Source organism: Eretmochelys imbricata, chromosome 12, assembly GCF_965152235.1.
Source record: "Eretmochelys imbricata isolate rEreImb1 chromosome 12, rEreImb1.hap1, whole genome shotgun sequence".
In the NCBI taxonomy this organism is placed as follows: Eukaryota; Metazoa; Chordata; order Testudines; family Cheloniidae; genus Eretmochelys; species Eretmochelys imbricata.
Window position 1 is genome coordinate 5,882,827 of NC_135583.1, and position 69,673 is coordinate 5,952,499.

Below are 69,673 nucleotides of genomic sequence, written 5' to 3' on the forward strand. Positions count from 1 at the left end.
GGGGTTGAGGGGCTGGGGCGGGGGGGAGGGGTGCAGCTGGGGGTTCGGGAGCCGCGGGGGCGGGGGGGGTTGAGGGGCTGGGGCGGGGGGGAGGGGTGCAGCTGGGGGTTCGGGAGCCGGGGGGGGAAGGGGGGGTTGAGGGGCTGGGGCGGGGGGTTCGGGAGCCGGGGGGGGCGGGGGGGGTTGAGGGGCTGGGGCGGGGGGGAGGGGTGCAGCTGGGGGTTCGGGAGCCGGGGGGGCGGGGGGGGTTGAGGGGCTGGGGCGGGGGGGAGGGGTGCAGCTGGGGGTTCGGCAGCCGGGGGGGGGCGCTGGGGGCGGTCCCGCCCGACGTGCCCGTGACGTCCCCTCCCGCTCTCTCCCGGGGCCGGGGACGGCGGAGCCCGGCGAGCGGAGCGGGCGCGATGCAGCCCCCCACGGGCCCCGCGCTGGCCCCTGCCCCCGGGAGCTCGCCGGGGCCGGCCCCGGGCTCGCCGCTGCTCCGCTGGCAGTGGCGGGAGGTGCAGGCGCCCTGCCTGGTGGCGGGCTGGATCCTGGTGGCCAGCCTGGCCAAGATCGGTGAGTCCCCGCGGGATCCAGCCCGGGACCGGCCCGGGGTGCGGGGCCCTGCCCCCGATCCCGGCCGCTTCTCTCCTGCGGCCTCGCCCCGGCCACCCCCCTGCCCCGTCCCGGGGCCGCCCCCCGGAGAGCCCGGGCTCCGCGCCTGGCCGCGCAAGGACCCAGGAGTCCCGGGGAAGGGGGCACCGGGCGGCTGCGGGGGGAGCCCGGTGCGGAGCCCGGAGCGGGTCGGCCCCCACCCGGCACTGCCGGTGCCTCTCCCCGCCCAGAGCCGGCGCAGCTCGGCAGGCCCCCCGGGGACACCGTGCGCTGAGCTCCTCTGGGGCTGGCCGCTGGGCAGGGTGCCGACAGGGGGACGCATGAAGAGGGGATGGAGCTGGGCTTCCAACCCGGGGGTGACCAGCAGCTGGCAGGGGGTTGCAAGCCCATTATGGGGGGAGGGCGGGCAGGACCAGTGGGGGGTTTTCTCCTGTAACAGTGGGGTGTGGGATTGGAAAAGGAGGAGCTGGAGAATAAGCCGGCTTAGATCATAATGCCACGATACGGGCAGTGCCCTGTCCTCTCTCCCCTTGCTCGGTGTGTGCTCAGACTGCAAGCTGGTCAGGCCAGGGCTGGGTCCTCCTGTCAGGGCCAAGCGCATTGTGGGTGCTCCCGAGTACAAGTGGTAACCTCCAACAGTTCTGGTCCCCTTGCCTCAGAAAGGGTACAGCCGACTAGAGGGGCCCAGAGAAGGGCAGCAAACGTGATTGGTAGAGTCCAGGGCGGTTACAAAATCTGTATCTGCATCCGATCCTCATACATGGGCCGCAGATATCTGCAGATTTGCAGGGCTCTAGTGATTAGTGGCATATGAAGATTTCTGCTGGAAGGGAGATTAAATAGATTAGGGCAATAGAGTTTAGGTGACAGATGAATAAAAGGGTCTATGACTGGTCTATATGCAGAGGCATGGATAACCTAGAGGAGGTCTCTCAGGTGCTCCTGTTCATCCTTTCTCATCATCCTATAACAAATCACCCAATGAAATTCAAAGGCACCAAATTAAAGCTGTTAACATTTTTACACAGTTCCCAGCTGTGGAACTCACTGCCACAAGATGTCATTGACGCCAAGAACATCGTGTTATTCAAAGAGGGTTAATGAACATCCACAATGACATGAGATAGGATAGAAATATTTGAGCGATATAAACCTTGATGCCTCACACCAGAAAACGGGCTCTGCTTGGCGAGGGTTAGGAAGACATTTCCCCTGTGTACTCTGGCAGGCATGGAAGGGAGAGCACCGCATGCCTAGTCCTGGGTGAGGACTAGAGCCCTTGGCACAGCAGAGAAATTCTAGAGAGTCATAAGGATGAAGACGGTGAGAGTGAGACAAGGTCATGGAGGGACACGAGAAGGTGGTGACTAGAGCTGGTTGAAGCTCAGAATTTCTGTTCTGATATTCTGAAATTTCCTTTTGTCCCGAATCAGAAATATTGAAATGACCAAATTAAAACCCTCTCATAAGTTCTTGTCAAAAAATTAGACATTGATCCATATGTATCATTGCCTGGGTGTTTTCCGGGGGAGAGATATTCTGGTGGAAACTTTCCAGCTGCTGTAGTGCTGACCTGGCTGGAGGGCGGGAGAGGACAGGGATTCTTATAGCCACATTCTGCATAAAGTGCGCGAGGTGGAGGCGAGAAGCAGTGTCCCGAGAGAGGAAGATCATGATAATCCAGGCAAGAGGTGAGCCCGGCACATACAGAGGAATTGGTTGAGGGGAAGCGCTTGCTGCACTGGGCGAGGAGGAGCTGGGGGTCCCAACCCCTTGGGCATGGTAAGGGAGGGGCAGGGGTTGGTGATACAGGCCCTTGGGCAGGGTGACAATGTGCTGGGGCACATCTGGAGGGTGAGCGTGGGGCTCCTAGGTCAGTTGCTCCCAGATCTGAGTAAGGACATGGTTTTGTTTTTGCGGTACCAGGGAAATGACAGTAGGTTCTGTTCTCTTCAGCAGCGGTGGAGCCCAGACCTGCCCTCAGCCAGCAGAGCTCAGACGCACTTAGCCAGGGAAAAGCTCGTCAGGCTATTGCTTTATCGACGGCGAAGTCGCCTTACAGGGGTGACAGATGGGGCGACCCCTTGCCGTGTTTTTGGGGTCCATTGTGTAACATGAGTGGTTTCTGGGTGACTGTGTTCTGCTTCATGGGGCAGGGCTAGCTCAGCTCCTCCAGGGACTAAACCCGGTGGCTGGTGATTAAGGCAAGACAGCCAGGTTGTAACCCACCCGAAAAGTACCACCTTCCTGGACGGGCTCACATACCGCTTCAGACTGGATTCTCCAGAGGCAAACAGACAAAGAACGGACTTTTGGATCAACAGCCCGAGTTTAAACTGACTCAGGGCCTGCTTCTGATCCAGCAACCGGACAGGACCTTCTGTCCAAGGGGGTCCCAATCCTTCTTGGGAAGGGTTGGAAGGCCCTGATTTACTAGGACCCCACAAGATTGCAGGGTCTGCTAAGCTTTTAGCATGCTTGTAGGGTCATTTATTATTTGTATGTGGTTTCTCTGTAATGCTTTCACCTTAAGAGTAGATGTGTTTGCTGAGAAGGGGCTGCACGGTGACTTGTGATTGCTCGCAATACGCTGCTTGTAGTGCTCCGAGAGACAGCAAAACGTCTGTTTGAGCAGTCTGGCTTGCTGGGGATATCGCAGTGTAATGCAGGGAGCTGTGCAGCCTTAAAACCCCTGCGGGTCTCTGCCCAAGAAAGGGAGCAGCTGGGGGCTGGAAACCTTAAGTGGCTGCCCTCAAGGGACCCCAGATGGGGAATACAGATGTAGCTGCCCTGAAATTGTGACACCAGGCTCCACTGAGTCTTCCCTGTCCCTGGTCTGAGTCCTATTTCCACGTGATTGAGGTAGAATGAGAGGAGAGAAGCTAGAAGGGGCCTGAGTGTCTTTGGATCGGAGCAGCTAGTGCTCCCTGTTGGGGGAAACTGCCTCTGGAGGGGGGTTGGTGCTGCCTGCATGTGCTAGCAGAGTGGTCCCCAACCTTTCTTGTGGGAATAGCATATTGCTATTCCCAGAAAACTGGCGGACGCCAGACACCCCGCCACTGAAATACTGCTGAGAAACGGCAATGCTTCTCGGCGGCATTTCGGCGGTGGGGTGTCCTGCGGGCGCACAAAAATGCCCTGGCGGGCACTGTGTTGGGGACCCCTGTGCTAGCAGCTCTTGTCGGCAGGGTGGATACGATTGTTATCCATGTGGTGGCTCTTAGCTCTGCTAGCAGGGAGGCCTTCCTGATGCTCAAGAGGAGTGGCTGCAGGGCCCTGAAGGGCAGTACTGGAGTCATGACAAACACTCTTACCCAGCTGCTGGCTCTCGCGTGCCCCGCGGAATTGGAGCTCTGCTAACCAGGGAGAGAACTGGATCCCTTGGCTGCGTGTTTGTCAGGCACGTGTCTGGGTCTTAAATCTGCTAAGGGGGGGCCCTGCGTGAGAAGTGTGAGCAAACAGCCAGCTAGTTCTTCTGCTCTTCCCTTGGGGTGGGGGGATTCTGAGCTGACAGAAGTTGTTGCTGAGTTCCCCCCAGTTGATGGTGTCAAGTTAGCTACGCAAGGGTTCAACGTCCACCATGGCTGGTGGAGAGGGAGAGTCCTGTTTTCAAAAGTACTCAACTCGAGACGCTGTAAAGGGGCCCCCTTGCCTGGTGTGTGTTAGCTGGAGTGCTACTGACAGCAAGAGTCTTCTCCCCAAACAGTTAGTTATTGCAGTGGGTAGAGCCCACACAGATCCCTGCTCCTCTAGCCGCAGGTCCGTTTCACAAGCACCAGAATACGCTGAAAGGCAGTCTCTTGTATACCGGCGTCTAGCCACGGAACCTGCCTGTCTGGGGAAGTCTTATTACTTCTTGGTCTATAAGCTAGCTCCTCGCTGGTGACCACTTGGGAAATTTCAGGGACCAGCAAGACTGCTTCTCAGTGCCATGCTCCTGGGATGCTTAAAATTGTAGAGGCAAAAGAACAGACCAAAATCTGTGAGGAGAAGGGTCATCCTTGTCAGAACAACCACCTTTGTGTCCAGTGGAGAATTTTCATCCTGTTCCAACACTTCGTTGGAGTGCCAGAGCTCAGGCTGAAGCCAGTGCTCCATTCAGAGACTTTTAAGTTGCGGGAGCTCCTTGTCCGAAGTTTTCTGGGAGTGATGCATAATTGTCATGTCTGTCCACAGTGGAGGATTGCAATTATTTCTATGGCAAGGTCGCACAAAATCAAAGGGTTTTTCACAATGAATAAACGTTCTCCTGGTTGTCCTGTCCTTCATCTCTGAAGGCCAGCTTTCTGTGCAAGGCCAAGCAATCACACACGGGCATTTGAGCACGTCGCTGATTAAGATGGCACTTATTATTCCCTTGGTGTAGGAGTTTTTCAGAGGTTTTTCTGTGGTTTCATATCAGCAATGCTCTCATAGCAACTGCAAATCAGCCTCGCTGCATGGTATTTTGGATGCTGTCTGTGATGGTTAGGCGCTGAAGTTAATTCATGGGTGGCCAAGTTACAGTTGCTGTGGGAACCTTAATTCTCAGATTCCTGCTTTATGTGTGTAAAATTAGAGCTCTCCGCCCTCCCCTGATCGCTGCACCATGACTACAAAGGAGTTTGCATTTCTGCATTGGTTTGTACAGGTTGTGGGTGTTTTTGTGGCACTCGTGGAGGGAGTATCCAACCACATGGTGCACAGCGTGTGTTAAGGCAACAACCATTCACGTGCTTGAGGAGCTGGTACCCAGTTCCTCCCGCACTGAGGAGAGCGAAAAGAGGGTATGGTCTGCCCCCACAGCTAGACTCGATTCCTGCAGGCTACTCCATGGGATGGTGAGCATACATGTTTGGGCTTTGTAGTACCCGGCACCCAGGAGCTCCCTGGCAGTGCAGAGTGCGGGCCTACTGTGCCCTTGCTAGCTAGCCCCACTCAGGAAGTGGGCACCACAGTCTGCATTAGCGGAAGCTGCTGTGAGGCCCCCAGTTAGTGCCAGGGAGAGCCCACGACCGCTGTGTGGCCGTCACGGGCAGCCACAGAAGGAAGGGCTGTCTCCTGGCCAGAGCTGTCCTCTGGGGAGCCGGATGCCGAAATGTATTCCCCATGAGCCCAGGGCAGAGAGGGGCGGGTGCCCTTGGCTGCAGGAAACAGTCACGTTCTTCCACTTTATGCTGGTAGCTTTTTGCTTGGCCTTTTCCAACTCTCTTGCCTTGCTGTGGTCTTCTCCGGGCTTGTCTAGATGAGCTTGTGTCTGCACTGCAACTAAACTCCCCCTGTCCAGAGACAACCCGCTCTAGCCCTGGCCCGTGGCTCCCTTTGGTCCTGACTTGTGTGACTGCAAAGCCCCTGGGCTCTAGAAGTTGGGGAGAGCCTCACCTGGCGTCTGGTTTCATCCATGTCCCCTCACTGAGTGCTCTGTGCCAGCTGCTGGGCCGTGGCTAGTGCTTTGTCCCTGCCGGAGGTGAGTAATGGCATATTATCCTCTCATGAACTTGGCTAGTACATTTGCTCCGTGCCCTATGTCAGTGGGCAGCCTGGGGCGCAGAGCCAAGCCAGTGCTGGGTTTGTGCCAGGGAGTGCCTGGACCTTCTGGGGACACTGACCCTGGCCTGGGGAAATGGAGGAGGGGCTCAGGGATGGAAGGGAAGGAGACCGGAAGGAGAGAGGGCTGGGAAGGAAATGGAGCAAAGGCGGGGTACCCTGTGTGCAGGAGAGAGAGAACGGCAGTCATGGAGACAAGGGTCATAGCAGGGGCAGGAGAAATGAGTTTGGGGGAGAAAGGGGCAAAAACGCAAGACAAGGCTGGCGGTGGGTTTGGTCATGTTCCAACCAGCATGATCCCCAAATAGCTGGTGCCCTCACCACCTGTCACATTGCTGCTGCAGCCCCCCCGGGAACTGCACCTCCTGGTTGAGTGGGCGGCCTTTGCTCTCGGTCTCTGGCTGCTCTGAGCTATTCTCAGCTAGAGAGACTGAGCCAGCGCCTCTCGGATGTGTCCAGGATGCACCGCTCCTCTGCCGCCTCCTCCCCTGCAGCCTTCCTGATGCCTCCCTGAGGCGCTTGCCCCTTGATCTGACCGGGTCACTGCCCCCAGTCCTCATCAGGGCAGTGGCGGATTACCGCATGGGCCCATGGGGCCTGTGCCCAGGGGCCCTGGCCAATTTGGGGCCCCCGGAAAAATATCCGCCTACCACGGCCCCTGGGCTGGAGGAGCTCTCGCCTCCTGCCACAGCCCCTGGGCTGCACGAGCTCTCCCTTCCTGCCACAGCCCGGGGCCGTGGTGGGGGCACAGAGTTTCTTTGGTCTCGGGGCTGCAGCAGTGGCAGGGGGCGGTGGTTGAAAGGAGCAAGTGGAGGGCAGGACTGCAGAGAAAGGAGCGGAACTGGGCGGGGGCGGGGCCACGGGGGGAAGGGGTGGACCGGGGGCGGGGCCACAGGGGAAGGGGTGGAACGGGGGTGGGGCCACGGGGGAAGGGGTGGGGCAGGGCCATGGTTCCGGCACGGGGAGCCCCAGGTGACCTTAATCCGCCTCTGATTCAGGGTCAAGCTTTTCATCCTCCTCTTGTGGGCCCTGCCCATCTCTGCTCCTCTCTACTTATCCCCTTTGTCTCTTATCACGTGGTCCGGGATCTCTCCAGTAATACTAGCCCCGGATGCCCATTTGTTCACCTCTCCCACAAGTGTCTTTGCTCGTTCTTTCACGCCCCCCCGGTCAGGCCATGCCCTCTCTGAGCTAGTCCATGGCACCCAGGTCTCGCCTCCATCCCAGCCCTCCTCAGCCCCACCCCCTCCCTGGCGCCTCCAAGAAATCAGCAGACGGCTGCTGGCGAGAGCGGCTCAGACTGTCCCCTTGTTCCCCTGCCCTTTCCTTAGCCATTCCGACTGTGCCAGGCGGCTTTAGCCGCTGTGCCGCCTTACCCCCAGTGCCCCCACCGTGAGCAAGTGCTGCCCCATTCTAGGCTCCTGGCTCCGCAGCTGCCACCTCGGGGTCTAGCTGACCACCCTACTGGGGTCGGGAAGGAATTTCCGCCGGGTCAGATTGGCAGTGTCCTGGGGTTTCACCTTCCTCTGCGGCGTGGGGTGCGGGTCGCTTGCCAGGATCATCTGGGACATCTCACTTCATCATTTCCATGCATCTCGGTCCCCCCTATTCGCCGCCTGAGGCACATAACGTGACGCCAGGATAAAGGGGACGGGGGAGCATGGGGTGGCGTGGAATGAACCCTGAACAGAGCAGAGCTCTCTGCTAAGATTAGTGTCTGCCCCGGGAGGGGAAGCCATGTCCTGTTAGCAGCAGCGCCTCCCGCTCCCTCATGCACAGGCAGGATGGGACTCCTGGCATTGCTGAGAGGACTGGGGGTGGGGACGGGTGTAGGTCTTCAGGGGGAGCCGGGAGGAGCTGGATTTCCCACAGCTCTGATCCCCCGCCTGAGGATGGAACCCCTAAGCTCCTCGGGGATGCGCCACAGAGTTCTCTTCCTGTGGGAAGCGGATTCTGTCTCCTGCAGTGAGCTGAGTACGGTGCCTTACCGGGGCTGCACACGCACACGGGGCCCTTTGGCCCGTCTGGGTGAAGGAGCTAGTGGAAGCGACCTGCAGACATGGGGCTGCCGGGGCTCAGAATGGCCCTTTCACCTGGTGAGACTCGTAGGGCTGTGGCTTAGCCTGAGGGCTGCTCTCAGGGCACGACCACTGCTGCCGGGAGGAGCATTCGGACTCAGCAGTGAAATCCCTCTCCGCTCTCAAACTGCGCTGCGGACTGTCAGACCGGCCCAACTCCTCACCATGCAAACAGCTAGCCGTTGTCAGCCGTGGGAGCTGGGGGCGCGAGTGCGGTTGAAGGAGGAGGGTGTACATGAAAAAAATGGAAAAGGCAGGAATTGTTCCCCTTTGGAATATGGCTCTTTGCCTGGGGTTTGTGCCCTGGGTGCAAAGGGCGCTAGATACTGATCCTGCGGGTGTTCAGTGGAAGGGCTGGCTGTGGCCTTCATCTTTCTCCTTCCTCCTCTTCTCAGAGCTTGTGCTGGTAACTTCAGGACTGGGCCACATGCACCTCGTGCCTCTCCCTGAGGCATTTGCGGTCATTGGCTGCTCCCAGGGCCCAGCTGCAGGGTGTTCACTGAGCCAGAGGCCCGGGCGTGACCAGCCTGGCACACCCTTTCCTCCACAACTGCTTTGGTTTGCGTTCCTCTTTCTGAGATGTCTATGGCCAGCCTTCCTGTCGTGCTTGCTGTGGGGGAACAAGCTGCAGCCCTCCATGGAACTGCTGTGGAGTCGCCTACCTGGCGTTCGGAGTCAGCAGGAAAGGGCCTTCAAGCCCTCACGCTGGGGTCAGTTTTTCCTCCTGGCTCTGTCGGCGGCTCCATGGTGCCCCGCAGAAGGGTCAGTCGTATGTTCTAAGTCCTGGCACCGCACCCAGCGAGGCGAGTGGGGCTTCGGGCATGTTTACCTGAGCGGGGAGAGGAGAGCCGTGTGCAGAATATCCGCTGGCGAGGTCAGTGCCCCGTTAACTCTCGCTCACCATTCACAGCACTTCGTATTTCCCAGTGCCAGGACCTGACAATACAGTCAGAGGGCAGGTCACCCCCACACCCCCAAAAGCACCCAAGGGCATTTCAGACGTGCTGCCCTGAGGGGGCACTGGCCCAGTGCAGAGAGGTAGTGAGAGCAGGGCCGGAGACACCGCAGGGAGATCATGCGGCCCCTCAGCCAGGCCAGCACACAGCATCATTCTCTGGGTATAAATACATGTCTGACTCACTCCTTGTGGGTGTTGCCGCAGCGGAGGGTTTCTGGGAGCAATGCAGGTGCAGGGAGGGTGATGGCCTGATATGCCAGCTGTGTGAGAGACAGTGTCAGGGGCACGCCCAGCATTGGGATGGGGAGGCGATGGGCCAGCGTTAGTCAGGGCCTTGAAGGTGAGGACGAGAAGTTGATGGTTGATTTGGTGATGTAGGGGAAACCATTCAGAGGAGGATGGGGTGAGGTTGACAAACCAGGAGGATCTGAGCACCTGCATTTGGGGCAGATTGTCATGGGTGGGGGTGAGAGTTGGTTCTCAGACACATTGTGGAGGAAGAAATGTAAAGATCTTGACCTGCCCTAGATGTGTGGGGTGAGGGAGAGGGAGGAGTCAGCTGCTGGTGAGACCTCTGTGGGGAGATAGGTCACGAATGGAAAAGTAGATGTGTGTGCCACCAGCATGGACATGGTAGCTGAAGCTGGATGAAGGGGTGAGACCCCCCCAAGAGAAAAGGTATGAGGGGAGAAAAGGACGGAGCCCTGCAGGGACTCCAGAGAAAGCCCTCATGGGGACAAGAGGCACCCAATGAAACCGAGAGGAAATGTATTTAAAACTGATGAAAGAAAGTAACCTTTTCACATAACACACATTCAACCTGTGGAACTCACTGCCACAAGATGTCAGCGAGGTCACAAGCTTAGTCGGATTCTCAAGCAGCTTGGATGTTTGTATGGATAATCAGAATCAGGTCTGGTGACTAGCAGCTGCCTGCATGCCCTTGGGACCCAGCTTGGATGCTGAGCCCCTTGGCAGCACTTCCAGTTCAGAGGTGTCTTTCCCAGGCACCACCGCACTGAAAGGCCCCGGGTGCTGTCTGGGGCGTAAGCTGAGTCTTTGTTGAAGCGTTTCTTGCTGTGATTAATTCAGTGAAGAAGACTATGGCCTCTAATGAAAGCTGCAGGGAGAAGTTGGGGAGGGAAATTCTTGGGGTTCCAGCAGGAGCTGCAGGGGTCCCTGGGGAGGGGAAAGAGGCCATGTGCCCTGTGCCCATCTGAGAGAGAAAGTCATGCAGCCTGGGGGCCGGGGATTGAATCAGTGCTGGGAACATTTGGTTTCCCATGCCGCAGCATGTTTCTCCATGAGTTCCCGTGATCTCATGGGGGTAGGCACAGGCTTGTGTGCCTGCATTTTGGGGTGGCACCAGTGATCAACCTGCAGCCAGGAGACGGTTGCCCAGCAGTGATTGGTAATGGGGAGACCACTGTGTTAGCATGTGTGTGTGTGTGCAGGGAGGTGCCATGTTACCAGAGAGACGCCCCTGCCAGAGACAGCAAATCCCATCTCACCCGCAGGGCCCAAGGCAGCTGAGACTGGCTGAGTCCCGATGGCCTGTGCTGGCTCCCTGTGCTCACTGAGGATGGCTCTGCTCACTCACTGATCCTGTTTACTGACTGCTACAAGCCCTTCTCCAGAGCCCAGCCAGGATCAGAGCTGGGAGCTAGGGATCCTCATGCCATTGTGAGCGGCCAGCAGGGCCTGATGCAGACAGACCAAAGGCATGGAGTTCAAAGGCTTTGGGAGCTACCCTAGAGCTGTGGACAAAGCTCAGTGATCTCTGCTCAGCATCATGCCAAGCCTGGGAAGTGCTGGGCATCTCGCTGAGCCGAACAGTGAAAGTCTGCTGAAAGGTTTTCAAGTGTTGATCAGTAACGTGCTCTCAGACCAGGGAGGGGATCGTACGTGGCCACGGCTCCAGGCCTTCTTGTTTTTAAGCTCAAAGAAAATGCCTAAAAGCTCCCAACGCCCAAACAACATGGGCTCCGTAGCGCCCCAAAAGGAGGCCTCTAGTGCACTTACTATCAGGCCAGGTACCGATCCTCTGGGCAGAAGTCACTGTCTGTGCCTGTTGGCTTGGGGGCTTCTTGGGGAAGATCATGACTGGTCTTCGCTACTTTGGCCAGGAGGGCCCTGCGCTGCATTGTTGTTTCCTGGAGAGGCCGTCTTGGGTGGCAGAGGGTGAGTGAGACAAGGTCAGCAGCATGCAACAGCGTCATGTGCTGCAGGAGTCCGGGTTTGGGGTCTGACAGCAGCAGAGGGGTAGGCAGGTCCCAGATGGGCCTGCTAGAAAGGAGACGCCAAGGAGACCCTTCTGTCCTGCCCGGTGTTGCTGTGTGCACGCTCTTTGCCTTTGTCACACAGCTGACGGATTGGTGTGGCAGTATGAGCCGTTTGCCCAACAATCCCATTTGGTAGCCATTTAAGATTCATTCCAAGACCCTAAATGGAATAAAACACTTTAAAAAACCCTCTCAATCCAGTGCCACGCTGGCACCTTTCTGCATGTTGCACTTTTTGCAGATAAGTCACTATGCGGGAAAGCTGCGCGCCTCTGTCTGGGGATTCGATGGTGTGTGTTCTGCAGCAAGTGGTCCGACACTGTCCTCTCTGCTGGCTGAGGCCGCTGCAGGGAAGGCTCTTGATGCTGCTTGGAGAGCGAAGGGGGCGTTAGTCCCTCTGACCGTTCCTCAGGGAGGTGTCTGGGCTGCAGGACTGGGGTGAACGGGGGCTGACTGCAGGAAAACGAGAAAGACTGATCGATTGATTCTTCGGTTTCTATACAATACCAAAGGTGACAATTTAGAAGAAAATAACAGCAAATGAATTTCTCTGTGTTAACCGGGAATTGATCGAACCCAGAAGTCGGATAATAAACACCCCACTGACTTTCAGCATGACAGACAAGGGCCTGAAAGAACCGAGGGACTTGAACGTCTCTGCTTCTTTAGAGCGTGAACTAGGAGTGCCTTGTAGCCAGCTGTATAGAGAGCCAGGACATCCGTGTGCAGCTGGGCCCTGGGGCAGGCGGCATGTCCTGGGACACCGGTGCCCGGCTGGGCCGTGTGTACGTGGCCCTGGGGCAGCTGGGATGTCCTGGGACACCGGTGCCCGGCTGGGCCATGTGTATGTGGCCCTGGGGCAGCTGGGATGTCCTGGGACGCCAGTGCGTGGCTGGGCCATGTGTACGTGGCCCTGGGGCAGCTGGGATGTCCTGGGACGCCGGTGCGTGGCTGGGCCATGTGTACGTGGCCACGGGGCAGGCGGGATGTCCTGGGACGCCGGTGCCCGGCTGGGCCGTGTGTACATGGCCCTGGGGCAGGCTGGGATGTCCTGGGACGCCAGTGCCCGGCTGGGCCGTGTGTACATGGCCCTGGGGCAGGCTGGGATGTCCTGGGACGCCGGTGCCCGGCTGGGCCGTGTGTACGTGGCCACGGGGCAGGCTGGGATGTCCTGGGACGCCGGTGCCCGGCTGGGCTGTGCGTACGTGGCCCTGGGGCAGGCTGGGATGTGCTGGGACGCCGGTGTCCGGCTGGGCCGTGTGTACGTGGCCCTGGGGCAGGCTGGGATGTCCTGGGACGCCGGTGCCCGGCTGGGCTGTGCGTACGTGGCCCTGGGGCAGGCTGGGATGTGCTGGGACGCCGGTGTCCGGCTGGGCCGTGCGTACGTGGCCCTGGGGCAGGCTGGGATGTCCTGGGACGCCGGTGCCCGGCTGGGCCGTGTGTACGTGGCCCTGGGGCAGCTGGGATGTCCTGGGACGCCGGTGCCCGGCTGGGCCATGTGTACGTGGCCCTGGGGCAGGCTGGGATGTCCTGGGACGCCGGTGCCCGGCTGGGCCGTGCGTACGTGGCCCTGGGGCAGGCTGGGATGTCCTGGGATGCCGGTGCCCGGCTGGGCCGTGTATACGTGGCCCTGGGGCAGGCTGGGATGTCCTGGGACGCCGGTGCCCGGCTGGGCCGTGCGTACGTGGCCCTGGGGCAGGCTGGGATGTCCTGGGACGCCGGTGCCCGGCTGGGCCGTGCGTACGTGGCCCTGGGGCAGGCTGGGATCTTTCCTCATTCCCCGGGACCCCAAGTAGTCCTTTGAGGAAGCCCTATTGCAGCATCAGTGCATTGGGGATGGTGGCACACTCCCAGAGCGTTGTAAGCTGGGGCTTGGGGCCTTCTGCCCGGCTGCAGGCCCCGCAGTGATGCCCTGTTCCCTGTCTACACTGCAGTGTTCCAGCTGTCCAGGAAGGTGACGTCCGTGGTCCCGGAGAGCTGCCTCCTCATCCTGCTGGGGCTGGGCCTCGGGGGCATTGTTCTGGCCATCGCTAAGAGAGCTGAGTACCAGCTGGAGCCCAGCCTGTTCTTCCTCTTCCTCCTTCCCCCCATCGTCCTGGACTCGGGCTATTTCATGCCTAGCCGGCTGTTCTTTGACAATCTCGGGGCAATCCTGACCTACGCCGTGATTGGCACGCTGTGGAATTCCTTCACCACCGGAGCGGCCCTCTGGGGCGTGAAGCAAGCGGGGCTGATGGGTAAGTGAGCTGGGTCCCCCGGGGACGTCTGCCCCTCTTGCAACGTGTGGGGCTGGTGGCAGGGCAGCCGGAGTTGGATGGTAACTGAACTGGACATCTCTCCCACTCATCCCAGGGAGGCCTGGAATGATCTGGGTGTTCATTAAACCACATGCCGGGGAATGACAAAGGAATTTAAAAAACCCATGAGTGAGTCTGTGGTGAACTGCACATGCACCTACACTGCATTCTTGACCCCCGTGCTTCGCAAGCATGCCTCACAATTCCTATATTCGTAATACTGGCCCTTATGAGGGACCCTCTCACTAAGGATCCCTTTCTAAGGATCAGCCTTCCATTAGAGGCTGAGTTCTCTTGCACCTTGCCAGTTTCTCGTCTGTCCGTTGATGAGAAACGGCCAGGCGGTTGGGAAATGCCAGAGTCTGCAGCTCCTGTCAATGCTTTGGAGCTTTTGGGGATTACTCTTAGATCCCTTCCATTATGGCAAAATGCATCCCCTTGGTCTGTCTGGTCTACGGAAGACCTTGGATGCAGCTGTCCCTTTGGCCCCACGTAATAGAGGTGTGATTCCTCAGGCATGCCCTGTTTCCTGGGTTAAGAGGTGGGAGATTGTGGGCCCTTTGGTCAAAATAATGTTTCCGCTCTCTCTTCTGATTTCCTTTCATCTTCTGTGTGGTTTATTCTCATGAGATTTCAGCACGTTATCAGTGATTGATAAATTAGATCTGAGCCTCCTTCCCATTACCAGCTGAGCTGGAGAAGAGCCGTGCTGCAGGGGTGCATTCCGTAAACCAGTCATGCTTTATGCAAATCACCCACTGCCAAAAGTCTGTCATAAAGTTCTCTACTGTCCGTCGAGACCTTTCCACAAATCCATTCGATTGGGGTAATTTGGACTGGATGTTTTGTGATGAAAATCCCAATCTAGGGCAAATTGCCTAAAATCTGCCCTGGAAAATTGCAGGCCATTATCACTAAAGACTCCACCTGGAATTCCACGTCTGGAGAAGATTCTCTTCATGCCACCTATCGCTGACTTACTACTGCTATTACAGTGCAGTGCAAATTTCTGGATACAGCGAATAATAATTTTTGACTATTAAATAATCCTTTGTTTGCCAGGTAAATCGGTCAGTGCCTAACTTCTCCTAAGGCCTCTGGGGAACTGGATGAGGACTCAGTGGCTCTGCCTGATGGCATGGCTTGTATTTGAAGCATGAAAAGCAGTTTCCTACTACAGTAGTGATGTGATTGATCTGAGGTCAACATAGTACCTCTCATGCTCATTGTTTGCACTTCTCAGTGACCCTCATGGATCTTCTGTAGCATTTCTTTCCAGAGCCTCACTGGAATTACAACCTTGCTGCCCTTGAAAATCACCCCATCTATCACAGTAAGCACATGTCTTCAGTTCCAATAGTCTCTTATACTTGGAAGGAACTGCTTATTTCTTTAGGCCACTCTTTAATGATCACTTCTTTAAGGGTCCCCAATGATTCATCTTTCTCCGTTTCCCCTCTTATTTGTTGCAGGTTTTTGTTAGCTCTGGGAATTTACTTTATGCCATAGGTTGCCAACATATTTTTGTAAAATCAGTGCACCTAACCCAGATTGTGAAGCATCTGCTGAAATTTTAATAGGCCTGCTTGGTGTGTAGCACTTCAACACTGGTTCTTGTATCAGTTGTTTCAAACCTTCCCATGATTCCTCCTGTTCTGCACCCCAGTATTGTTCATTTTTATTTTCTGGGAGTTTCCTCAAAGCCACTGCTTATGTAGCTAGATAGATTATGAATTTTCCAAGTGAATTAACCATTTCCAGGAATTGTTGGACATCTTTTTTTGACTGGGAATGTGGCATTGTTTCAGTGGCTGAAATCTTCCTCTTATCAGGTTTTACACATTCATTGGAAATGATCTCTCCAACCAATGTCAGTTCTGTAACTCCTAAAAGACATTTCTACCCATTTCATTTCAAGTTTGCAGCTCTAGGGGGAGCCAAGACTTCCCAAAGTCTACAATCACGCTCCTCTTGTTTGAGCCCCAGATGATGATGATATCCATTGAGGTGTTGACACCATTAATATGTTCATGAATCAGATGTATGGTCTTGTGGTCCACTTCTGGTGCTGAAGCTATGCTGATGGGTAGGCATAAGAATCTGTATCTTCCAAATGGAGTATTCAATATGCATAGTTTTGATCTTTCTTCAGTTAATTTTAGCTGCCAAAATCCTGAGGAGGCATCCAATGTGCTGAAATATTTAGCATTTGCCATAATCTCTTCTCCGGTTGGCAGTTTGAAATGTTCTTCTCCCCCCACCCCACCGCTTGTTGGAGTCTCGCCGATCTAAGCATACGTGTAGCTGGCCGCTATTTTTCTCCACAGTGACTAGGGAACGCACACATTCTGCTGGCTCCTCCATTTTTTGTATTACTTGCATTGCTCTCAGCCTTGTGACCTCAGCCTTGAGTTTATCTCGGAGTGCAAATGGCACCTTTCTACATGGATGGATACCTGGAGGGACCTGCTTGTTTATCCGGACTGTATGTTCACCCTGCAACAATCCAACCATTGGAACAGATCGTGATCTTCCCAAAAGAGTGCCTTGTAGCCGGGGTCAGTATGATCTTGTAGGGAGAGCACCTGTTTTACCAGATCGAGTTTTTCAGAGGCAGCCAGGCCTAAAATTGATGTCACCTCCTTTGGCACTACAATGAACAGGAGCCGGTACGTGCTTGTTTTCATGGTTGATTCGAGCAGTGCACCTCTCCTTTACTGGTCTATTTGTTCCAGAATAACCAGTTACTTTGCTTGGTGGTCCCAGTTTGGTCTTATCTTCAGTCTCTCATAATCCGGTTCAGACGGAATAGTGACCTGAGCTCCTGTGTCCAGTTTCAGTGGAATAATTGTTTCATTCGCTGTCATGGGCAGTATCCAGTCCCTCTCATCAGGCTTGCTAGATCCCAGCACGTCTGTGTAAAAGTCCTCAACCAGGCTGTCTTCAGCTTAACGCACTTCACTTTTCTGCTTTTGGGATCTGCAGCATTTTGCAAAATGATTATTTTCCCCACATTTATGACAGAGTTTCCCAAAGGCAACACACTGTTTGGGGCCATGCTGTGAATCATAACTTTCCACGTAGCTGTCTATACCCAGTCTCCCCCCAGCAGTGGTTTTCATAGCGAGTGGTTCCACGCTTTTGTAACCCTTCTGCCCGTCAGAGTTGGCAGCAATAAAGGCCGGGTTCAGTATCTAGGGGTTCCATTCCAATAACACAATGCAAAACCGGCTCGAGCCCCCACCCAGTGACCTGGGACAAATATATACCACCCCCACGGGCGCCTCTAAGAGGCAATACTTCCCCTCTCGCAAGCACAGAGTCTGAATGTAGCAAAAGCCTTTTAATAACAGAGAGAAACAATGTGGCATTATGTTAAGGAAACACCACCAACAGAATTCATAACAGAACCCATGAGCAAAAACCCACCCCAAGCAAATTTGGGCCTTTGGTTCTTGAGTCCAGCAACCCAAAAGTCACCTAAAGTCCCAAAAGTCCAACAACCCAAAAGTCTCTGTCCCTGGTCAGTGCAGCCCCAGAGTTCAAAAGTTTATCTGCAGAGTTTTACCTCCCAACCTGGGTGGAAATGGGGGGTTAAGGGGCACCTTACATGGTCTGAAGCCAATTGCCCCACCTCTGCGTGGGGCTCTGCTCTGCTCCACCAGCCATCCCACAAATCGCTCCGCTCTGACAGCCACTCCGTTCCACCAACCATCCCGTGAACTGCTCCGCAATCATAGAATCATAGAATCATAGAATTTCAGGGTTGGAAGGGACCCCTGAAGGTCATCTAGTCCAACCCCCTGCTCGAAGCAGGACCAATTCCCAGTTAAATCATCCCAGCCAGGGCTTTGTCAAGCCTGACCTTAAAAACCTCTAAGGAAGGAGATTCTACCACCTCCCTAGGTAACGCATTCCAGTGTTTCACCACCCTCATAGTGAAAAAGTTTTTCCTAATATCCAATCTAAACCTCCCCCACTGCAACTTGAGACCATTACTCCTCGTTCTGTCATCTGCTACCATTGAGAACAGTCTAGAGCCATCCTCTTTGGAACCCCCTTTCAGGTAGTTGAAAGCAGCTATCAAATCCCCCCTCATTCTTCTCTTCTGCAGGCTAAACAATCCCAGCTCCCTCAGCCTCTCCTCATAAGTCATGTGTTCTAGACCCCTAATCATTTTTGTTGCCCTTCGCTGGACTCTCTCCAATTTATCCACATCCTTCTTGTAGTGTGGGGCCCAAAACTGGACACAGTACTCCAGATGAGGCCTCACCAATGTCGAATAGAGGGGAACGATCACGTCCCTCGATCTGCTCGCTATGCCCCTACTTATACATCCCAAAATGCCATTGGCCTTCTTGGCAACAAGGGCACACTGCTGACTCATATCCAGCTTCTCATCCACTGTCACCCCTAGGTCCTTTTCCGCAGAACTGCTGCCTAGCCATTCGGCCCCTAGTCTGTAGCGGTGCATTGGATTCTTCCGTCCTAAGTGCAGGACCCTGCACTTATCTTTATTGAACCTCATCAGATTTCTGTTGGCCCAATCCTCCAATTTGTCTAGGTCCTTCTGTATCCTATCCCGCCCCTCCAGCGTATCTACCACTCCTCCCAGTTTAGTATCATCCGCAAATTTGCTGAGAGTGCAATCTACACCATCCTCCAGATCATTTATGAAGATATTGAACAAAACCGGCCCCAGGACCGACCCCTGGGGCACTCCACTTGACACCGGCTGCCAACTAGACATGGAGCCATTGATCACTACCCGTTGAGCCCGACAATCTAGCCAGTTTTCTACCCAGCTTATAGTGCATTCATCCAGCCCATACTTCCTTAACTTGCTGACAAGAATACTGTGGGAGTCCGTGTCAAAAGCTTTGCTAAAGTCAAGAAACAATACATCCACTGCTTTCCCTTCATCCACAGAACCAGTAATCTCATCATAAAAGGCGATTAGATTAGTCAGGCATGACCTTCCCTTGGTGAATCCATGCTGGCTGTTCCTGATCACTTTCCTCTCATGCAAGTGCTTCAGGATTGATTCTTTGAGGACCTGCTCCATGATTTTTCCAGGGACTGAGGTGAGGCTGACTGGCCTGTAGTTCCCAGGATCCTCCTTCTTCCCTTTTTTAAAGATTGGCACTACATTAGCCTTTTTCCAGTCATCCGGGACTTCCCCCGTTCGCCACGAGTTTTCAAAGATAATGGCCAATTAATGATAATGATAATGGCAATATAGCTTCAAGTCCCCCCACTACTTAACACAACACTCAGTGATTTCAGCTCTTAGTAATTTTAGCTCTTTAGTGATTTCAGCTCGTAGTAGAGGAGCCTCAGTGCTGGTGCACCATTGGTCCAAAGTGATTTCAGCTTAGTAGCCTGTAATTAGACTCCTATTAGAATCAAAACTAGCTCTGATATTCCACAGTGGAGAGAGGAGAAGGTGCAGTTGGCATGTAGGCCCCTCACCAGGGGGTCCATACCACCAGGCATTAATACCTGTCCCCAGCCTCTCTCCATTCACTGGGTTTTGGAACCCATGTCCCTTGCCTAGCGAGTGCTGCTTAGTTGTTGGTGAGTCCCTCCATCATAACAAAAGGCCGAGTACAGTTCCACTGTCCTTGATTGACATAATCAGAATAATAACAGTATATTCCTGCCCCAATAACAGAGAAACTGGGGCTCCTACAGCAGCCAAAGTGACCATCTAGGCGGGGTGGGTGTGCCTATGCAAATGAGATCAGCCCCTGAAGGTCTTTTCCACAACCCACCACGACTCGCCACCAGATGTCAGGGTAGAGCTCATCCTGACTCTGCTTACACTTTGATTTGACCTTTTCTGGCTATATTCTTTTGTACTTACTACACTGATAACCCCTTCTGGTGAATTCAGCTCTTTGGCTTGTTGCTTTCACAGTTTCTGCTGCCCTGCCTATCTGGAGAGCTTTTTCTAAAGTTAAATCTTCACAGAGCAGTCTCTCTCTTAACCCAGTGTCTGTAATGCCACAAATGGTTCTATCTCTGACCAGAGAATCTGTCAGCTCACCAAAGTCACAGGTTTTAGTGATGCTCCTTAATTCTGTGACATATTGCTCTCCGGTGTCATCAGTTTTTCATGCACGTATAAAATTTGTCTGTCTCAAAGGTCTCATTCCTCTTTGACATGCAATATGTGATGGGATCCCCGGGATGCAACCTGGACCCATGGAACCACTGTGCCCCATTGACACTCTAATCTGGGCTGTCTCTCACAATGCGTTGCTACTGACAAGCAGCAAACCCTTCTAGGCGCTGTTATCACTCAGCACAACCGGATGTGGAGCCCTACACCCAGCTAGATTGCATGAATGCTCCCAGAGCCACTCGTGAATCACACAGAGAAAGGCACCAGCCAATTCCTCCCCAGCTTGCACCCTCCAATTGTACCGTCTTCCACTGCTCAAGATGAGCAGTGCAAGTTTTATTAATTGGTTCACCACTTCATCAGTGGAAAGTGGATATACCTGAGCAAATTTACCAAATACTTCAGGCAACTCACTGGTAAAAATAAACAATAAAACAGATTTATTGACTACAAAAGATACATTTTAAGTGATTATAAGTGATAGGCAAAAAGTCAGTGTGGTTACCAAAAGAAAAGAAAATATAAGCACACAGTCTAAACTCTCAGACCTATTAGACTGGGCAACATCTAGATTAAGCCGTTTTTCTCACCCCACTGGATATTGCATTTCATACCTGAAACCTGGGCCAGTGTCCTCTGTTGGAGTCTTCAGTCTTTTCAGTGTCCTTGTTGCTTGCAGCATGGGGGGGGGGAAGAAAAGGCGAAGTGTGAGGCCACTGTGTTCTGTTTTATACCCTGAGTCCATGTGCTTGGAGAACACAAATCCTGGCATGTCTGGGGGGTATTGCTGAATCCCCAGGCAAGGTTGAGTGATTCCCCTGGTGTGGCCTCATGCAGGTGAGTCCTTGCATTGTAGTTCCCTTGCTGGACAGTGGCTGTTGATGGTTGTTTGACACCCGCTCGGGTGTTGGTTACTTTCCTTGCTCTTATCTCTGGGGAGCTAATATCTGCCCGATTCCCCAACTTGCAGCATGTTTTAGTGACACCCATACAACACAATCTCATAACTTTATATGCACTAATGATACACACATTTAGATAGAACAATGACTTTCAGCAGATCATAAACTTTCCCCTGATACCTCGCATGGCATACAATTGTATATAAATGAGGAATATGGGAATTGCAGGGTGCTCCCCCAAGTATAGGATATCACAAAATGCTCCTCAAATAGTGAGTATTTTACTTCATGCTTTCATCTTCCTCAAATGTAAAGTTGTTATAAATATCCAATGCTGCCTCCCCAACAACATGCAAAAAGATTGATGATTTCACTTTATCATTTTTCTCCTCTTCCCCAATTGCTGCTAAATACAATTCAAACCTCTGTTGGAATTTTTTCCCGTTGTCTGCAATGTTGCCTGGCAAGTCGTGGAGCTTGCAAGTCATCCATGTTTGGCTTTTTCCCCTTCTTAACCTAGTCAAGCTTCTACTGTGCTCACAAAATACATGCAAAGGCCTTTGCTCTGTTTGCTGCTCCGTGTGCTCCCCTTGCCTCTGCTTTTCATTTCAAGCCCAGGAGTGAACCTCAAACTGACCGCAGGCTCCTTCTCGCTCAGCACCTCTGACACTGTGAAGTGATCTGGGGGTTCATTGAACAACAAACGAGGGAATGAGAAAGGAATAAAACTGGGCAAGGGCAGGGGTGCTGCATACTCCCGGCATGGTCCTGCAGCCGGAGGCTCCATGAGGTCCGGCATGGTCCTGCAGCCGGAGGCTCCATGAGGTTCACACCTACCATTGGGGAGCCCAGGCATTTTAGTGGAGAAGTTCCTCTTATCCGACCCCTCATCCCCATGTGCCTCTGAGCCCCTGGGTGGCCACCGTCTGTGCTCTGCCCGTTACAGCCCCGCACCTGGCTGATGCATTGGCTGGCAGTCACTGCTCAGGCTGAGCCATCGTCATCCCAGAGCTAGTCCTCCCCGACTCCCTGCTACTCACCCCTTTCCCCAAGGGGCTACTCGGTGACTCTTAGAGGCTGCTGCTCCCTCAGGACAAGTCAGTGCCACTCCCTGGCCCCCAGGGCAAGGTTTTCACACATACATTCTCTCTCTTCTTCAGCCCACAACCTCCTCACGACCCCCTCCTCGGGTATCCTCCCCAGGCTGGGCGGGGGGGAAGAGATGATCTCCAGCCCTGGCCCTCCTGCTGGGAGCTGGTGGGGTCCAAGTACTGCTAGCAGTAACCCCATCTAGACTCCAGCATCTCAGCAAGTGTGGATGGGCAGACAAGGGGGGGTGGTGATGTGGAAGAGAGGGAGCCCCACAGTCAAGGGTAGCTCCAAGCAGCTCTGCCAGGGTGTTACCCTGAAATTTAGGCTCTGGGGTGCCCCTAAAATAACCTCCTCAATTTGCTCTTCCTGCGGTCTGGGTCTCCAGAGTTGTTAAGGAAACACTTGAAGGACATGGCTCTAACCTTCTGACAGAGTGATTGACACAGGAGTATTCTTGTAACTAATAATCCCTAATACAATATAAAGTCCTAAATAAGACACAAATCCCTTATTGCAAGTTAAAAGAGCATCCAGACCACAACAGCGTACAGTTTAGATGATTGAAAGCGAAGCACTTTTCTACAAATGGCCAGTCTGTAACCAACCACTGACAGCAGTTCTTCAATTATATTTTAGATTTTACATAAGTAAATTTAAATTCATAACAATATCTTATGCATTCTTATTAGCGTGCGTGCCCACACACGCATTCAAAATCCTACCCTACGCTATAGTTATAACAAAATTAGCGTATTTTATAAATCCTTTGGCATCTTTCTTTAGTTGCTGCTTCTTGCTGCTGAAGCAGCTTCTCCCAACAGGGTTCTCCTCAGGATTTTAAGCTGTCACTCGCCCTTCAGGTATTAGAGGGGTAGCCGTGTTCGTCTGTATGCCACCGGACTCCTCACTGACTCTCTCTTCACAACTGTGTAGCTGCTGTTAGTGTTGCAAAGTCACTCTCCCTCAGCTCCGTTTCGCCGTTCGTAGTTGTTGCCCCTTGGTTCAAACGGTCTTGGCGGCTTCTCTCGCTCTGTTACAAAATTTCTTCAGCGGCTCCTTTGACTCCTTTGCCCGCTCTCCACTCTCTCTTTCCCAGCAGCTGCTCTTCTAACTCCTTTCCAGCAGTTCTTCTTGCTGGCTCCCCACTGTCAGTCTGTCTTCTCCCGACCGCTCTCCTCCCCGGCGCCTGACTCACTGGCTGCCTGTCAGCACAGTGCTGTGGACCTGTGGGATCAGTCGACACTACGCACGGCTCATGCGGCGCCTCAAGGTCTCGGACACCATCCAATGGTCCAGGGACATCTACATCAAACACATCACCAGCCATCGACAGTACAAGGAGGTGTGAGCCGGAACGACATCGTGCATCCACTGTGGGAAAGGGACTGAGAGACTTTTTCCATTGGACCGTATGAACTGGAACCATAAACTCACTGAACATTAAATCCCACCAAATGAGGGTAGATCCATCCCCATCATCGTATCCACTCATTATACTCCACACCAGAACATAGCCATTATATGGACAACATACACCCCATATCTCAATGTCTGTGCTTTGACCCATTAACCTTTTACCCCCAGTCAGGGAGATTGCAGATTATGTATTCCTTACACCACCTGTTCTTAAACCGAATTTCGCACCCCTTGATAATCTGTACCTTATTCCCTGATAACCAGAAACTTCTATGCTTAAACTCTGTACTGATTTCTTTTTACTTCAACATTATCTTAATACAATTTATACTGTTCTAACCCACATCACCTCATCTTCAGCTACCGGAAGAAGCAGCCCCACACCGGCCCATGTCAGTTCAGGCTGAGGCTGCTTGACCTTTCTGTCCCCCATTTCATTCTGCACAGGCTCACTGTTGCTGTTGACTTCAGAGTTATGATTCTGCCGATCCACTCACCTACTGGGCCTTTTGCCAGGGCACCATCTTAGCACTCTTGGGCAGTCTGCCAATTAACTGCACTTTTCACCTTATGTTAGTACTGAGCGTACTCAAGATCTGCAGATTTCCTCTTGGAGTGGCCTTGGTCCTGCTTATTCAGAACAGAGACCAAGCAGACAAAATGTAGGCTGGAGAATTTTTCTAGGAACAGGGTGGGTCCCTTCTGAGCCCTCTGGCAGAGCTGCTGCCGACAGCAGGGGTCCCGCATTGTGCCCTGGCTGCCGTGATATGCAGAGACAGACACGTGGTATCTCCTGCCCACTCCATGGTCACCACGGAGCAGACCCGAGGCTGGTTGTTTATCAGGGCCTGCCAGGCTGGCCTTGCTCTGTGTGCCGTGGTAGTAGCCTCCCCAGTGCAGGCACTTGCCCCAGCTCTGTGCAGCGCCCCGTGGGCTCCCTCCTTTGCCTCTCTCACTCCCTGGTGGGTCTGGCTGAGCCCTTAAGGCGTGGAGCCTCGTCCACTTCCCCTTGGCGGTGTGAGGCGGGTGCTGCTGGAGATACAGGAGGCTGAGGCCCAGTCCATGCCCCCTCCCGCGGTGTGCTGAGCGGTGTGCTTCTGTCCTGGCAGACAAGGGCGTGGAAGCTGGCCTGATGGACTTCCTGCTCTTCGGCAGCCTCATCTCAGCTGTGGACCCTGTGGCCGTGCTGGCCGTCTTCGAGGAAGTCCACATCAACGAGACCCTCTTCATCATCGTGTTCGGGGAGTCCCTGCTGAACGACGCCGTCACCGTGGTGAGCACCGCCCAGGGCTCGGTGCTTGGGGCGGGGGGAGAGGTGGGTCTTGCTCTCTCTGGCTGCAGGCCTGAGACATCTGCGCTGCAGCTGGCAGCTAGCGGGAGCTTCTCCTCTAGTCCTAGAGCTACTGGTTGGTGCAGAAAGTCCCTGGCCCCAAGGTCCAGAAAGGACATGCTCCCCCACTCTCTGTGGTCTCTGCCGTCTGTGTGTCCCAAGCCCATTCCTTTGTGGGACTTCCTGTCTTCCAGGGCATAGGACTGCACCCAGCTCGGGGGTTTGCCATCTGCCTGATAGACCTGCCCTACCGTGGGGAGGGAGCAAGGGAGCCTCCAAAGTGCCTGGAGATAGGATACAGTAGGAGCAGGGCCAGCCGGTCACCCGAACAATGTGGCTTCATAGCTGGGTCAAGAGACAAGCTAAAGGCGTTTGCACCGCCCCCGGTACTTCACGGTGTGTGCTCAGGAGAGCCCAGCACAGGACTAGCTGGGCAGTCTCCCCTGGCAGACCCAGAGTGGGTGGAGGCAGGAGACCTACACTCCCACTCTGGCCCTTCACCCGGGAAGCCCGGCACTTGGAGAGCATAGTGTCTGCAGCCTCGCTGCTTCTCACCCGCCCAAGAGGTAGGGTCTGCAGGGCCAGGTATCCCATTCCCAAAAGGAGAAACACATCCTCACATTGCCCAGGATAGCGCAGGCTAATGTCAAGAAGGGGCTATTGGTCCATTGGGCCCAGGTGTTGGGCTAACCCTGTTGCTTTGTCTTGCAGGTGCTGTACAAAGTGTTTAACTCCTTTGTGGAGATGGGCCCTGCACATGTCCAGGCCACAGACTACCTGAAGGGTGTCGGTGAGTATGTCTCCAGCCCCTCTCTCTGTTAGCCATGCTGTCCCCGGGCCTGCTCTTTCTCTGCTGGAAGGTGTGTAGAGCAGGCATGGCTGCCAGCTTCCCCTGCTGGGGAGACAGGACTGGCTGGCAAGTGCAAGCAAGTGTCCTCCATACAGCCCTGGGCCAGTGACAGGAGGGCAGCTGCTTTGACAGCATGCGTCACGTCCCCAGGACAGGCAGGCCGGTGAGCTGGGCAGATGCCATGCCATTGGAAGGGACTGCGGTGGACTGGTTTCCCAGGGGAGGGGCTGGAAGTCCCATCGCTTGGGATGTGCAAACTGGACGGGACCATCTGCTCTGAGCAGCCATGGCCGGCTGGCAGAGACAGGAGAGGTGTGACCCAAGAGCTCTCTCCCAGCTTTCGTGGCCGTAAGCCAGAAACGGGGTGAGTCGAGTGAGTCTAAATGGAGGCTGTGGAAGCGGATCTCAGGTGCCATTGCCAGCTCCATGGGAGACTGCCAGGGTGCAGTCTGCTAACTGTTCGCTTTGTGCTTAGACCTGGCCAGATGTTAGTGCTGGCTGGCTGTGTCTGACAGCACCCCGATGTGCAGGCCGCTTGCCCCATGGGCAGCCCCGCCCCTGAGGAGGTCTGTGACAACAGCCAGACAGAGACAGACAGGGGATAGGGACCAAAAGCCCAGGAAACTTCCTAACGGTCAGGGTGGTTAAGCACTGGAATAAATTACCTCGGGAGGTTGTGGAATCTCCATCATTGGGGATTTTTAAGAGCACGTTGGACAAACACCTGTCAGGGATGGTCTAGATAATACTTAGTCCTGCCATGAGTGCAGGGGACTGGACTACATGACCTCTCGAGGTCCCTTCCAGTTCTTTGATTCTATGATTTTATACAAGCCCAACGCATCTTAACCAGGCTTGCATGGCTAAGGGCTCTGGTCAGGAAATGAGACGTCTGAGGTTACGAGGCCAGTCCCAACCCACCCCTGAGCATCTGGCTGCGAGGGGCCAGCTTGTAGCATGTGCCCATGTCCCGTTTCACAGATCATACAGCAGCAAACATTAGCCTCTGGTCTCCAGCCATAGGTGGAGGCTTGTTTTGATTGGTTGGTGTGACGGGTTGGACTCCCCTTCTGGGATGCCACTTGATGTGCTAGGGTTTAACTGAACCTCCCCTGCTCAATCAGCCTGGGTTCCCTCTCACTGCTTTGCTAAATTAGGCTCTCCGGCCTCTTGCAGCAGACACACAGGTAGGGCCATACCCCGCTGCAGAGGCAGACTGAAGTCAGCTCTGTGTGAGAGGGCTCCCCCAGCACTCACGTGCCCACCCCTTTTGGGAGACAAACCCCAAATACTACTGTCTTGCACTGTATAGAAATATTTGTACAGCACAAGCTCATAAAATTTGCCCTTTTCCACAAAGTGAAGAGAGCTGTGGATGCCTTCTTGCCCCCCCCATTAGAAATTACAGGAATTGGGTTACATTATAAACAAGAAATAAGTTTATTAACTACAAAAGGTGATTTTTAAGTGAATATAAGAGATAACAGAAAGAACCAAGCAGATTACTGACCAAATAAAGCAAAATACGCAAGCTAAGCTCAATATACTTAAGGAACAGGTTACAAAATGTACATTCTCACCCTAAATGTTATTTTAGGCAGGTTGCAAAGTTTCTTTGGTTCAGAGTTCCAGTTATATTCCTTTTCAGACTGGACCTCTTGCCTTCCCTTCAGGTAGCTTTAGCCGTCTTTCTTCTTGGGCAGTCAGGCCATGCAGAGGAGGAGTCCCTTTTGCCTTCCTCCCCACCCTTAAATAGGATTTACATAAGGCGGGAATCCTTTGTTTCCCAAACTTGACCTCCCTCCCCTTCCGGTGGAAAGTTACAAGAAGTCCCAGGTAATGTTTAGTATCAGGTGACAAGATCACCTGACTCTGTAGGATCACAGCATTCACAAGTCAGTGACAGTACAGAGCATCGGCAGGAAGGCCGAGCTTTTCACAGTCCATTGTCCTCGCTGATGAGCCATCTGCCCTGTCTGGCTTTTCCATTGTGGTACCTGAATTGTTGGCAATGAGCGTCACCCAAAGTGGCATAGTTGAAATACAGATACGTAGTCAATATTCCTAACTTCAGATACAGAAATGATACAGGCGTGCATATTGGATAATCACATTCAGTAAATCATAACCTTTCCAATGATATCTTACAAGACCCATCTTGCATAAAGTACATCTCAGTTATGTCATATTCATATCATAAGCATATTTTCACAAAGAATATGGAGTGAAACATCAGAGTTGGATATTTACAAAGGCTAATAAAAGGCGCCCCGTTCAGTCTCTAGCTGCCTTTTACAGTCTGTTAAACAATTAATAGCTTAGCACCTTGGGATATATCTGGGTGTGTGACCCTATGCAGCACCGACCCCCTTGGTCCTCACCGATTCCCTGACCAATCCTGTAATTCTTGGGGAATTTATTTATAGATTCAATTCCATTGATTTTTGCTGTCCCTAAACGTTCAGTTTGCCCCCGTGTGCTGTCTGTGTAGCTGCCCGGGGGGCAAGCAGGAGATTTGGCCACTAGGGGATGGAGTGGGGATGGAGGCTGCAGTGGGTGGCCCCCAGGAAAAACACAGGAGAAGGTTTTGCTTTTTGTTCCCCGGGGCCTGGTGGCTGCCTTTGATCCTGGGGAAGGGCCGCAGCCCCCCCCGCCCCGTTTTGAATCAGGAGGTGAACGCCTCACTCCCAGTGGACTGTCCAATATCTCTCACTCTGCCACGCCCGGCAGTGCCGGGACGTTCCCAGAGGGGCTCCTTTGTCTCGGCTGGAGGCCTCCTCAGCAGACGCTGCCGCGCCTCAGGACTGTGTCCCTTGAGGAGGCCCACGCCTCGGTCTCTGGCCTGAGAGAGGGCTGCTCCCTGCTCCCCATTTCACGACGCTGCGTGCACCGGCTTTCCATATCTGTGCAGGGCCGGCACGCCGCGGGGCACGCACGGCTCCGAGTGGGAGAGAGTCGGAGGCACAGGTGCTGACTTTTAGTTTTTCCTGGGGGTGCTCCATCCCCAGCCCACCCCGAGGCCCCCGCCCTCGCTCCGCCTCTTCCTGCCCCTGCTCCACCCCTCCCCCAAGGCCCCGCCCCTACTCTGCCTCTTCCTGCCCCTGCTCCCCCCGACTCCGCCCTCGCTCCGCCTCTTCCTGCCCCTGCTCCACCCCCTCCCCCAAGGCCCCGCCCCTACTCTGCCTCTTCCTGCCCCTGCTCCTCCCCCAGACTCCGCCCTCGCTCCGCCTCTTCCTGTCTCTGCCCCGCCCCCTCTCCTGAGGCCCTGCCCCTGCCCCGCCTCTTCCTGCCTCTGCTCCTCCCCCAAGGCTCCGCCCTTGCTCCGCCTCTTCCTGCTCCGCCCCCTCTCCTGAGGCCTTGCCCTCACTCCGCCTCTTCCTGCCCCTGCTCCGCCCCCTCCCCCAAAGCTCTGCCCCTGCTCCGCCCCCCAGGCTCCACCCTTGCTCTGCCTCTTCTTGCCCCTGCTCCTCCCCTCCCCCAAGGCCTAGCCCCTGCCCAGCCTCTTCCTGCCCCTGCTCCTCTCCCAAGGCCCTGCCCCTGCTCTGCCTCTTCCTGCCCCTGCTTCTCCCCCAAGGCCCCCTCTCTTGCTCTGACTCTTGCTGCCCCTGCTCTGCCCCTCCCCCAAGGCCTAGCCCCTGCCCAGCCTCTTCCTGCCCCTGCTCCTCTCCCAAGGCCCCCTCCCTCACTCTGCCTCTTTCTGCCCCTGCTCTGCCCCTCCCCCAAGGCCCTGCCCCTGCCCCGCCTCTTCCTGCCCTTGCTTCTCTCCCAAGGCCCCCTCCCTCGCTCTGCCTTTTCCTGCCTCTGCCCCGCCCCCTCTCCCGAGGCTCCTGCCCTCGCTCCACCTCTTCCTGCCCCGCCCCCTCTCCCAAGGCCCCGCCCCCTCTCCCCAGGCCCCGCCCTCGCTCCGCCTCTGTCACTGCATTTTTAACGGGCTCTGCGCCGCTGGGACGGGATTTCCTCCGAAGGGCGTTTATTTGTCAGTGGGGAAGAAAGAGCCGCTCCCCGTGCCGCGCGACCCAGCTGCGGGGTGAGCCGGGTTCGCCGCTTTTGGGGCGCAGCCGTCCCCGGGAGAGGTCTCTCCAGAGGCAGGCCCAGCCGGCAGGTCCCCAGCAGCGGGAGAGAGGCTGCCTCTGGTGGTAGATACAAGCTGCCTTCTGCAGGGCTCACGGCTGCCAAGCACACTGCCGCCTAGAGCCCAGGCTGCAGCCGGCACGACTCGCTCCGTGGGGATCTGCTCTTGTGCCCCCCAGCTTCCTTCTTCGTGGTGAGCCTCGGGGGTGCCGCCGTGGGGCTGCTCTTCGCCTTCCTGCTGGCCCTGATCACCAGGTTCACCAAGCGCGTGCGCATCATCGAGCCGCTCTTCGTCTTCCTGCTGGCGTACATGGCGTACCTCGCCGCCGAGATGGTCTCGCTCTCCTCCATCCTCGCGTGAGTACCCCACACTTCGCACATCCAGCCCCCGCAGGGCTCTTCCCTGGGTGAGGGCCGGCCCCCCCCGGCCGGTGCGGGAGGGATGCTGGGCCCTGTGCGATTGGCGTGGGGCATCCTTGTGGGAGCAGGTTCCCCGCAGCCCCCGCCCTCCCGGTCACGCTGCTCCTCGATCCCCACCCGCGGCCCTCCGCCCTCCCGGTCACGCTGCTCCTCGATCCCCACCCGCGGCCCTCCGCCCTCCCGGTCACGCTGCTCCTCGATCCCCACCCGCGGCCCTCCGCCCTCCCAGTCACGCTGCTCCTCGATCCCCACCCGCGGCCCTCCGCCCTCCCGGTCACGCTGCTCCTCGATCCCCACCCGCGGCCCTCCGCCCTCCCAGTCACGCTGCTCCTCGATCCCCACCCGCGGCCCCCCGCCCTCCTGTTCACACTGCTCCTCGATCCCCACCCGCAGCCCAGACCCCAGTGATCTTTCCTCCCCCGCCACGACCTGCAGCCTCTGAGCTCTCAGTCTCAGGTTTCCTGTGAAGAGCAGGGCAGATGTCTGTACGAGTGCTATGAATATCCTGCATCTCTGTTGATTGTTGGAGTGTGCCCGGCTCTCTGTAGCACCAAGGGTTAATTCCATCCTGTGCGACCCGCTCAGCCAGGCTCTGATCCCGTCACCCAATAGACGGGTTAATTGCTTGTAAGGGGATCTCCAGGGCTTGCACCCCACCAAGGTTCTTCGCTCATTCCAGGAGCTGATCTCCACCACTCTCTAGCTTTCCCCTCCGTCGCTGACTCTCCAGGCCCTGGCTGCTCTGCCACCTGAGCTCTCCCGGGGGGAGACCCTGCCTATAGCCATGGCCCTGAAAACCTTGAGCTCAGCTCGCTGTAGTTCTGACACACTAACCAGTGGGAGAGAAGAAACTTCAGCCCCATCCCATCACCACAAAACCTCCCGGCTCCCACCAGTGAGGCCCCTGAGATTGTAAATGGACCAGTCAGTGGCTAGGAAATATTCACTCTGGTTGAATTCCAGATGGCGCCTCTCCCCACACCCCAGCATGTACGGAAAGGGGCAGCAACAACTGCTCTGCATGGACCCCCCACCCCATAGGTGGCTGGAGTTCAGTCCTTGCTGTCGGCCTTGCCTGAGACAGCAACACCCTGAACCCGGAGGAGACACTGGGACTCCCAGGCTCCCTTTGCATTCAGTGTCTCCACCTTTCTCCCCACATGCTCCGTCTGAGATACCCCGACCCCAGGCGAGTCGTTGGGGTGAGCTGGGAAGTCAGGCCCTTTCCTAGGAACTGAGTTGGGGGTAGAACCAGAACCCGGTGCCCCAGGAGCTGCTGTTACCCATGGGCTGCAAAGCTGGTGGCCTGGAGCCGGGCATTGGATTGCATACATTATTACTGAGATCTCCTGGTCACTGGGTGGGGTTCTGAGGCCAGACTGGTTTGATTTTGTATGTTCCGCCACTAGATTCCTGTCACTCGGGAAAGGGCCTTTCCCAGGGACTCTCTGTCCCGGGGACTTGGCCGAAGGAGCAGAAATGGCAGCATTGGGACAGAGCTTCGCCCCCCATAGTGGCAGGCTCCCTGCTCCCGCTCTGGGATCCTTTTAGCGGCCCCCCAGCGGGAAAGAGGAGAGGCTGCGGGGGAGGGACGTCAGGGCAAGGGCAGACAGTGGGGGCCAGCCCGGAGCTGCTTAGAGGTGCTGACGCGGTTCCCGTGTCCTGGTAAATTGCCCGGAGTGCTGCCCCAGGAGAGCTCCGTCCCTGGGCGGATCGACCCTCCGGTGGTGTTTCGACGAGCTACCCAAGGCGGTAACAGTTGCAGCGCAGAGATAACTGGCGTCAGGGCTCGCTCGGGGACGTTGTTCTGCGCCCGGATTGACCAGCTCAGACCAAACGGAACTGCCCTGGACCCAGAGACTTGCCTGTCGGAGGCACTGCCCAGGGGTGCTGCCGTCCGCGAGGGGTCCGTGTACGGTGCTCTCTTGCCCCCTTCTGCCATGGCCTGTTGCCCCAGCCCATGTCAGGTAACATCCCGGAGCCAAGTGCCCCAGGGGACTGAGCTGGATGCTTCCCTCTCACTTTGTTCAGTCGCTGGCCGCGAGCAGTAACTCCAGGGCCATGCATGGGAAGAACCACGTAAGGGCCGTGGCGGGTACAGCAGCCTCAGCCCCGCAGAGCCTGGAGAAAGCTGCGGCTGAAGGAGGAAGAGCCGTTTGTGGCTGCCACTGATGTGCTGCTCTAAGCAGGAGTGCTGGCCTTTCCGGGGCTAGGAGGGGCTCTCCCCATGGCAGGGCAGGGGAAGGCAGGCAGTGCTCCTGGGGAAACAGGGGGGCTTTAGGAAGAAGCCAGTTCTGCCCAGCCTGGCTTTAGGGCCTGAGACTGGAGCTCCAGCAGCTGGGGGCAGGCAGAGGGTGGTGTCGGGTGAGGCTGACTCTGTCCATTCTCAGAGCCCAGAGAGCAGAGCTGCTGTGGTAGCTGGCGCGCCTGGCGCATGGTATGTGGAGAACTACGGGCAGTTTGCGAACCCAGGCGTGCTGGTGGGCTCTTGCTGTCCTACTCTGTGGGCGTGGGCCTCTGAGCTCTGCACTGGGCGCCTGGCGAGTCGCTGACGCTGTCAGTGACACACTGCAGGTGCTGTATGCCCTGTCTCTAGATCCCATGGCCGGGCCTGTGTCTGCCAGGGCACGGAGGCAGCCACACGATGCCAGACGGCAGCACCTTGGAGCTGGACATGAGACGGGTGTGACTGTTGCATGGCACAGGGCTCTGTGGGCCGCCACGTGGGGCAGGAGCACCGCCTGCGTGATGGCTGGGGCCGCCCAGTGGGGAAAGGCTGGTCCCCGTGCTGCACATGCAGACTCGGCCCCTCTAGTCAGCTGAGTGAGAGCAGCGGGTGGGGGACCCAGGAGAGGTGGGTCCCACTGTGGTGAGCGTACAGGGCCCCTGGCACTCGCCTGCCAGTGCAAAGGGAGCGGGGTGGCCCTGTCTGTGTCTATCCCAAGCTCTTGCCGCCCTCCAGGGTCACCTTCTGTGGGATCTGCTGTAAGAAATATGTGGAAGCCAACATCTCCCGGAAGTCTCGCACCACTGTCAAGTACACCATGAAAACGCTGGCCAGCAGCTCCGAGACCGTCATCTTCATGTTCCTGGGCATCTCCGCCGTGGACACCTCCAAGTGGGCGTGGGACACGGCGCTGGTGCTGGGCACCTTGCTCTTCATCCTGCTCTTCCGGGCCGTGGGTCAGTCACTCTCCTGTCCTGTGCTGTCTGCAGCTCTCAGGCCCTCGCTGGGGGCTGTCAGCTCCCTGGGATGTGCAGAGCCCCCTCCTGGCTCGTGGGGCAATCTGCCGGGTGGGACTCGGGGGAGCTTGCAGAGGGTTTGTAAGAGCCCTGCCCTTGGCTGCATCCTGCAGAGCACGCACCCAGGCCAGGCCACTTCTCCTGCGGCCACCCCTCATCTGCATCTCTCCCCCAGGTGTCATCCTCCAGACCTGGGTGCTCAACTGCTTCCGCCTCACCCCGCTGGACCGCATCGACCAGGTGGTGATGTCGTACGGGGGCCTGCGGGGGGCCGTCGCCTTTGCCCTGGTCATCCTGCTGGACGGAGCAAAGGTTCGAGCCAAGGACTACTTCGTGGCAACGACCATCGTGGTGGTCTTCTTCACCGTCCTTGTGCAGGTCGGCATGGCAGGGCCCGGCTGTCCTCAGACCTCAGGCTGGTTCTGTGCCGGAGAGCAGGGCTAGCTGTGGTGCTCCTGCCCGGCTGCAGGGGGCTGGCATTGGAGGCAGGTCGTGGGGCGGTACAAGGCCTGGGGTGGAGGAGGCTGGAGGTAGCACTCCAGGACTCCAATCCTCTGGGGCAGCAGGACTGGAGCAGGGGGGTGCTGGGATATGGGGCAGACAGCCCTGCCCCCTCGGGGGCATCGCAGGGCCCATAGCAATTCTCTGTGTGGGGCAGCTCCTTCTCCCGCTTCGACAAAACATGCCTTAGAGAGAGGGGCTGGGAGATCCCCTCCTGCCTGGCTCCTGCCTGCTCTGCTTGGCACCTGCCAGCTCACCCCGCTGGTCCCGGCACGCAGGCTGGGCACACGCACTAGCCTTGGTGCGCAGAGCCAGGAGGCAGCAGGAGAGGGAGCAAAAGGCATTCAGCTGCTAAAAGGGGAGCTGCCTGGCTGTGCCTGCCCCCCTCCTCCCTGTGTTCCCCACCCCTCGCTCTGCTGCTGATGCCTGTCACTTCCACTGAGTTCAGCCTAAGGAGAAGCTGCTCCAAGTTTTCTAGGTAGGGTCGCCAACCCAGTATTATTATAATCATCAGGAATAAGAAGCAGGACTCACCTACATTCGCCAGGGGTATTTTTTGTTGCTGGGGACGTTGGCAGAGACTCTGCGACTGGGGAGGCTCCCCCCTGCAAGTGCTGACCCCCCTGCCAGACAGAGCCCCTTCCTGCCCCTGCCCCTTCAGCCCAGCTCCAGGCCACACGGCCCCGTCCACTTGCCCTGCCAGACCGAGCCTGCACAGGTGGGGCCCCGCTCGAGAGCCAGCGTCAGGAGGGGAGTGGAAAGATGCACCTGTGAGTACTGGCCCGGGCCCCCTGCTGACTCCAGCCCCCTCTGCTTTCCCAGCGCAGGCTCTGGCCCCCTGCCCAGTGTCAGTGCAGCAGAGGGTGAGTCCGTGGGGCCCTGCCGCCCACCCGGACGGCCGCTGGGCAGCGGTGCTCGCAGGGTGCCTGCAGGGTCTCCCCTTGTGCTGCGCGTGAGTACTAGTGCGTGGCCCTCGCTCTCCGGCCGCTCAGGCCTGCGCCTAGGAGTTGGGTGTCAGACCCTGCAGCACGGGCAGGCACCGCCGGCACACGCGTGTGACGTAGGGTGGGGTAGTTGTGAGCAGGCCAGACTGGAGCCTGTCGACCGGCATGTGCAGGGAACAGCTACATGGGCCCTGTGCTTCTCCCGCCCCACGGGCCCCAGGGTGAGACTCAGGCGTGGCCACTAGGTGGCACTGTGACCTCGCTAAAATGCTGGCGAGGCAAAGCCCTGTGGAAGTCCCTGGGCAGGCCGGGTGTGCCCTGCCCTGCCCTGCCCTGTGCTGCTCTCTGCCCGCCCCAGCCGTGCCAGGCCGGGTGTGCCCTGCCCTGCCCTGTGCTGCTCTCTGCCCGCCCCAGCCGTGCCAGGCCGGGTGTGCCCTGCCCTGCCCTGTGCTGCTCTCTGCCCACCCCAGCTGTCCCAGGCCGGGTGTGCCCTGCCCTGTGCTGCTCTCTGCCCACCCCAGCCGTGCCAGGCCGGGTGTGCCCTGCCCTGCCCTGTGCTGCTCTCTGCCCGCCCCAGCCGTGCCAGGCCGGGTGTGCCCTTCCCTGCCCTTTGCTGCTCTCTGCCCACCCCAGCCGTGCCAGGCTGGGTGTGCCCTGCCCTGCCCTTTGCTGCTCTCTGCCCACCCGAGCTGTGCCAGGCCAGGTGTGCCCTGCCCTGTGCTGCTCTCTGTCCGCCCCAGCTGTGCCAGGCCGGGTGTGCCCTGCCCTGTGCTGCTCTCTGCCCGCCCCAGCCGTGCCAGGCTGGGTGTGCCCTGCCCTGCCCTTTGCTGCTCTCTGCCCGCCCCAGTCATGCCAGGCCGGGTATGCCCTTCCCTGCCCTTTGCTGCTCTCTGCCCACCCCAGCTGTGCCAGGCCAGGTGTGCCCTGCCCTGCCCTGTGCTGCTCTCTGCCCGCCCCAGCCGTGCCAGGCCAGGTGGGCCCTGCCCTGTGCTGCTCTCTGCCCGCCCCAGCCGTGCCAGGCCAGGTGGGCCCTGCCCTGCCCTGTGCTGCTCTCTGCCCGCCCCAGCCGTGCCAGGCCGGGTGTGCCCTGCCCTGCCATGCCCTGTGCTGCTCTCTGCCCACCCCAGCCGTGCCAGGCCAGGTGTGCCCTGCCCTGCCCTGTGCTGCTCTCTGCCTGCCCCAGCCGTGCCAGGCCAGGTGTGCCCTGCCCTGGCCTGTGCTGCTCTCTGCCCACCCCAGCCGTGCCAGGCCGGGTGTGCCCTTCCCTGCCCTGTGCTGCTCTCTGCCCACCCCAGCCGTGCCAGGCCGGGTGTGCCCTTCCCCGCCCTGTGCTGCTCTCTGCCCACCCCAGCCATGCCAGGCCAGGTGTGCCCTTCCCTGCCCTGTGCTGCTTTCTGCCCACCCCAGTGTGCCAGGCCAGGTGTGCCCTGCCCTGCCCTGTGCTGCTCTCTGCCCACCCCAGCTGTGCCAGGCTGGGTGTGCCCTGCCCTGCCCTGTGCTGCTCTCGGCCCGCCCCAGCCATGCCAGGCTGGGTGTGCCCTGCCCTGTGCTGCTCTCTGCCCACCCCAGCCGTGCCAGGCCGGGTGTGCTCTGCCCTGCCCTGTGCTGCTCTCTGCCCACCCCAGCCGTGCCAGGCCGGGTGTGCTCTGCCCTGCCCTGTGCTGCTCTCTGCCCGCTGCAGCCTGCCTGTCAGCCCCGCTCCAAAGCCAGCAACCGAGCCTGGCTGGCAAGACATCTGTTCTTTATAAACCCGTGCTGCTCACTGCCCGTGGTTCTGTGATTCCTGAGGAGACCGGTCCTGATCACGTTGAACTCAATGGGTCAGGTCCACCCTGGTGTGACTTTCCTGTCTTTGCTGGAATTGCCCCAGGGATGGATTTAGCCCCAGCAAGTTTTGTGATTCACGTTTGTTCCATCATGTCTAGCCATGCAGAGGGGAATTGCTTGGGTTTCCCCTTCCCTTGGCTCGAGCATTGCTCTGCTGTGTGCCCTGGACTCTGCTTCCTCTGCAGTTGTCCGTGATTTTATTTTTTGAATGACTGGTTGGTTCACTGCTCCGGCTGGTAGCTAACCGCCTGGCTGGGGACTGCCGGTCCCAAGTGTCCCCTCCCCTGCTCGGCACCAGCAGCCGCTCTAGCAAGGGCTTCTTCTCTGCCCCAGAAACCAGGCATCGGTCAGCTTTGCTTGTAGCAGGCAGCTTCCGAAGGAGCTCAGCTCATCAGCTCGTACCGAAGTCCCGATTTTAACACCTCCCTGCGCCGCCACACGGACCAATTCTCCTCTCCCTGCCCCCCGTGTCCCTTGGACGGCACCGGAGCCAATTCTGCTTGACAGCAGCGTGCGAGAGGCAGCGAGGCCCTGGTACGCTGCAGGCACATATCTCCTGGTGCCAAGGCCCCTGGGGCAGCACCTCCTTTCTCCTGCTGCATCTTGGCCCAGCAGCCCGGTCTGCCTGTGCACTGGGGCGGATGGCTTGGCGGGCTCCCCCAGGCAAGCGCTCAGAAGAGGGGAGAGCAGAGTGGCAAAGGCCCAGGATAGGTGCTGCCCAGGCTGGGGCAGACTCCCCTTGCTGGGGGGAGTTGGGGCTGGGGACGCTCCCCCACTGACAGCCCTGCTCTGCCGTTTCAGGGTCTGACCATCAAGCCGCTGGTCAAGTGGCTGAAGGTGAAGCGGAGTGACCATCACAAGCCGACGCTGAACGAGGAACTGCACGAGCACGTAGGTAGCGGGGCCAAGCCGGGATGGCCAGCGTCTCCCCGGCCCTGCGTGCCACAGGTCCTGCCCAGGGCTCTCCTTTTGACGGGGGCAATTTCCAGCAGGGATGGGGCGCCAGCTCGGACTCTGCCCCAGGTCCCCCCCACTCACTGTGTTTTCTCTTTCCAAGGCCTTTGACCACATTCTGGCAGCGGTGGAGGACGTGGTCGGTCACCACGGTTACCGTTACTGGCGAGACAAGTGAGTGCCCACGTGTGCTGGAGCCCCCCTCCCGCACCCTCGCCCGCTCCTGGCCCCCCGCCATGCCTGGCTCGCCCCCTGGCGGGAGTCTGCCTCCCCTCATTGCGCCCTGGCCCTGTGTGTTTCCCTGGGGCCTGTGCACAGGGCAAACGGGCCAGCTGTGGGGCACTGAGTGGGGACCCCGGTGCCCTACAGGGGCTTGGAAGGGGGCTCCTCGCTCTGGGCAGGCTTCAGAGGAGCAACGTGAGGCTGGTGTGTGGCAGGCAGGCCCAGTTCTGCTCTCTGCCCCAGGGCCCCGCCACAGGCCCTGCTCCCTTGGACTGAGGGGACCGGTGCATCCCAGCGGGTCTCGGGCCTTCCCGTCCCCGTGATCACATCCCGAGAGCGAATGGCACCTGCTTCGGGGGGACTCGCCCTCACCCACCTCAGCCCCCTCATCTCCCCATCCGCTCTGAACCTGACCCCAAACTGCTCGCCTCTGCCCACCCCAGCCCAGCTCCGACCTCTTCGTCACCCCACACAACCCCTCGTCTCCCCTCCCATCCCCACCCCTGACACCCTCATCTCCCTGCCCACCCCACCCCAACCCCCGACACCCTCAATATCCCCACCCACACCCACCCCAACTTCATCTCTCCACGCACCCCGGCCCCAGCCTCAACCCTGACTGCCTCATCTCCCTGCCCACCCAGCCCCCAACCCTGACCTCCCAGCTTCTTGGACTGTGACTATGGGGCCGGGAAGGTGCAAGACGGGATTGCTCAGCACGCCATTAAATCTGTGGTGTCCTCCTCTCTCAGCGCCAGGCCAGGCCGGTGGGAAGAGCCAGTTGTGATGGGTTCGGTCACAGAGACCCCCTTGGGACTGTCACCTGACATGCTGAAATTGCCTCTGAGCCTGTTTTCCCTGCCAGCTTGGGACTCCAGAACCGTGCCCTGTCGAGCCAGACACGCTAGCTACCTGCAGACACAGACCCAGGTCTGGTCCATGCCCCCAAAGCTGCAGACTTTAACTAAAAACAGCTCAGCAGGTCACCTATCTCCAGACACCCAGTTCCCAATGGGATCCAAACCCCAAATAAATCCGTTTTACTCTGTATAAAGCTTATACAGGGTAAACTCATAAATTGTCCACCCTCTATAACACTGAGAGAGAGATGCACAGCTGTTTGCTCCCCTAGGTATTAATCGCTTACTCTGGGTTTACTAATAAACAAAAGTGATTTTATTAAGTATAAAAAGTAGGATTTAAGTGGTTCCAAGTAATAACAGACTGAACAAAGTAAGTTACCAAGCAAAATAAAACAAAACATACAAGTCTAAGCCTAATACATTTAAGAAACCTCACCCTTAGAGGTGTTCTAAGAAACTTCTTTCACAGACTAGACTCCTTCCTAGTCTGGGTCCAATCCTTTCCCCTGGTATAGTCCTTCTTAGTTCCAGCAGGCATATTAGGTGGTAAGCAGGGGCTTTGCCGTGACTGGAACCCACTTTGTCCTGCTCGACCCCCTTTTATAGCTTTGGCACAAGGCGGGAATCCTTTGTCTTTCTGGGACCCCACCCCTCCTTCTAAATAGAAAAGCACCAGGTTTAAGATGGATTCCAGTATCAAGTCACATGTCACTGTAAGACCTCATTCTTCATTACCCACAGGCTGGCCCACACGTACACAGGCAGGCTTGCAGGTAAACAGAACCATTTATAGTCAATTGTCCTGGTCAATGGCCCACACTTTGCATAGTTACAATAGGACCTCAGAGTTACGCTACATATTTCTAGTTTCAGATACAAGAATGGCACGTTCATACAAATAGGATGACCACACTCAGTAGATTATAAGCTTTGTAATGATACCTTGCAAGAGACCTTTTACATAATGTGTATTCCAGTTACGTCATACTCACACTTAGAACCATATTTTCAGAAAGCATATGGAGTGCAACGTCACGCCCGTCTTGGGCCTCTGCCGTGCTCTGTGAGAGTCCACGACGTGCCGTGGCAGCTTGGCTGCGGGAGAGACCGCGGGGCTCCATGGGAGACGGAGTCCAGCCAGGCATGAGCCCCCGGGATGATGTGGGGCACGAGAGCTCTGGAGCTACAGCTCTCATGAGGCACCACATCCCTAAACCCATTTCCTGATGGGGAGGGGTTCCAGGCAGGGAGTGCCTGCCCAGTCCCTGCGGGGTCCCCTCCTGCCGTCCGCCCCCTCCCACAGGACACTCTCCCTGCCCTACCGCCCCTTGCCAGCTCCGGCCAGGCCCCCGGCAGCCTCCCCACTGCCTGCCGTACGGAGCCACGGTGCTCTCAGCATGGGGGGCCACTCCCCCAGCTCCCAGCCAGCATTGCACTCTAGCGGCCAGATCTTCCTCCCCCCAGTGGCTGCACAGCTGCTTCCTTGTACCAGCGACTGCCGGGGCTGAGTAGGGGCTGCTCCCTTCCCCACCCCATCCCCTCACTGCCCCTGAATGAGCATTGCCCCCACCCACATGGAACAGTCTCATCCCTCCCTCCCCCCGCCCCCAGCTCGATTGCTGCTTTACCTGTGTCCTGGGCACGTGGCTGAACGGTAGAGGAAATGCCTTGTTACCCTGCCCCTTCGGCTGGAATCCCAGCTGCGCTGAGGTGAGGGGGCTGGCCTGAGATCCCTGCCATCCCGTGCATGGGAGCTCACACCACCCCCTCCTCCCTCTTGTGCCAGATGGGAGCAGTTTGACAAGAGGTACCTGAGCCAGCTCCTGATGCGGAAATCGGCCTATCGGCTCAAAGATGAAATCTGGGACGTTTATTGCAAGCTGAATATCCGCGATGCCATCAGCTTTGTGGATCAGGTACCAGAGCAGCCCCCAGCAGCTACGGCAGGCCCTGCCCAGGGGGCAGCTAGATCCCAGCTCCGCTGGGGAATGGCGGCGCTGACCTCTGCAGCTCTCCTGGATGAACCGACCCTGCTGGGGGCACTTCCCCGCCAGGCACAGGGAGCAGCTCTACCCCGGCTACCAGTCCTCCCAGGCTGGTAGCCCACTCCCAGCCAGAGCCCTGGCAGTCGCAGCTTGTCAGGCCAGAGCAGTTCCCCTAGGGACAGCTGTCAGCCCCGTAAAGCCTGGGGCCAGGGGTAGAAAGCGGTGCTAGTGAGACTCCCCCTGGGCGCTGCCCCCCTGCCCGGGACTCCCCATGCACTGCCCCCCCCGTCCAGGCCCGTTCCGGGGCATGCTTCCGCCCTGGCTGGGGCCCCCAGGCGCTGCCCCTGAGTGGCCCATCAATAGTAAAGAACACAAACTGCCAAATACCTTTGAGGGCACGGAGCAATTGCTCCTGGCAGACAGCTCTGCCCAGCCCCCAGGTGAGGTCAGTGGGGGGCTAATCCCCCTGGCAGACAGCTCTGCCCAGCCCCCAGGTCGGGTAGAGGGGCAGGTGGTGCCAGCAGAGGGTAGCTGGGGGCTTGGTGGCCGGCAAGGGACACAATGTGCCAGCCGAATCCTGGCACCTCCCATCTCAGCTCTGCGGGGGGATCTTCCTGAGCACAGGCGAGGGCTCTGACACTGCTCTGGTCTCTTGCTCCCCTTAGGGTGGCCACGTGCTCTCTGCCTCGAGGCTCACGCTGCCCTCCATGCCCAGCAGGACCTCCATGTCGGAGTCGTCGGTCACAAACCTCCTGTGAGTGTGCTGGCGATGGGGCTGCTGTCCTGTCCTGGGAGCTCCCGGTCCTCCCGCCCCTGGCTCTGCAGAGGGGTGGCTGCTGGGAGCAATGGCGCCCTCCTTAACCTGCCGTCCCAGGGCCTTCTGTGCACCAGCAAACAGTCCAGGCTGTGGCTGACGTGTCCCGCCCCAGGGCGGCAGATCTGCTGCCGCCTCTGGGGCATTGAGTGCTGCGGTGACCGCAGGCAATGCGTTATGATCTGCAGTGACCTTCACACGGCTTCACTCCATCGCTTACTGCTGGGCCCCACTTACTGCTCCGACGCCTCCCCCGGGCTCACGCACACTCTGGCTGCTCTGCTCTGCCGCTAGCTAGCTCCAACCCGCACCCCACCTGCCTCCAGGCACCAGCCAGGGCTGAGGCCAGCACATCGTTAGCGGTATAGGGAGAAGGGGAGGCTGGAGTTCTGGTTGGGTTTCTCCTGCGCTTGTGGGCAATCGCCGTGACCCTTGTCCCTTGCCATACGTCGGAAGCGAGTGAGTGCGTTCGGGGCTCAGGCCCATGAGCCGAGGTTGCTACGGGTGAAGCTGCCTTAACTGGTGACTTCCTGGTGGTTTAGTGCTCTGCAAGGGTAGGAAATGGGAGCGTCTCTAAGCTAACGAAGTTTTTGGCGTGTGAATTCCCAACGTGTTTTGAGGAAGTGCAGACAGTGCGTTCACGCTGTCAGCCAGCGCTGATCTCTGCTACACCTGCCTGGCCCCTTGCGCAGCCCTGGCCCTTCCCTGGCCCCCTACGCAGCCCCACTCCTCCCTCATGCTCTCCCGCACAGGCCCACTCCATTCCTGGCTCCTCTCCGCTCCTTGGTGTTGAAGGATATTTCCCTGGAAGAGGGGCTGGGGGAGGTGTGTTCAGCGGGGCAATGGGAGGAGTGTGGGGCAGGGGGATGAGGGGCGACTGGGGAGGTAAGAGGAGCATGGGAGACGCAGGGCTCCAGCTGGAGCAAGGAGCGGGGTTGGGCTCTGACAAGGTTCATCAAAGACAGACTGACACGGCTGTTACTCTGAAACCTGTCATCAGAGCAGTGTTGCTCTCTGGCCCCACGTCTGCCCCTAGAGGCTGAGTGGGGGGAGGAGGGGAGGGGAGGGGTGGAGCAGGCAGGAGTGGAGCTGGGGGGAGGGCGGAGGGGACTGCTCCCTGCACTGCGAGGGACGGGGCAGGCTGGGTGGCACCAGAGAGGCCAGGAGCTGGCGCATGGGGACAGTTGTCAGCTGGCCTAGGCAGAGCTGAGCTAGGTACCCGTGGGTCAGGGAATTGCTTCTCTCTGCGGTGAGTGGCCAGTCTGAGGAGCCCTGGCCCTGAGTGTGTAGGAGCCGCGGACGTGCCCCCTGGCTGTGCACACAGGCACCCACCACATGCCCGCGGGCACCCTGCACGCACCCGCACACCTGCTTCCTCCCTGCGGAGGGGCCGAGCCTAACTCTGAGCACTGGCCAACGGGGGCGCTGGAGAGCAGAGTGCGGCGCCTAAGGGTGCAGGGAGCTCTGCGGGGCTGTGCCGATGCCCAGGCCGTGCGCTGTGATGGCTCCGGCCCGGAGACGCCCAGAACTCAGCCACTGCCTCGGCCCTGGCAGACTGACTGCGCCTCGCCCGTGCCCCGGCTCTGCCCCGCCTGCCCCAGCGGCTGGCGCTGAGCGCTCTGCCCGTGTCTCCCTCGCAGGAGGGAAAGCGGCAGCGGCGCGTGTCTGGATCTGCAGGTCATCGACACCGTGAGGAGCAGGAGGGATAAGGAAGATGCCGTGATGCACCATGTGTTATGCGGGAGCCTCTACAAACCACGCAGGAGGGTGAGCGTCCCTGTGCCCCGTCACCACCACGCTGCAGCATCGACAGGAGCTGTAATGAGCCGTAGGAAACACTGGGGGGACATAGCAACCAGCCCTACCCACTCTGGGTATCCTCTGCTCCCATGGCACTTCCCACCAGAGCATGGCGCTGGCCCAGTGCTGGCCGAGCACTCGCTGTATGCACCAGCCTCGCCCCTGTACGTGTCCTTCCCAGGGCCATGGTGAGCAGAACTATTCAGAATCGCCTGGCCCTGGAGCCCCGGGAGTTTGCTGAGCACTGAGATGGACAGGGCTTCACACCCACAACTCGTGTCTCTGTGCCCAGGACGATGGTACGGCACTGAGTTAAACAGGCAGGGGAGGAGTAATCATTAGGCCGGTATCCCTGGGACAGGGGAAATAGAGCAAAACAATAAACCAGGGAGAGGCCCTGTGTAGTGCCCAGAGCGGCCGCATCGGCCTGGGGCAGGCTAGCAGGGGACAAGGGGAGGGACCGGGACTGACATGGGAGAAGTCTGGCCGTAGCTGGCCCCATCCTAAGCATGAGTGGTTGCATCAGTCCCACCTGCTGGTCGTTCTTAAGGGCTCCAAACCCAGTACAAGTCACTAGGCCCCTGGTTAGATTGTCCAGGGGCTTCCTCCCAACCAGCATCTCCCAAACCCCTCTGAGCTGTGGGCCTCTCCTTGTCCAGGGAGCAGCTTGCTGCTACTAACAGGGGTGGGGGGAGAGGTCTGCTGGGGCTGCCCCAGAAACTGCTGCGGAGCCAGCAGTTTCCAAAGTTACAGCCAGCGTTAGGCCTCTTTGGCTGGGGGGAAAGGCCCCGCTCCCGCCACGTTCCCCTCTGCTGCGTTAGCCGGGGGCCGCTGTGCTGACGGGCGTTGGCAGAGGTCGGCACGTCGGGGTGGCGGCCCGCTCCCAGCTGTGGGGCCATGGCTCCAAAGAGCCATCTGGTCCCATCAAATTCCCACTTTTGGCACTACAGATTCTGGCTCTGACTAGAAATCCACCCCAGGGGCACCGCTGTCCTGTCTGCACACTGCCCTGCCCCAAGGGTGGTGAGTGCAGGTTCCGGCTGGTGCTCCGACCCGAGCCACAACGTCCACACGGCTCCTCTGGTGCGCTAGCTCGTGTGGGTGTGTGTACCCCGGCTGGGGGCTCGCCGCGTCGACAGATGCCCCCAGTCACCCCGCTCTGGAGGGAGGAATGCCCCAGCGCAGCCGGCCCTTAGGAATTGCAGAGCATGGCAGGCCATGCCACACCGTGACCGGACATGGGGCTTTAGCACATGCCGAGACAGACAGACGCAAACGCCCCCACACCCCGCTGTCAGGCCACAGTGCATGCACACACCCCCATGCCCCTGCTGTCACTGCCCGGCCCCTCCCAGCTTGCATCGTGGACACAGAACCCGTGTGGTGCGTCTCCGGGGGCCCTGCCCGCTCTCAGCAACGCAAGCTCTCCCCGGGCGGCTGGGCGTAGGCCCCGCTGCCGCCAAGGGGCATTAACTTTGCCCCAATTTTAAGAACGTGCCTGAGTTCTGAAGACGTCAACAGCTGAGCGTTTCAAAGCTGCCAAGGGGGTTTAGGCACACAGCTCCCATTGCAACCCGTGGGGCTGGTTTCTCTTTGCCCATCTCGTCCCGTGGGGCGTGAGCACTCGCTGAGCAGGGCAGCCTGAAGAGCCTGTTGTGCCTTTGCCACCCCTGTCCTCTCCTCTCCTCCGTCGCTGGGATGGTGCCATGTGGCTGGGTGGAAGCCATGGGCCGGGCCTGAGGGGCACATGGCGCTAGGCCTGTGGAGAAGCCAGCCACAGCGGGCAGACGCCCTGAGGGGGTGGGGATGGACGAGCAGTGCACGGCCCCAGAATGAATGACTCACCCCAGCTGCCCAGAGCGGGGTCCATCTCTGTTTCTTTGCCTCCTCCCTCGGCTAGTACAAGGCCAGCTACAGCCGCCACTTCATCTCCCCAAGCACACAAGAGCGGCAGGACAAGGAGATATTCCAGCAGAACATGAAGAGACGGCTGGAAACCTTCAAGTCCACGAAGCACAACGTCCGCTCCGCGAAGAGCAAGGCCAGGCTGAAGAAAGATGGCAGGAAAAAGGTGAGTTCCCCATGGGTGGTGCTGCCCCACCTGCCTTATGTGTCTTGAGTGGGCCAACCTCGCTCTGCTAGATAGAGCCCCACCAGCCACTGTCCCCTGGCTGGCAGCAGAGTGGAAACCAGCCTTGTGTTAGCCAGAGCACACGGGACAGCAGGCAACCTGCCGACATGGCAGACAGGCCCTGGGGACAGCCCCGCATGGCGGGGGATCCGGACTCTGGTGCTTTGAGCCTGCTGCTCTGGGCTGGCCCGTCTGCAAGCTAGGCATTTAAACAGGGTACCAGGCGGAGCGGCTCCATCCGTGAATCTGGCCTTTGATGAGGAGAGTTATATGTCACATGGTTTCCTACGGTTCTAGTGACCTTGTGGGACCCCTTCTTCAAATGTCCAGCGCCCCTAGTCCCAGCAAATCCATTCCGATGGACCAGGAAGCGGATGGTGCATCTGTGGCAATGAGATCCATGCACAAAGCCAGCCAGTGCACTCACCCTGTGTCCTCTCCTGGAAAGACACCCTCATGGTGTGCACTGCCCAATTCCTGTCCCTCCTGTAAGGCTCCAAGTCCGTTTCACATCCCCTCAGCGGAAACAGCCCTGGAAGTGACACAAATAAGCTTCTGCCTTCTACCCTTCGCCAACTCCAGCATGGCATCGTCTTCCTCTCGGCCGCAGGGCTGCCTGGAGGAGTGAGAGGCACAGTCCAAGCAGGGTTCTCTTCTCCAGTGTTTGTATTACGTGCTGTTGCTGTCAGAAACCATGATGGAGATGGTCCGGCCTAGTGGTCAGAGCCAGAGGTTCAAAGCCAGAGTCAGAAATCCTGAGTAGGGATGGAGCAAGGCTGGAGAAGGACTTGGAACAGGGATGGGGCAGGGGCTGGAGCAGGCTATGGCTTGTGGTGTCTGTACCACTGTCAGGCAGAGGAGAGTTCCAAGCCATGAAATGAAGTGGATCAGACTGAGCTGCCGTGTCTCGGGCTCATATACGTGCCCTGAGAGTCACCAGACTAGCTCTGGGGTGGTGGATTGGCTGGAGCCTAGCTCAAGAATGACTCATCAATGCATGGGGCATAATCAGGCTCTAATTCTGGGATGATGCATGACCTTACAGTCACATGTAACCAGGGAGGCTGGTACAATGTGTCGTGGGGATGCTGAGAGCCACTGAACCCAACTGTACACCCTGTATATGATGGAAACCACTTCAAGCCAGGGGGTGCGGCAGTCCCCCAGCACCCCTAGTTCCAGCACCTGTGCATGGGATTCTCCAGTAATAGCAGCTCTCAGTCCTTTAGCCACACCCGCATCAGGTGGGATCAGTGCCACAGTCGCGGGGTGTGATTCATAGACATTAAGGTCAGAAGGGACCCTTATGATCATCTAGTCCGACCTCCTGCACAATGCAGGCCACCGAAGCTCACTCACCCACTCCTGCGATAAACCTCGCACCTATGTCTGAGCTACTGAAGTCCTCAAATCGTGGTTTAAAGACTTCAAGGAGCAGAGAATCCTCCAGCAAGTGACCCGTGCCCCACGCTGCAGAGGAAGGTGAAAAACCCCCAGGGCCTCTTCCAATCTGCCCTGGAGGAAAATTCCTTCCCGACCCCAAATATGGCGATCAGCTGAACCCTGAGCATATGGGCAAGATTCACCAGCCAGATACCCAGGAAAGAATTCTCTGTAGTAACTCAGATCCCGTCCCATGTAACATCCCATCATAGGCCATTTACCATGAATAGTTAACGACATTGGCAATTAATTGATCTTTATCAGTTGTCACGTCTTTGTCAGCTGCAATTTGCTTCAGTGATGCCTAAATGGCTTTGAATTTTGCAGTGACTCTCAGTTCAGGGTGGCACACAGAGTCCACTTTGCCTTCCACGGAAGCTTTTAACTTTTAGAAATAGGGAGACCCTCAGGAGACCAGTGTGACATGCTGGGGTACAGTCCCAACCAGTGGAGGGTTTGTGTCCCCCCTGCCTTATAGCCTGGGATGCCTTGCAATGCCTTACTGTCATAGCTCCCAACCTGGGCTGCTCAGAAGCAGCCTGCCAGCATTCAGGTCACTCCCAGATGTGTCAGTGTGTAACTGCAGCCTGCCAGTCACGCCCTGTCTCTCACCAGCCTCGGTTCTGCTGCAGGGTGACCTCAGCTCACTCCGAGTGCTGGACTTCCCCCTAGAAATGTACGTCCTGTACTGCCCAGCCCTCTCCTGGACAGTCCAGATATGTCGATTCCATTATTCCCTAAAGGGACTAATATACCAGCTTATTATCTTAAATGGAGTTACCCAGATACTTCAACTTAACCTCACTGGTTTAGATAAGACAATAAAACAAGTGTATTAACTACAAAGAGATTCTAAGTGAGTACAAGCAATGAGGCATAAAAGTCAGAAATGGTTACAAGAAAAAACAGATAAAACTCTTCCTAGTGCCTAACTTAACAAACTACATTAGATTCAAGGAAAGTTTCTCACCACGTGCTTCCAACAGCATTACTGACCAAACTCTTTGAGTCAGGACCTATCCCCCAGAGTCCAGCAGGCTGCTCCCTTTGTCTTCTCAGGGACAGAGAATGAGATGGGCAGGGAGAGAGAGAGGGGAGCCTTGGGGGTTTGCCCCTCCTTTTTTTTAGTCCCTCTTTGAAAAGCATTTCCAGCTGAGAGCCAGGAGACAAAGAGTCTATGTGGAAGGATGTTCCCTGCTGGTTGTTGTCACCTGTTTGAGCTTCCTTTGTCTTCCCTTCCTGCTTGATGGTTCTGTTTACGGCTTCAATTCAAATTAAGGCACACACGCTTCCTTTGTTTCGTTCAGACCTGTTTGCCGACTTCTCCTGGAGTTGTGGGGTTTGGAACGTGCTAATAACATCATACAGGGGGGGTCTTACCCCTTTACATACAGTGTCGCCACACACCTTTTATCAGGACAGTGCTGATCAGCAAACTATGAGTTTCCAGATATTTTGTGCTTGTTACAACAGCGCGTAGGGTGTGAACACAGGGGTGTATTTCATCACCGCCAATTAAACTGCCCTTCCAGCCTGTTCACGTCACCGGAGCACGGCAAAGGGGCTAGAGCGGTGCTGAGAATCTGACCCCTGAGGGCTAAAGGGGTGGGTGTGTTTGCACACGAGTACGGGAGGGCTGTCTGTGTGCGCGTGCGGACACGTGAGTGTTGTGGTGTGGGGGGAGTGCATGAGCGTTGTGTATGCTCTAGAGCCGACCCTGGGCGGTTTGGGAGTGGCGCCCCTGGCGAGTTGCTGAGCGCTGCGTGGGCAGCATGGCTCTGCAGTGACTCGGGGAACGGGGGACTCAGCCCAGGCTCCCGAGCAGGGATCTGACCCAAGACCTTTTCTTGTCATTAGCAGAAGAAGAGCGTGGCAAATACCGAGCTGCCCAACGGAAAGCCACCCGGAAGCGTTAACTGGCAGCAGACGGGTAAGGCCTAGGGGCAGCAGGGGGGCATGGGAGAGCCGGGCATGGGGAGGGCAGTGGGCTTTTTGTGCCACTAGGATTGGTCCCTGGAACGTGGTGCCTGTGGTTTTTGGCACAATGTGTTCCCAGGAGGAAGGGCCTTAAGGGACTGGTAAGAATAGGAGCCTACAGGAAAGCAACATGCCCCCTTCCCTGCTATCCCTGCAGCCTCCTGCCCCCACGCCCAGCCTCCTGCCAGCTCTCGTCTCCGGAGAGTAGGGGTCGATGTGCCCGAGCAGCCTGGCACAGCTCAAGCTGGGAGGGAGCAGTGGGCGGGAGGCAGGCTGCTCCCCTGGAGGGTGGGGCTCCTCAGCAGGGACAGTGTTAGAAGCTGGTCCGGGGATGCTCGCCTCACTGGGCATTTCCAGTGGCTGGCGGTGGGCCGTCACATCCCGTCTAGGGCAGGGTGGGGGTGTGAGGCCCCCAAATCCCAGCCAGAAAGTGCCAGGGGGTGTGAAGTCAGGTTTGGCCCTGGCACCCTGGGCACTGTGCTGCAATTGACCCAGGCGGTGGCTACAGCAGACTCTGCCCCTCCAACCCCAGAGGGTGGCAGCTTCACAGGGAGGAGCTTCAGGAAGCCCAGGATCTGGGGGGAAGGTTGTGAGAGGCCACGGAGCAGCTGGAAATGGTTCCTGGGCTGGTGCTGGCTTCCCCCTGGGCTGGGCTTGGGCGGGCAGGGCTGAGCCAGGCCAGCACTGGCCTCCCCTGAGGTGGGCTGGGCTGGGGCTGGTTTTCCCCTGGAGGCTGCAGCAGCGGGCCTGGTGGGTAGGTGCACTGACCGTGTAGGGAGGCTGAGGCCTGCGCCCACTACGCTTCCCCGTCTTCTCTCACGGCAGCTGCCGTTCTAGTGGCAGTCGACTCCGACAGTGAGGAGAGTGACAGCTCAGAGACAGAGAAGGAGGATGATGAGGGTATCGTCTTCATCGCTCGAGCAGCAGACGAGATCCTGCAGGGCAAGAAGACATCCGGTAGGGGGCGCTCTCCCAGCGGTTGCAACGGGGCTAGTGCTGCAGGGGTGGCATGGAGAGCTGCAGTCTCTGCAGCAATGAGGCTGGGCCGGTGAAGGGTGATTTCCTGTCCCGGGAGGAGCAGAGTGTGCCTGGCTCACGGCGAGCCCTGAGCTGAGTGCCACGGGGCAGCTGGAGGGCTGACTGACAGCAGGGTAATGGCCAGCAGTGCTGCCACAGGGCGCTGTGCCAGGACAGACAGACGGCATAGGAACTGTCCTGCCTCGAGCCAGGAGCCAGGCTGTACCTGGGCGTCCGTCACTGCTCGCTGCAGGGTTCGTTACTCAGGTTTTCGGAACCCAACGCAGTGGTAACTTCACTGGTTTGTTTTTCAGGCAGCATCAGGAATAAATCACTGGGGACACAGCTCCTCCATCTGGTGAAGGATTGGTACAAACAAGAGTGCTTTTACCTAGAACTACTTTGTGTTAGGCCCAGGGAGCTCATCTGACCCTCCCACCTAGCCCTGGCAGCCTGGGAGGGAGCCCTGGGTTGAACACTCCACAGCTGTGCTTACTGCTGCTTGGACTCAAACCTCAGGCTTCCTAGGGCATTGACATTGTTCAGAGAGCGGGGCCGGACGGGGAGCTCCGTTCTCATGGGGGAGCTCTGTGGATTAACCCCCGGATTAGAGGCTGCTCTCCCTGCCTTTGTTTGCCCATGAGACGAGGAGAAGAGAAGACCCCCACTCCTTCCCTGTCTGGGCCTGGTGTCTCCGGCCTCAGCAGGAATGCTCCCACTTGAGTGACTGGGGTGGCCAGGGGGCTGAGTGAGTGGGTGAGCCATCTTGTTAATAGGAGGTGGTCAGTGAAGAATAAAATCTGTGCGGGGGGCGGGGAGGCTGCTTTCAGTCCAGCACTGGTTTGCATTAACACAGTGGTTCTCAAACTTGTTTGATTGCTGCCCTCCTCTGCCACACAACTCTCACTAATGAATAAAAACAGCCAACGGTCCGTTGTAGGAAGGGCAAAAGCAAACCTGCGCTGGGTGCTCATAATTAGATGTTCACACGGCGTCGTGGCACGTGGATTAACGTACGGATGGCAACGGCTTTGTATAGCGCTGTGCAAGTGTAACACTGACAGACCCCAGCCGGCACTTGGCGGGGGCAGGATTGAACTTGGGACCTCTGGAGCTAAGTGCAGGAGCCTCTACTGCATGAGCTAAAAGCCCCGTGGCCCTTAGCTAAGGCTGTCGAGCAGACTCATTAATTTGTCTCTGAGTGGGACAGATCTCCACACCCAGGTGTGTGGGTTACAGGAGCTGGACGGAAATCCGTCCAAATGCACAGCGCCGTCTGAGGACCTGATGTGTCTGCTCAGCTTTGCTAGTTACCCATCGCTGTGGGTAAAATGCGCCCAGTGAGGTTTATTTCCCTAAAGCTTCTCACGCCCTGAATACATTCTGTGCCCCCCCTCCCCCAGGGATCCCCCCCAGTATGAGAACCTCTGCATTGCCAGCTCTTAGTGGCAAAGCCACTTTCCTGCGTCACTCCTGTGCTTCTCCATCACTGCTCAGTCACCAGCAGGGTGGATACGAGCCGGGCATCTCCCCTTTCCATACCAGGGCTGTGTTGCTGTCTCCCGTCTTGTGCAGCACACGGCTTCTGGCCCCACATGGGCCCTTTTCCTCCTGCTTGGGGAGATCAGCTTCCGACCGTCAGGATGCGCTGGGCAGAGCCCAGGAAGGGGTTGCCCTAGCAGCTGGTTGTTTCACTCTCCTTTGCCTGTGTCCCCACAGGCAGCCTGGACATCTGCCCGAGCCCACGCATCATCCCCCCTTCGCCCACCTCAGCCGAGAAGGAGCTGCCCTGGAAGGGTGACCGGGGCGACCTCGCTGTTTACATCTCCTCAGAAACCACCAAAATTGTGCCAGTCGACATGCAAACCGCGTGGAAGCAAAGCATCTCCTCTCTGGAGAGTGTTGCGTCCCCGCCCGGGGCTGAGCCAGGGACCAAGACGGTGGCTGGCCCGGTGCCGGACGAAGGGCCCAAGCTGGAGAGACAGATGATGCCAGAGCAGCGCATCTGCTTTCAGTTCCCCAACCCTCTCTTGAGGAGCAGCAGGCCTCAGAGCGACAGCAGCCTGGAAAGGACGGAGCAGCCGGAGCTGCAGCCTTTGATGGCTCTGGACGAGCACGGCAGGATGAGTACGTCTGCCGGACCTAGCAACAGCAGGTGGCTAATTCAGTTCAACAGACCCACCAGATTTTCAGATGGATAGCGTGCTCAGCCGTCACTGCAGAGCGGCCGCTCATCTGGAGCTAGCCACCTGGGGTCAAACCTCGCGGGGTCTGGCTTGGTAAATCAAAGGACTGGCAGGTGCGGTCAGAGAGCTTGGGGCGGGGAGGCCTTTCAGAGCTTGGGTTTGCACTGGGCCAGCAGCGGGCATCAGCCGGTGGAGCTAGCTATTCAAAACTCCAAGCAGGTGGGCTGGATGCATGCTGTAATAGCATCAGTGCCTGTCCCAAGCCCCTCCGCACAGTGGGAATAACCAGATCCTAAACCCAGCCCTTCCAAACCCTAAAGCAAAAGGGGCCCTTTCCTCCCAGCCTGGCAGTTTAGTGGCTCGGTCCGTGGCCTGGCTGCCCCATGACGGGGGTCTGGTGGCCTTGGCTGACCAAGTGGGTTGTGACAGGCAATTTCTCACCCCCTGTCTGCAGCGTGAGACCTCCCAGGAGGGGGTGGGGGCGCTGCTCTGCAGTCCCCACTGCCCATTCCCCAGCTGGCAGCAGGAGCGAGGAAGAGCTCCCGAGCAATGGCCCCTCGGCTGGTGCCCCCAGCCTCGGCATTTCTTGGAGCGAGCCGTCCCGTGTCCAGCTTTGTTGTGTCAGGCGAGTGTCATCGTACGAGGGGCTGGGGCGTGCCCTGCCTGCAGGGCAGCACAGAGACACATCAGCCTAGCACTGGGAGTTTGTTGCAACAACAGTGACCAGCCAAGCTCCGAGCTGGGTAAGGAGCTGAAAATAAAATGCAGGGCAGAGTCCCCCAATCAGCAGTAAAGGCAAACACCAGCCGGGAGACGAGAGCTCAGGACACCTCCATTGCATCTTCCCAGCAATTGCTGGAGCTCTGTGTGTTTAGATCACCAGTGTAAATGCCCCTCACCTGGGCATCTGGGCACTGGCCTACACTAATCGAAGAGACTCCCAGCAGTGGCCTCCACTCTAGTCCACTCAGTGCTTAGTACTTGGACCCGGGACGTCTGTGGGCAGCTTCTGTCAGGGCCTGTCTACACACACAGTTAATCTGGAATAGCTACTGCCCTTAAAACTCATCCCTCCCTTAATCCAAATTAACTTTTAAGTGTAGACAAGCCTGACTGGGGACAGGGTTGGTGTGGGAGGGACTTTCACTAGGCACTGCAGGTGGCTGCATGTTCCCATCTCCACCGTACTGACGCTATCCTGTCTCCAGCGCCCTGGAGCCTCGCTCCGGGCTCCACCAGTCCCTGGGGTCAAATGGGCGGGGGGAAGCAGTGATACGCTCCGCAGCTCTGCCCACGTGAGACAGCATGCACGCACTCCCGCCAGCTGGGGTAGCATATAGCTCATGTGGGCTCCGCCAGCCCCTGGCTCCCTCTTGCTGGGCTTGGATGCCTTGCTGGCCCCTGTGAGACAACTTGCGCTTTGCTTCTTTTCCTTCTCACTTAGGAAACGCAGAAGCACCCAGGCCCAGCTCTGCGTGCTGGTGGCACAGAATTGAGCTGTCACTCCCGCTAGATTGTGCCGAGCTTCAGTAGACGGTCACCTGTCTCCTTCCTTACATGCTTTGATGAGCAGAGAAAGAGTTAACAAAGTTGGCAGTTAAATCATCCCCAGTGGGGACTGGAGTTAACCCCCACTGAGGTGAACAGGGCAGCTCCCACCTCCCGGAGCTGTTGTGTCAGGCTCTCGGCAAACGCAGGCTGACAGTGCGTTGGTTACACTCGGGTCCCGTTTGGAAGGTTGGGGAGGAGTCCTTGCACACCGGTGTCTGCTCAGACCCTCCCTTTGGGGCACAGGCTGTTCTTCAAGCCAAAAACTCAAAAGTGACATCAGAACGAAAGTGTGTCCCTGACCAAAGCCACAGACCTTTCCCCTGGCATCTCTCTACTGCCCCTTGCCACAAGCCCACTTCCCACAGCTCCCTCTTCCACCAGAGCTTGCTCAGCTCTTTACAGAATCACCTGCCGCCTCCCCTGCAGGGTCTGATCATCCCGTCCCTGTTCTTAAAGGGGCTCCGGCTGAAGAGGGCAGGCTGGCCCCAGGCTCCCTGGCCCTTAAAGGGGCAGAGCACCCTGTTGCAGGGGCATTTGGTTACTCAAGCTTTCATTCCGGAGCACAAGCTGGAGTGGTTTGGGAGGTGTGCTTACTCTATACGCTCACAAGCGTCCCCAGCTCAAGCCCTCACCCCTGACCCCGGAGAAGTAAGCCTGACCTCAGACACATCCAGCACCACGGTCTGTGGTTCTAACCACTAGACCCCACTGCCTCGTTCCGGGAGTTGGGGGTGAGCGGGGAGAGCCTCAGCACTGTCACAGCCTCGAGAATCTCCCCCCGTCTTCCCCTCCGCCCCCGGCTTTCCGTCATGCCTCCAGCCCCATGCCGTGGTCTCCAGCCCCTGCACTCGTCAGGGCTTCTTTTAGAGCCCACTGGTGCTACCTTCGAAGGCGTCTGGCCCTGTACTTGGCAACGCCCTGTAATCACGAGCCAGCCCCCCAGTGGCTGAGGCGCAAATGCACTGGCTAAGCGGAAAGGTCTCTGTTACAGCTGCAGCTTATTCGCCTGGCTGCGGACCCCAGGCAGAGCCTGTGTGACCAGCGTGGCACGCCCCATGCCGCCAGCGGGAGCTGAGCCCAGAAACACCGGCCTCTGTCCCTCGAGCTGAAAGCGAGACGCTGCCAGTGGGAGTTAGTAGCAGGCCAGCATCACAGCTGGGCTGGGGGGCTCACAATCACAGGGGCCACCCCAGGGGAGGCAGCATCCTCCCCCAGGACCCCGGCTGTCCCCCCCCCAGGAACGGGAGGGGTTCAGCATGGAGGGGATGCTGTCCCCTGGCCCCATCCTGCGCAAAGCACTGCCTGGGGGCAGTAATCCACACGGGAGGCTGGAAAGGTGGGTGGGTTTGGTGCCGTTTCTCAGGGCTGAGAGTTGTGATCTGGGTGCTCCAGTGAGTTAGGTAACGGCCCAGTCGTAACCTGGCGCTGCTGCGGGGACAGGCCCCTGAAACCGCTCTAAGCCAGATGGCGAGCGACCAAGCAGAACCAGAGCAGGTTTCATTCCTTTCTGGTCACAACACGGGCGGCCCCATAGCATTGCTCTCTGGAGCCCTTGTGTAGCCTCTGTTTGCTTTCATGGTGTCCTCCGTGAAGGTGCGCTGCCCTCACCTGGCTTACAGTGTGGGGAGGGAGGGCTTTGCATTACTCGAACTCTATATTTGGGGCTTTGATGGTTTCTGAGATCTGGCCATAATGAAACTTTTAGCTCTGTCATGTTTTCTGTACTCCCGGGTGCAGCAAATGATGAAAGGGTGACTCTATTAATTGCAATGACTATTGTTTTATCGTGAAAATACATGCGAAGTATTTTGTAGCTTGCATTGGAAACAATAAACTGGACTCCGCAGCCAGCGCTTCCCCTTCTTGCTCTCGTGGGAGCACTGCAGGGCTTTGTCGTACGCTGGCCCTCGAGTGCCAGCTCCCGGACAACGCTGTCCTACCAGAGCTTCAAGGCACAAGACAGGAGCGTGGTACTTTACACACAAACGGGTGTGAACCTGGGAATTCAGAGGTCAGGTTAAAGAAGAAATCGGCAGATGTTACGGCAGGAAACGGCAGTTGTGGCATAAGCAGCGTTGAACTCGCCCGGCTGTGACTCAGAAATAACCAGACACTGGCATGGGCACCCCGTATAAGAGGCTGGGGAGGTTAAACCTCCCCCAAAAGGCCGGCCATGCAGGGAGGAAATGCCATGGGTGCAGCAAAAGTGACCCCTCCAGACACCCACTGGCCCACTGCTGCCTTTGGAGCACTGGAAGCGAAGCTCCATAGACATAGGGGGCCCACCGGCACCTGGACGGTGGACCCACTGCGCTCCACCCTGCCCCCACTCTGCCTCTTCCCCCAAGGCCCCGCCTCTTCCCACCCTTGCTCCGCCTCTTCTGAGGTTCTGCCTCTTCCCACCCTTGCTCCGCCTCTTCTGAGGTTCCGCCTCTTCCCACCCTTGCTCCGCCTCTTCTGAGGCTCCGCCTCTTCCCCCGAGACCTCCCACCGCTCACGCCTCTCTGCCCATTCATCCCCCCGTCGCTCGCCTAAGGCAGGGAAAAGTGATGGGGCCGTGGCCCCCGGTGGCCCACCCCATTCCGGGAAGGGGATGGAGAGGCGTGAGAGGCAGGTGGGGGCCTCAGGAAGAGGCTGAATGGGGGCAGGGCCGCGGGGCAGGGCCATGGTCAGGGCACTGGTGCCCCCCCCCTTCCATGTTGCTTCTGGTGTTCGCGTGTGAGCCTCCCCAGGTGGAGGACTCGCGCGCTGCCTGTGGACGCGGGTGATAGCAGTGCAGTGGCCGTGTCCCAGGTTAGATTAAACAGCTGTGGAAAGACATTCAGTGTCCCCCCCACCCCCGTCCCTGCACACTTCCACTCAGCCCTCGCTGGATCCTCACACAGCCAGGCTGCTGCTTCCTACAGACCAGCTCTAAAACCCGCCTGGCCTCTCCATCCCCACTCATCCAGGCCACCCTCGTCTCGCCCCTCTGCTCCTGCCCCATCTCCACTCCGTCCTGGACAAAGCCCCACCCACAAAGCTGCTGCATCATTCTCCCGGCTCCTTGCTTTGATCAGGTCACCTCTCTGCCCATCCTTCCACCAGCTCCCCCTCCTCCATCACGTCCGCAAAGAACTCGTCTTCGCTGCCAAGGCCCTCCATGGCCGAGCGCTGCCCGCCTGTCGTCTCTCCTGGGCTCTCAGGACGTTGGCCCCTGCTAACGATGCCAGCCTTGATTGCCTTAAATATTCAAACGAGCACCTTGCGGCCTGATTCACTTAGGTGCTTAGCTACCCCTTCCAGTGCTTAAGTCGAACAAGTCCCCAGAGATGGGAGTGCCTCGAGCCTGTTCCACAAACACCTGGATAATGGTCACTATTGTCGGTGGAAAAAACAAGAGCTCCCCAAAGCCCAGCAGTGGCTAGGGATGAGTCTCCTCCCAAGAGGCTGCTTTATGTGATTTGCCCAGAAAACTGTAGCAGGGCCAGGGATCAAAGCCAGTTCTCCTGGGTTCTAGGCCATGACTTAAACTAGCTTTGCCCTTCCTGCAGTGCCCTGGCTCAGACGTTCCACAGAAATGTCATTCCAGGCAACGTGCTAGGCAGATTAATCAGTCTCCCTGTGCTTTGCTGAGGTGGGCATGCGGGAATCCGGCGTAGAGCCAGTGTCACAAAGCACATGGAGTCTGCCAGTCTTTCGGTGAGGTGGCTGGGTGCTGGCTCGGCTATACGAGGAAGCAGAGTTTGAGTCAAGCCTGGGCTAGAAGGGACTTCTTGGAACCGCTGACCTGCCGGGGTTTGATAGATTTTTAGAGAAGATGCAAGATTCAGTTTTCAGTAAAACCTTACCTGCAACCTGACTCTACCTGAACAGCAATTCCAGCCTGGGTATTGCTAACACTCCAGCAGGATTTTCCGAGCCAGCGCTGCCCATGCTTGAGCTCACAGGCTTTGCTGCTGGGTTGCATTGCTGTTTCCTAGACAGCTGCAGACCCCTGGGAGCCAGGATGCTGGAGAGAGCCTTAAGGCTGCAATGACTCGATGGAGGGCCACCAAGTCGTCAAAGGAGAGAGCCTCAGCACCGCTGCCAGCCCCCATTAACACCAAGCAGAGCACTGGGCTCCAGACTAGGAGCAGCCCCCAAATCCTCCCTTTGATGGTGCCGGACACTAGTTCACACCGAAGGCAGCACAGTCCCATCGGTCCGAGGTGGATCTTGCCCCTGCTGTTTCCCTTCTGATCCAAAACATTAGGATACATTTCCAGGGTTCAAGCCAGGTAACTGCGGAGGAGTCTGTATCCCCCTCCCTCAAATTTGCACCCCAAAAATCTGTTTTGCTACCAGAGCTGGCATAGCGGGTCTCAGATTGTTGATGTGGATATCTGAGAACAGGCAAAAATAAGCTTTACGCAGAAACCACATTGCAGCCTTAACTCTGGTGCAGCAATGTGTGCTCAGCACCATCTCCGTCTGCCTTTGTGCTGTGTTTACGTGCGGAGATTGCTGCTGAAACGGATAATATTTATTCTGTGTCCGAGCTCAGGGCATCATGTTACCATGAAACAGGCCTTTCTTTAGATAAGAAGAATGCACTTGGGTTTGCTCTGCTGGCACTGGAAGATTTATGAGACTCTTAACTAATCATTTCCTTGCTTTTAGCTCTTGGCTTTGTGAACGATGTGAGAAACGGCTCTTTGCCGGAGAGAGCTGAATAATAATTATACATTTGAATGTTTACGCCTGGTCTACACTACAGAGTTAGCTTGGCATAAGTCACCATGCATCGCCTTCGTGGGGCATGTGTCTGTGCTCAAATTTGTCTCCCAGCAATGTAAGCGCCCTGTTACGGCGACATGGTAAAACCACCTCCTGAATGGCACTGAGCCATGGGCCACATACTGTGTTTGACATGGTGGAAATGTAGACACCGCCCAACCTGCCTCGACCCTAACAGTCCTCCAGCAGCTGTCCCAGAATGCCCATGAGTGACTTGTGAACGCCATTGCCCAAGGGTCACAGAGCCTGGAAGGCCCCCCTCCCCCGCATATTTTTGAAAGGCTTTTTTCTGATTGCCCAGCGTGGCGAGCACACCTAGCAGCTCTCCCTGGTTGTGTGCAACTGCCCACCGAGCATGCCACCCACTCCGGCCTGGAGCAGACAGGAGGAACTGCCTCTCCTAGGCCTGTGAGGAGCAGAGGTTGTGCAGACCCAGCCATGCAAACATGGACCTGTATGAAAAGACTGCATGGGGGATGCAGGAGGAGGGGTCGACAGGGATCAGCCACGTGACAGTGAAGGAACTGCAGCAGGCCAAGGGAGGCCGACAGTCAATCTGGGGCCAAGCTGCAGACCTGCTGCTTTGACAGCGAGCTGCATGCCATACTTGGTGGAGACCCCATCAGCACCTTGCAGGCCACTGTTCGTACCTCAGTAGAGCCTGAGACAGGAAACCCATGATGGGGTGTACAAACCCCACCCTGGGCAACCAGGGGTTAAGGAACTACTGTGGGCCCAGCCAGCCCAGCCCCGTGGCACCTGTAGGAAATGCTCCCCCGGAGGAGCAGTGAACAGTCAGGGGAGCAGCTCGTTTGGTGGCGCACCAGGGAAGAGAGCAAATGTGTGACCTGCAGCTCCAGCAGGGGAGAGCAGAGGGAAGGCAGAAATCTCTCCCTACAACAACTGCCCAAGGGCCCTCCCTGAGGAAAGGGAGGGCCTGTCAGAGAGACAGCCCCCCTCATATGAACTCTGGCAACCCCCTTTATTTTTTGTTTGGTCTACCCCGGCAGGGGAAAGCCCTTGGCCCCCGGGTGGCCCAGACCACAGCGTGGGAGGAGGCAGCTGCTGCCCAGCAGAGAAGGGGCTACTGTGCTGCATGCTGCCACCAGGAGGCGCCCTTCGCACCGCCCGAACCTGGAAAGGTGACTTTGGGACAATTGCGGGGGCGATAGGAAGGGGCCCAGGGAGGGCAGCCTTAAGCAGCCTCAGCTGTCACCGCACTGATAGCCCTCAAAGGGCCTTGGGTCGGAGCCTGGTGGAGTGGGAGGGCCTGTGCTCACCTTCCAACAACCCCCCTGCCGGTCATGGGCCTTAGCCCCGACCGCGAGACGACATTGCCTGGCCACCCAGCCCCCGCGTGAGGACTGTCACAGCCCCTGCTGCGAACAGCGAGGAGGAGAAGGGACACACAGTGCGGGTGGGGTCCAGCGATGCCAGGAGCCAGGATCTGTTCGAGACTCCGCTAACCGAGCCTGGGCCGGGGAAGGAGCCTCAGGGAAGGGGTGCGTGCATTCTCCCTAAAACGTGTAAACGTGCAGACAGCACCTGGCCCAACCCCGAGTTAGCAGGGCACAGATACCTACTTGGCATTGTTTTATTGGCCCAAGAAGAGGAAACGCTACAACAACCAGAGGTAGAGTTGTTATCTGCTGTTCATTCCCTTGTAGGCTTAGGCAGGGGATGGGAAGCAGCGTCTTTGTGTACCCAGGGAAGTCCCTTGTATCCTCCTGAGAGAGCTCGATGAAATTCTCCTGGCGGTTCTCTGCAATCCTGTCCTGAAGGCTTCTAGGGATGGCAGGCTGATCTCACGCCACTCCACAATGACTGTGGCAGGCACCGTTGCAGCACACAGGTTAGCGCCAGACAGACCCAGGCAGCTTTGGGACCCTAGCAGCAGCTGTGCAATCTCTGCCTTTGTGGCCCTCAGGCAGGAGCTAGCTGAAACCACGGCCGCCAGTGGAAAATGGTGCAAGTGTTCAGTGCCGTTGCCCTGTGCTCATACCCATGGAAACAGAGTCCAAAGTCTTATTGTACTGTGCAACCAATCAATTCCCTCCTCATTCACTGCCCCCCCACCCCCTCACTCCGGGAGTGACTCCAAAGCTGCAGTGGCAATAAGCATGTCTTGTTTAAAACTCTTACGGGAATAAGGAAAGGGAGTTCTGAAATGTCTCTTTAGCTTTCCGTTGTGACTCCGTCAGCCACTAGATCCACGCTGAGCTCTTCTAATGGCCCTTATGTCTGGCTGGTCAAACCTGGCAGATGGCTGGACAAACTCGGCAGACGGCTGCTCCACCTCCACCCTGGCAGCAACTCCACCTTGCCTCACAACTAGTTTGCAGGATACAACAGGCCTTTGGGATATTTTTCTCAGTGAGGTCTAATCTAGTGAGTAAACACCACCAGCATCCCTTCTGTCTATCACAAGCACATTCAACGGTCTTTCTGCACCTGCTGAGGTGGTAGTTGAAGCATTCCTTGATGCTGTTGAGGTAGGCAGTGTGCAGCCTCATGAGGTGGGGGAGCAAGGGGTAGGCTGGGTCACCCAGGATCGCCATTGGTATTTCAACATCACCAGTGGTAATTTGCTGGTTGAGAAGGAAAGTCCCTGCTTGCAGCTTTCTGAACTGTCCTGTGGTCTTAAAAGATGCGAGCGTCATGCACCTTCCCTGACTAGCCCACACTGATGTCCGTGAAGCATCCCTGGTGATCCACCAGTGCTTGCATAACCACAGGAAAACAAGCTCTTTCTGTTGATGTACTCTGTGGCAAGGTGGGCTGGTGACAAAATAGGGATATGTGTGCCATCTATTGCCCCACTGCCCTTCAGGAACCCTATAGCTGCAAATCCATCCATGATGTTCTGCAGATTGCCAAGAGCCACAATCCTGTATAAGAGGAGACAAGTAATGGCCCTGCACACTTGCATGACAGTGGCCCCCGCAGTGGATTTTCTAACTCCAAAATGACTTGCCACAGAGCAGTCGCACTGTGGCATTGCAAGCTTCCACACGGTGCACTCGCCACTCCCTTCTCCACTCTCAGTCCAGCTCTCTCTCTGCTGTCCCTGTGCTGGAGGGCTTGGGTGAGCTCCGGGCACAGATCTAGGAATGTGGCCTTGTGGCAAGAAGTTCTGTACCCTGCTGCTCATCATTCCAAACCTGCATTGCGATATGATCCCACCAGTCAGTGCTCGCTTCTTGGGCCCGGAAGCGGGGTACCGCTGTCCGCAGCCAGTCCATTAATGCCACCAACAACCTTGAATTGTTTTTCCCAACTTCCCTTAGCTGTCTGTCAAAGAAACTGTCATGCCCCCTGTTGTTGCAGTTCTTCCGGCAGTGCTGCAAATACTGGAGGATCATTCATCCTGTGTTTGCAACACTCATGACAATAGTGCACGGCTGTGCAAGCTCCATGCTTCTGTCAAAGATGGTGGGCAGCGACAAGTGCATCACCGTTCGTGGGATTTAAAAGAAAGGCACAAAAATTGTGACATCGGGATGGCATTATGGGATGGAGAACATTGCATGATGGGAACTTGACCTCTTGCTCCGAGCCTCCCCCCCAACTCATGAGTACTCCATCATGCATTGTGGCAATTCCCCAGAAGGCATTGTGCTGGAGGGTGGTGCGTGGAACGCTGGGATGCTTACTCACAGTGCACTGCACATTGCAGCAACCCAAGCACTCCTGGTGAGTCCATACAGTGCTGATGCAAGCGGCCAAGCATGCACGCACAGGAGTAATACACTAAGTACGGCAGCTTTACACCAGTGTGATGTGTGTTGACCAAAGTTTGTAGAGTAGACATGGCCTAAGATGCTCAAGACAGGGCTGTACTCTATCCCTCCTAATTTACACACTGGGCTGCTGGGCCAATCCAGATCAACTGGAGATTGTCATGCTCCTGTACCAGATCTGGACTGGTCACAGAGCTTGCTTTTTATACACCCCAACTGTGTTCATCACAAGATCCTTGAATGCTCTGCCAGGTATGGCTGAGGTTCCTTCAAATATGATATTTTACACACCGCACCACCAAGTGGCTGAATGGTACAATACAATTGAGCATTCCATTACATCTCCCCCTTTAAGCTCTACGCTCCTACAATTTGCAATTTACACTGTAAATATGCTGTCTTTGAAGTTCAGTAGGGATCAGTCTGTTAAGCATCTTTGAATCATACTAGTTTTCTAATTACACAACTCGAATGCATAACAACTTGATCATCTGGCTGTCCATTAGTTGCAATGGCTGGCAGTGATTGGTTTGTAATCTGAGTCGTCATCTTCTTGTTCTGCATCTGCCATCTGTAAAGTTTGCTCTGTTGATTGTTCTTTCCGAGGAACAAACTGTAGATGTTGATAGTTTCTGTTGAACTCTCCACTGTCATTCTCAGTCACATGCTGTATGATCTGGGCACTGAATTCTTTTGCTTTATGACAGATGGAGAAGTCCATCCCTTTTCTCCAACCAATTTGACATGAACACAGTCACCAGGTTCTAGACCTGGCAGTTCTTTAACTGAGTAATATCTGTTGCAAAAGTGTTCATAAGATTTCATTTGCCTTTTTATCTAATTTTGCTACTCTCTTCTTGTCTGGCTACTTGGAGATAGATTTTTTCCCAAAGTTGGAACAGTAGTTCTGACTTGTCTTCCCATCAGGGCTTGTGCTGGACTATATCCAGTAGCTGCTATTGGCATTGATCTGTATTTCAGAAGAGCAAAGAATGGTTGGATTTTCTTGGCTGTCTGTACAGCTCACTTTGCTCTCCGTTCACGTGTGGGCTCCAAGTAATTAGATCAAAATCATATTTTGTTTGGAATGACTCAAATTATGCTGCAGTGAATTGTGGTCCATTCTCCGTCACGAGTTGTTCCGGAGTACTGTAATGAGCAACAGTGCACTTCTCTGTCTCGATAACACAGCAACATGTTCTGTCTTTCCAGTACATTGTTTCTATATACCACTATGATCAGGTAATGATGTCCTCTGAATTTGCATAAATCTGCAACTAGTCTCTTCCAAGGTCTCCCTGTGGCACCCGTGTCTGCTTCATTCTGTTGAGGGTATAGTCTAGTAATTTTAAGGAAGGACCAGAGACTGATGGATAAGAACAGAAGTTCCACTTCTTTCCTGTCCTGAGATTCCCAAAGTGCCCTGACCATCAGAGGTGCCAACTTTTCCCGGTGCCGGTGGGTGCTCAATCCCCCAGCCCCACCCCGACTCCACCCCTGCCCTGCCCCACCCCCATTCTAACCCCTTCCCCAAAGTCCCCACCCCCTCCCTGCTCCTATTGGACCCCTTCCCCAAATCCCCACCCCGGCCCCGCCTCTTTCCCTAGCTCCCCGCATTCCCCCTCCTCCCCCCTCCCTTCCAGCGCTTGCTGCCACAAAACAGCTGTTTCACAGCAGGAAGCACTGGGAGCTAGAGGGAGAAGTGGGGAAGGCGCGCTCAGGGGAGTTGGCAGAGGCAGAGGTGAGCTGGGGCGGGGAGCTGCCGGTGGGTGCAGAGCACCCACCAATTTTTCCCCGTGGGTGCTCCAGCCCCGGAGCACCCACGGAGTCGGCGCCTGAGCTGACCATATCCCCAGCACAAATTATAACAGCTTTGCAGTTGCTCAGATTGACATCAGCTGACAAGAGTCTCCAGGGGACCGTTGGAGAGTTGCTGAACTTCTCCCTCTCACCCCAACCACTGGGCGATAGCGTGATGAGCATGGGAGATACGAGGATTAATTGGAAAAAAAAAACCCTCTGTCCCTATATGCTAGTTTGCTGTTCTGCTAGAGGTCGTATGATCATCGGGGTCCTTCCTGCAGACGCTGACAGCATGTAGACTGGAAGAGAAGACCAACACTTCTAGCAGCCTGGACCAGGACCAGGGGTCCAGGGCAGACAAAGGACGTTTGAAATGAATAAATGTTAACTCAGAGGCACAGCCTAAGAGAGAGCATCTGCAGAGACGCAGCCTCGACCTCTGACTCCTCAGAAGGTGTGGCTGGGACAAGGAAAGGGCAAGGTTGGATGTCTTTCTAAAATATCTGCTCTAGGAATTATTTGGGGGCAGTTCTCTGGCTGGTGTTACACAGGAGGCCAAACTAAATGATCACAATGGTCCCTTCTGGCCTTGGAATCTATGAGTCTATGAAGTTTAAGGTGAGATCAGATGCATTTGGGCTTTTGTTATTTTAAGCCTTCTCTCTGCTTGTGATGTTCCCAGGGATAAATAAACCACACTCTGTTTTGAACAAGCTGTTCACAATTTCCAGAAAGGATTCTAGAGCAGGGGCCAAAACCACTTGAACCTGTTGGAGCTAGTATGGCTGGGAAAAGGGGTGCTGTGATCCAGCAGTCTTGTCAAAAGTGAGGTGTACCCTAGGATTCTATTCTGAGAGAAGCAAAGGTGTAGGCCTCTCAGGGAGAGCAATGCCCACAGGGAGACTGGGACAGAAGTCACAAGTGCAGTTCACCCCTGAACTGTAACAAGCACAAAGTGGCCAGAAGAGGGGTGAGAACATGGACCAGAATCTACAATGTCTATTGAGCTTCATGCTTCAGGGCATAGGCTGACCGCTTGCTGAGGTCAGGAGGAGATCGTCTGTCATAGGATGGTATTGCACAGCCAGGTGTGTCATGTCTTCCACCTTCCTCAGCAGCCTCTGGTATTGTCCACTGAGTGCGAAAAGATCCCTGATTAGCGCGACCAGGTATCACCATGGGAGGGTGCGGATTAGTCCTCAGAGAGCGGTATAATGTAAATGCAAGACATGTCAAGGTACACAGTATAATTTAGATACTCACACATCAGGAATACCCTGTATTAGCTGAGAACCAGTCTATGATCAAGTAAGTAACCACAGGCTCAGGATGCCAGGCACTAACTATCAGTATTAAGGCTGTGCGTTTAACCTCCCCTTCTGCATTTCCTGTCATGTGAGAGCTTAACTCTACAATGTGGCAGCTGCTTCACAGTGGGCTCCTCCACACTGCACTTGAATAACCTTCCGGGAAATGTTGTATAAAGGGACCAGAAGTCCTCAGAGAAGAGAGCCCACAAATGTTTGGGGTTTAGTAATAACTAGTCCTGATTGCCAGTGTCTAAACCTGTTACTTGATCCGAGGGACTAATTTGTTTTAAGTTGTCAAACTTCCTTTTTGAGAGAAGCCTGTGAAATAGTTTCCAGCAGAGACGTCAAACCCGTTGGCTCAAGACACAGTAATTTACTCTCTGTGATTTCCTTTTCCATAGTACAGTACATTTCCAGGGTTTTCAAATCACTATCTGGGAGGTTGAAGTAAATCTTAATTACATCCCCCCTGCCCTCACCACATGCCATTTCATGTCCATGTCGGATGTCTTGGGCTAGCTAAGGTTTCTGTTCATTCATTATTCGAGTTTCCCTCCTGTATGAATTGAGGTTCTTCCATAGATTAGATATTTCTTAAATACCTTTTTAATACCCTGGTCCTTTATTTGCAGTCCAGACTGCAGCAGGAGTCCAGTTTGTGTGGGACTGTTCTAATTCTTATACCATTGTACAGATTTGTACAATGACCATCAGAAGCTGGGACTGGATGACGGGGATGGATCACTCAATAAATTCCCCTGTTTTGTTCGTTCCCTCTGAAGCATCTGGTTGGAAGACAGTATATTGGGCTAGATGGACCATTGGTCTCACCCAGTATGGCCATTCTTATGTATCTATCAGCCTAAAAATACGAACACATATCTATGGAAAATAACGTTAACATGCCAAACCACAAGAACAAATGGCCAGACCTCTTGTTCTCTGAGACTGGAGTCATGCAATAATGCAATGGTTCTTCTCATCAGGTTACGGCCCGATACTTTCAACCTTGTAATAGTTATTATAATGCAATCCAATCATTGGGCTGCCTGAGCATCCCAGACCTATCATTTTGCACACGAGGCCTCTCATTGTGGTTCCATCTGAAATATGTTTTTTTCCAGGGTGATTTACATTCACACATGCTCAGTCCTGGCCCGATTTTCAGAGATGCTGAGGGCTCAGAGCTCCTGCTGAAGTTAATTGAAGTTGTAAGATTGTGAGTTGCTCAGTACCTCGGAAGATCAGACTATTTTGGTATAAAGCGTGTTTTCACAACACAGAAGAATATAATTTAGGTACTAAGTGATTGACACTGTGTCTCCTTTCCTCTATATATTTCCAAAGTGAATTCAGTATTCTCAACCTCAGGAATTCAACAGTCATGAACTTAACCCCCCAAATCACGAGATTAACTTTAAATTTATGAGATTTAAAAAATATAATACATTTTATGTGAGTGTGACAGGGTGTACCAGGCCCAGAGGCTCCCTGCTGGAGGCCTCGGGGTTCTATCACACCCCATCCCAGAAAGGAGCAATAGAGGTCCTCCATGTGTCCTAAAGTGGTTGCAGGGAGCAGCCAATCAGAGCCCAGGGTGGCCATATAAATGGAGCTGCAGAGCTAGAGTCAGGCAGTTGCTGCCTGGAGCTGGAGGAGAATGGATGATGTTCCTGGATGGCTGAGTGAGCTACAGGGTCGCAGACAAAGCAGTTGCTGGCAGGGACCAGGGGAGCAAGAAGGAGCTCTTGGGTGGCTGCTGGGATTGAGCCCAAGACCACAGCCCTACGGTGAAGCGTTGGTGAAGGCTGGAGCCACGGGGAACTGACCCAGGGAACTGGAGCCACAGTTTGTTAAAGGAGACACAACAACATGTGGCTGCTAGTCATAGGGCCCCTGGGCTAGGACCTGGGTCTCTCCCATTAGCCACTGGGGAAGTGGCCTGAATATTGGAGTGCATTGGACTTTGATACATCCCTAGAAGAGGAACTGAACTACTTAGTGGCCCAGCTGCGGGCAGAAGGGCCCAGAGAAGGCGAAGCCATTGCCTCCAGGGAGAAAGCCCAGGGGGTATGGCTCGATTCCAGGGCTGGGCCTGTGAAAAGACTGCAGACTGAGACTTTTACTGTTGAACTGTTTAGCCTGGAAGGGGGTTGGTTTTGTTGAAAGCCCACCGACTGTGTGTGTGACTTGGCCAAAGGGTTGAGTTATCGAAACCACCTGAGAAACCGCCAACAGGGGTCACCATAAACAGAGAGATGCAGACACACGTGCGAACAAGGAGGCATTCACGAGAAGTGAGTGCCTCCCTGTTACAGCGGTGGGTTTGGGGTTTGTTTGTTTTTTGGCCATTTGATTTCAGAGCCTTTAGGTCACACTCAGGTCATGTTTTCCAGTTCTCTGCAACTACAGGGTCTAGAAACGTTTTCATAATGGAAGCTGATTCTCACCTATTCACCTGATTCCAGGAGCTGAGACTTTACCAAAAAGACCAAATATTGTGAAAATCGCAATGAAATCACAAGAGTTGGCAACACAGCTTTTTAAGTGATAATGGGGGAAAAAACATAGCAGAGCGGAGAAAAAATGAAAAAACTGAAGAAAAAGCCCCCCAAAGATTTCATCTGATTGTACCTGGTAAGACGCATTCATTTTAAATTGTTAGTCCACCCTCCATTACTTTCTGCTGCTTTCTCTTTATCCTATATCCTCATATGCTGCCAGGCTGACTGTTCAGAGGGGCAGCACACAAAGAGAAAATCCTATTGAATAAAATCTCTCTGATTTGTCCTAGAACACACACACACGTTATTCCCCAGGCCCAGCATAGAGCACTTATTTTAGCAAGTTTGCTTTGATGAAAGAGGCACTAAACAGAATTTTTCAGTGTTCTAACATTACAATAATCTACTTTATCACGCATGGGCATTCATTTAATCTTTTTTTTAAGATCTTAAAAATATATTCTGAACAATTTTCTATAGTGTAAGCAGATACTAGCCTGCTTAATTCAACCTTCTTTTAACTGCATTTATAGTTAACTCAAGAGGCAGATTTTTAACAGTGAAAGTTTTTAACCATCGGAACAACTTACCTTTTCAATCACTCAGAGCTTTTAAATCAAGACTGGATGTCTCTTTCTGCCTTAGCTCATCCCTGGTCACTAGCTGGGTGGGATTCGTTTGCCTCCTTCCCCTTGCATTGCTAGTTTACTGCCCTTCCTCTCTTAGCTGGCTGGGATTTTCTGGCCTGTGTTGTGCCCAAGGTCAGACTAGATATTTCACAATGGGCCAGACTAGCCTTAAATTGCCTGACGCTCTACATGTGTACATAACAGACTCTTTGGTATTTGCAGTGTGGTGGGTTTGTTAATAAGATGCACACTGGTATGAATTATTTGTTGAATGCTATAATGATCCGAGGGAGGTTACTCCGCCTCACTACAGCATGTGACAATAGCCTCGGCTCTAGCCCTCTGGGCAGATGGAGCAACACACAGTCTGTGGCTTGCAGGTTCTTGGTCAGGGCACAAGGGATGGGGCTCGAACTCCGCGAACCCAGATGGCGTTGCCCAGGCTCTGTCTGCAGCCCCGGGTCCCTGTTGGCAAGCCTAGTGTGGGCTGGGAGATGGGCAACTATGCAGTGCTAATATCCCCAATGTAAATGCTCCGCACTCCACCCCATTTACAGGGAATAGCTTCCCACCGTCAGCAAGAGACTCCCCCTCCCCTCTGCACCGCTATCCAGAGACTCCCTCGCTTTTCCATCCCCAGAGCTGCCCGGCCCAGGTCCCGCTCTATGGCCCAGGCCTGGGCAGTGCAGCAGGGGGCAGGGGTTGAGCTTCAGGAGGGTGGCTGGGAAGCATAGGTGCCAACTTCTGGTGGTGCTGGTGGGTGCTCGACCCCCACTCTGCCCCCGGCCCTGCCCCCTCCCGCCCCCATTCCAACCCCTTCCCCAAAGTCCCCGCCCCAACTCCGCCCCCTCCCTGCCCCTATTCGACTCAAATCCCACCCTGGCCCCACCACTGGGAGGTAGGTGGAGGAGCGGGGACGCGGCGCGCTCGGGGGAGGAGGCAGAGGAGGTGGAGGAGCGGGGGTGGGGGGCGGGGAGCTGCCACTGGGTGCAGAGCACCCACTAATTTTTCCCCGTGGGTGCTCCAACCCCTGGAGCACCCACAGAGTCGGCGTCTATGCTGGGAAGGAGACAATGCTCAGGTGAGCAGGAGGGGTGAAAAGGCATCTGGGCGCAGGAGCAGCTTAGCTCCAGCATGAATGGAGGTGGCAAGACAGTGCCTCCATCCTATGGCATAGAGGAGATATCCCTGGCAAGAGAGAGGGGCAGCCGAGGGTCCAGTCCCCACCTGGGACCCACGCCCACAGCTTCTAACTTAGCAGCCAACCCAGCTGAGGTTACCCCACTGCACCAACCCAGGTGCAGGGGCCATGCCAAGAACCAGCCCCAAACCAGCCACTGGAAAGACTGTTGCTTCTGCTCCCCACTGAGCAGCACTACGGTAGCCAGCCCCATCACCACCTGAATGCCCCTGCAGCTAGCCCAGCACCCCCTGAAGGCCCCCTACAGCGACACCCACTGCCCCTTGAATGTCCCCCTGAAGTGAGCCCTGGCACCCCCATCATGGCCCCTGCTGAAAGTCATAGCAC

The 69,673-nt window shown here is 56.5% G+C and overlaps 1 protein-coding gene across 1 annotated transcript; it reads left to right on the forward strand.

Annotated features, from left to right (window-relative positions):
• The first annotated feature begins 401 nt into the window (after positions 1-401).
• SLC9A5 (solute carrier family 9 member A5) lies at positions 402-51,865 on the forward strand. Its single transcript, XM_077831076.1, has 17 exons — positions 402-555; positions 13,373-13,675; positions 24,382-24,545; positions 25,314-25,392; positions 29,703-29,880; positions 32,906-33,126; positions 33,362-33,564; positions 37,260-37,349; positions 37,516-37,586; positions 40,284-40,413; positions 41,148-41,236; positions 42,937-43,063; positions 44,997-45,167; positions 48,528-48,600; positions 48,968-48,970; positions 49,473-49,604; positions 51,384-51,865. The coding sequence occupies exons 1-17, from the start codon at positions 402-404 to the stop codon at positions 51,863-51,865; spliced, it is 2,670 nt and encodes an 889-aa protein (XP_077687202.1).
• Positions 51,866-69,673: the final 17,808 nt, after the last annotated feature.

What these genes read in the sequence shown, in the direction of transcription:
- SLC9A5 (XM_077831076.1), top strand. Translation starts at nt 402, where the DNA reads ATGCAGCCCCCCACGGGCCCCGCGCTGGCCCCTGCCCCCGGGAGCTCG. An exon ending in AGACTACCTGAAGGGTGTCG is followed by an intron (nt 25,393 to 29,702) that starts GTGAGTATGTCT and finishes TGTGCCCCCCAG; the next exon opens with CTTCCTTCTTCGTGGTGAGC. An exon ending in CCTGCTCTTCCGGGCCGTGG is followed by an intron (nt 33,127 to 33,361) that starts GTCAGTCACTCT and finishes TCTCTCCCCCAG; the next exon opens with GTGTCATCCTCCAGACCTGG.